This window comes from Anser cygnoides, chromosome 2 (assembly GCF_040182565.1).
Source record: "Anser cygnoides isolate HZ-2024a breed goose chromosome 2, Taihu_goose_T2T_genome, whole genome shotgun sequence".
Taxonomy (NCBI): domain Eukaryota; kingdom Metazoa; phylum Chordata; class Aves; order Anseriformes; family Anatidae; genus Anser; species Anser cygnoides.
Genome location: NC_089874.1, coordinates 153,095,538 through 153,167,626, shown reverse-complemented (window position 1 = coordinate 153,167,626; position 72,089 = coordinate 153,095,538).

Genomic DNA, 72,089 nt, shown 5'->3' with positions numbered 1-72,089 from the left:
TTAAGTTACTCCCTCAGAACTGAAATGAGGACCGTAGCCCTCACAGAAACCCACTGAAACCCCAGAAAATAAGTTTTGTCACCAAGAGAATTAGCACAGAACCTGAACTGCTCTTCTGACTTGGGCTGAGTACAGCAGGCTTCAACTCAGACCAAAGGAGATTTGAAACTGCCCTGCCCAGGATCTAGCATTAGGAGGTTCCTTTTCCTTTCCCTTTTCCTTTTCTTTTTCCCTTTCCCTTTCCTTTTCATTTTCCCTTTCCCTTTCCTTTTCATTTTCCCTTTCCCTTTTCTCTTCTCCTCTTCCTTCTTCTCTTTTCCTTTTCCTTTTTTCATTTTCCATTTCTCTTTCTTTCTTTCTTTGTCTGTCTTTCTTAAAACCAAGCCCTTTAGATGCTTCATAGTTGTCTTTTTTTTTTTAATTGACAGTGCGTATGAAATCAAGTCGTTAGTGAAACCAGGATATTAACTGGTTTTAAAGGAGGTCTGGCATACATGCATGTATTTGTATATATTTTTTCTGCTTTATCTTTACTCTGTGTAATTGTAAAATTGAAAGTCGCATCAGGAGCAAAACACGGGAAAACATCTTCAACTAATTTTGAATACAGAGAGAACAAAATCATTTTCACCAGCTTTGGTCTTTCCACCACATGAAGTCTTTTACCTCTTTTTGCTTCAGGATAAAATTACCACAGCTGTTAATTTAACTTTGTTTACAGACAGTTTCCCTTTGCAGTCCTTTCAAACCATCGCAGTTAGTTGGATACCAAATATTAAGCTGTTTTCAAACAGGGCAGCCCTTAATTAGTTTATTCTTAACTACACAAAACTATTCAGATGTGTACACAACTATTCACAATTCCAATACCAGCTATGTAACGCTAAATATTTTTGGTGTTTAAATACTGTACCTGTAAATTAATTTAAGTCCCATTGAAACAACCCCCTAAATATGAGTAGGGTTTGAATTAGCCCTTCCTACACAGACGAACATTTTTGACAGGAATGGCTGGGAGGAACCAAGTCGACACCAGCAGTTTTGGCATTCCTTGATAAGAGATTTTTGCCCAGCTGTGGATTAAGGGCGAATTACAGGAAATCTGCGCTGATTTAAGTGTATGATAAATGAAAAGATCTTCAAGGCTCTTGTGAAAGATAAACAGTTATTTTTGAAAGCCTGGTTAATTTAAATTTCTCTCCTAACAGAAAAAGAAAAGCTATTTACGAACAATTGGCCCCGAAAGCCCCTCCGTGGCCTCTGCATTCTCTGAATTTTCTGTTGCAATTATCAGATTGTCAAGACATCACAGCTCTGCTTGATTAAGCCCTCTTTAAAGCATTAGGGCTATTTGCAACTCCTTAGTGATCCTTTCAGGTACCCACACTGTCAAGACTTTCTTCAATTTTCAAAGCCTTGATCGTTAGAGCTGGATGTGATCCCAGCCTCCCCCCTAGGGGAGCACCAGCCCTTCCACCTAACCGGCCAAGGAAGCGTTCCCTTCAAGGAAATTTTCTTGAATGAAGTCCCCGATCAGGGCTGAATGCCATCTGGGAGGCAGCAGGAGTGAATCTTTCTCCGTCCCCATGTTTGTAGATGCTGGGGCATCTGCAGAGCCTGCAGATCCATGCAGACCTGCAGTGGGAAGGAGCTCTAGAGCACAGCTGGAAGGCAGGAAAGGTTTGAACGCTATTAGGCAGCTTTTGTACTAATGTCCAAGAAAAATAAACAGCCCCTCCTCTAGCAACTTCCTTGCAGATTTGGTATGAGAGCAGAGGAGCGCCAACCTCACTGCAGTTCTCATGGCATGTCCTGTGGAGGCACAGCTTCAGAAATATCTGACTGTATCAGATATTATCTGGAGGAAGGAATGTGTCAGCTGACAGTGAGGCTGGAAACTATTGAAACTATTGTCAGCTGGGCCATTATTATAATTATCTCGTCTCTTCGAGAATTAATATCCAACTAGCTTGTCCCTTCTACAAACAGGTGAGAGTATATAACCCTTCCAGGAATAATGTAGCTCATTGCAAAATACCTGCTTTAGAGATGAGGCATCTGATTGCCACCAAATTAACAGGTTCAGCCACAGAGAAACATTCTGGGAAAGAAAGTAGGCCTGTGGAGAGAGAATCAGTAGAAAACGCAGATACGTATGTGCTGTGGAAAACATTGGGCACTGAAGATGTTACTGGTCTTGTTCCAGCTCTTAGCTGGTGGTGTTTTATTCTTGAGGGAGGTGGAAAGACCCGTGCAGTCTGCTCACCTGAGTCGATGCAGAGTGCACAGCTCTGGTCCAAGCTGCTGGTGAAGGTGGGCTGGGTTGGTGCTGAGGTTGGCTGGCCCTGTGCTGAGCAAGCTTGAGAGCACTCATGAGTTTTGCCCATCTTGCTCAGCAGGTGAAATGATGATGGTCTTGTCTTCAACCAATTCATTAATCATAGAGCTCCTGTTTGCCCATGTCTTTATGGGAGGTTGGAAGGCGAGCTTGTCGCAGGAGTTGTAGGTATTTGGAAGAAACATTTCTGGCTTAAGTGTGGTGTCTGTGCTCCATGAGTTTCCGCTATTGTGCCATCTTTGGCCTGGTTTATGGAAGAGATCAATCACATTCAAAAAATATGTGGACTGGGACAGAGCACAGTTACCCTGTAAGTGCAGTCAAGCACAAATCCTTTCCCCTGATATCCCATTGAAGTCAACTTTCCCACCGTACTCAACCAAACTGATGCTGACTCCAACACTGAGAAGTACACGCTAACAATTACATGCATTCACCCTCTGATCAAGGTAGGGCGATGCTGACACCTTCCTCATGGGCACCCTCCTGCACAAAGCCTTTCAGACTGGCTGCTCACGCTGGTGGGGAGCATCCTGTCAAACTGATTCCTACAAAGGCACCAGGTGGTTTCTAACTCTCCAAGACTAAAAGCTTGTATGTGCATTTAGCTGCTACAGTCTCCTGATGATGTCAGGTGGCCAACAACTCTAACTTATCTCTGACTTTGTTGTGAAGTCAATTCTGAACCTGCTTGGGAACATGGGCCAGGTATAGCAAAAGTACTGCCTTGCCTAGATAAGGGATTGCACTTTCCAAGGTTTCTGGGACTCAGCTCTCCCAGGCAGGCATCCTGAATTAAGGGACAGCACTGCAAAGTATGTCCCAAGAAATTAGGGGTAGTCATGTCAGCAGGCCTGGGCTTTGCACTGGCACAGCCCTGTGGTCCTCCAAGCTCTTTGTATGACTGTCTTGGCATCACTTTTGTTTCTTTCCATGTAGCTTAGTTTACCAGCAATCGGAGCAAATTCAGAACTGTCTAGCAGCACTTAGACTAGACGTCTTGGGGAGATGAAGCCTCCTTATCTGTGGCTGCGGCTGCATTTTGAAATGAGCATAAGAGAGGGAAATACATCCATGAACATTTGCTGTCAGTATGGATTTAAAAGCAAAACACAGTCAGAAAGGCTACCCAAAACTACTTCACTTGGCTGATAACTCAATTTGTTGATAAGAAAGAGGGAGTGTTTTGTCTCTCTGTATCAGATAAGGGACTTATCACTCCCTGCACTGTTGATGATGAACATGTTCATCTGGCAGATAGTGGCAATAACGCTGCATCTCCCCTTTGCGCTGCAAGACATATGCTGCATCAAATGAAATTAAGGGAAATGGATTTAAAGCACTTCTTGGTAAATGCTTTTTAAACCAATTTATAATTAACCTGTGGAACCTCATGCTGCATTTTATTAGAAAGGGAAATACCACGCTTGAAAATGGATGTTTCCTGTGAGTAATAATATAAGGAGGTAAAATGTATAAAAAGAGGGGAGAAATGAAATCATTGCTATGGGCTAGGGTTGCTTAATATAAGAGGTGGCCTGTAATCAAAAGTGTGAGGTTATGTTTTCTTCCTACACTATTTAAATGTAGGATATTGCTAGATATAGAAGTATTTCTGGTCTGGTTGGCATTTTTTTTCTCATATTTTGCAGCTAAACCCACACAACATTGGGACCCACCATTGCCTGGAGAGCAAGGCAAGATACCTTCTGCCCCAGCTGTTTTCTGAGATGTTTAAAGCACAGTTTGATCCTGCAGAGCAGAGAAGGCCTTAATGGGCATGTGCATATATCTGTTTTGTCACCCAGGTTGGGGAGGCCTCATCAAGAAGATGGCAGGAGTATCGCAGCACTACCCAGGCTAACTAACCATCCCAGGTCTGGCTGCAGTGCTGCTGTCAACACACAGGATCTCAGCATGAGTGCAGAGTCACACGAATACCTTTTGCTTCCATTGCTGCAGGTGGTGAGGATGGAGAGCACCTAGATCTATCGATACTCACCAATGCAAATCGATGCAGTGGTTTGTACCCGCAGGTCTGCATTGATCTGCTCCTCAGGGTTAAGCTTGAGCTTCAGCAAGCCTGTGTGGTAGTGCAGGCTTTGACCTTGTAGGAGCTGTGTTGCTTCACTGTGCCTGGTCCTCCTTGTCTTAATTAAGTTTGTGCATGGCAGAAACCCGGCTAAATCTCCAGAAGTGGCTGTGCATTGACGGGTGAGTGCTGAGACCCAGCTTATCAAACACAGTTAGCAGGGAATTAGGACAACAGCCCTCTACCTGGAAACTCCTCAAATGGTTGGACCTATATTAGCCTTCCTACTAATTGGTCCCTCTGTAGGTTTTTTATTTTCATTTGTTTGTTTATTTTTGTTTTGTTCTTACTTCAGAAGACTCTTGGTGTTGCCCAAGTCCAGTCCCTCCTCCTCCTGACGTTCACACTATGTCCCTTTCTCAAACTGGGGAGGGTTACAGAGCGTTGTAATTATGTCTGCAGTGGTAAGAAAGGCTTTGATCAGAAATTGGCCTGACAAGCAGTGTGCTGAGGGATTAATGCAGAACTGACTTCATCAGCAGTTGAGAGCTCTGTGGAGGAGGAATTTAGGTGCTCCTTACACCCTCAACAATGCAAAGCAGCTGTCATCAACAAGGTGTTCCCCAGAGGATGCTAATCACTCTCCTCCCTCTTGATCAGCAGTTAAGAGTGTCTCTCTACTTATCACCTAGTCAGGGATGGAAGAGGTATTTCTTAGAAGATAAGAACTTTATTTACACCCAGCTTTAGAAAGGAAAAAAGAGGTCGTGAGTGAGCTGCAACCATTGTTGTCACTGTTATCATTTGTATTGCAAAGGCACTTAACCATGCCCAGACCCCAAGGTGCAGGGCCAAGTATGCTCTTCTGACAGTACTGCATGTCTTTGCTCTAAAAAGGCTTGTGATATGTGCAACAGGGAGTGGGGAGGGAGATTTAGGGGGACAAGGTAAATTGTCCCACACTGCATGCAGCAATAGTGCGGGAACTGGAGAAGCCCCAACTTTTCTCTGCCCTGTTGTGGTCTGTGCGACTGGGAGCAGGAGACATTTCTGCTTCCTATTCACCTCTATTGGGGCTTATCTGCAAATCCAAACCATACCTAAAGGACTGAGGGTAACCCTCTTGTACCAGTGCAGCTCTGATCTGGGTCTTCTCAATGTAGCTGTAGTCTCCTGTGAGTGTCATGAGAAGAAAAGGGAATGAGGTGGATCTCACAGTTGGTGAGACCAGAAACAAAAAAACAGAATATGCTACATCCAGGACCATCTATCTCTGCTCCCTATTAAGGACTGTGTTGTCTTTTTTCAAAATATATTTATTTTTTAGTATACTACCACAACAAGTGTATGAGTTAATGCTTCAGAAAATCAAGTTTTATCAACACGTGATTAGAAGTTTAGGTAGGAAAGTATGCCAGTCCCCACAAATAATGTGCTAATACAGTTAATGTCTCATTAGTGCTCTGAAGTTTAACCAGAAAGTATCTCTGCCTTCCCTTTATGCTTATCTCAACTTCTCTTATTATTTTCAAAAACAAACAAACAAACAAAAACTACCAGAGGATGATCCCTGATGATATTACATCTATGAAGCCAAAGGCTCTGTGTGTGTGCATGCAATGGAATTTAGTAATGATGTTTCTAATTGGGAGGTGCAAGGTCATCCTTACATCTGCATGCTTGGTCATTTTCTCCTGCACTGCTGTTGTACATTTTTCTCAGAGTCCCTGAAGCTGCTGTTTGTTAAACACTGAGTATATGATGTTCTTCGGGAGCCCAGGAATGGGAAATCTCCTGGATTACTTTGCATTATAGCGATTCCCAACTGCCCCTAGCTTTTCTGTGCTTGGAAAATCAGAGAACCCTTTTGTAGGTCACTCAATTAAAATGTCAGAGACTAAAGGGTGTAGGTGTGTTACATGCTTGCAATATTATGGTCGAGACAGATACTGAGCAGGTCTAAACCATCAGACCTCAGTACCTGGAGCACTGGGGCAGTTCAGAGCTTAGCCAAAGTTCACTTGCCCGGCTTTGCTCACACAGGTTTTACAGCCTCTCCTGAGGCCAGCATTTGGTGAAGGAAGGCCTGGTACCAAAGGCTGGATAGCTCCGAGATGCCTCAGATACATTTCTCAGTGTCCCCTTCAACTGCCTCGGGACCCCTTTGCACCTTCAGTACTGCAGATACTAATGAACATGTCTGTCTCCCAAATAGCAGTGTGTAGGAGAGACTGCACCACTGAAGCTGACACACTGGAAATTCAGACCTCGGCTTGCTTTGCTGGTGAGATGGGCCACCTGAAGAAGAGCAGAGGAGGTCATCTAGTCCCCTCTGCCACCTCTCTTTCACCTTGCAGCTATTTCAGGGCCTGCAGTATACTATCTTGCTGCAAACTTGCACCTTGTCTATCTATCACATGTACACATAAAACCTTGTGATAACTAGCTCATATATTCATTCCTAAAGTGGCTATAGAGAGATTTAATGTTGTTTAACTCCTCCACTCTCACTGCTCCCTTTGTGTTACATCATCGCCTGTAGGCAAATACTTTGGTTGAGCTAGAAATGCTGGTAGTTTCTGCACAGCTTCATCATCTCGACCAAGCGACTGTTTAGTAGCTTAGAGTGGGAAAAAGTGAGGGAAAAAAAATCACAGTGACTCCGTCCATTTAGGCAGAAGGAGGGAATTCTGCGAGGGGTCACTGCCACACACCAGTTTTGGGTGCTACGTAAGGAAGGGGTGACTGTGCACCAGGTGCTGCTGCTGGCTCAGCTCCTCCGAACATGACAAAAGCCCAGATGCAAACTCTGTGGCCTAGCCCCACATTAATACATTCCCAAACACTGATTAAGAACGGTGAATGAAGAGAGAAATGCAGGTTAATGTAGCAAGCTGGCATTTTCCAGACTGCTTGCCAGATGAATGCTTTGGAGGTGGCGTGTAAATAGAGGCCAGCAGCCTGCGCACAAGTGAGCTGGAAGGCTTGGGCTGGTAGAAACGCTGCTTCCTGCAGAGGGAAGACAAAAACAGGCTGCAGGGTGAACGGCTGCGGCCTGGAGAAGCGTCCAAAGGGGAGTGGGAAGGGAAGTCTGGGAGATGGGGATGGTTCAGTACTATTCCTGAGGGCTGACTTTGGTGCCCCTGGTTGCCGTAGGCAGAGTCTGCTGGGAAAAAGATAGAAGTGTGGGTAGCTGGGAGCTCGGAGGCATGCCTCAGGGTGCTTGTCAGCTCTGCAACATCAGTGATGCTCTGTGGGTCCAACCAGCTGATCCCACTCTTGATGGGGAGCTAAAGAGGGGTTCTTACATTCCCAATCTCTGTGCTGGATTTCCACTCCCTAAGTAATCCCTTTTTTACAGCAAACCCCGTGGGCAAGGCTGCATTCCATTTCCACCTACAGATCTCCTGATCTGGAGACCAAATAGGTAGTTGGGAAGAGCTTTCACTTGGTAATGGGCCATTTGTGTGATTCCTGCAGCTGGAGTGACGCAGGATTGACTTCAGCAAGCAGGTGAGGGATTTATGCTCAGCAGTGAGTCAAGAGCTTTGTGAGCTAAAAGCCAGCATAGTTTTCCTCTTCGGTCCAGCAGTTCTGCCCTGTCATTACTGAGAAATCATCAGCTTCATGACACCGAAATGTATTGCTTGGCGATTACACGCCATGGGGCTGCCCACCTCCTCTGCTCCCAAACATCCATACTTCTTTTACTGGTTTGACATTTTGGAGTGGAAGGGTGTAGGGGAACAAAGCAGTGCAAAGGACAGGCTTTTGGAAAAGGAGAGGGTACAATGCAATGTTACAGTAAAAGGGGGAAGCAAACAGATCGACTCCAGCATAAAATATCTACAGTAAAGCTGTTGACTTGGAATTCTGTCACAAATTCCTGATTCAGACTAGGCTTCTTGAAGGATTTGCTGAAGCTCACAAGCCTTTTGGGTGGGTCTGTCATATTCAGTAAGTTTCTACAGGCTTCTTTTCAGTGGCTCTGGTGCAATTTTCAGATCGTTTCAACTCTTTCTGGTCTTTCAAAGGCCTCAGTGTCCCACCAAGCACCTGTCTGCTTTCTCTCTCACAGCATCAATGTCTGAAATTGCTTGCATAGGTTGGAGAAGGGATTCTATACTTTGCAAAGGGACCAGATTGATTTCCTCATCTCTCACCGTGAAGGGTATATATATTTTTTCTCCATCCTATTTTCATGACTTGAATCATAGAAACGTTTAGGTCAGAAGGGGTTTCCAGAAGCTAGCCCTCGTTGAGGTTCTGCATGTTGTCTTTCAGCATAGGTACTCCTTTCTTGCCATTGTGCACACTTGAGTGGGTGTGAAAATTCCCAGTATGTTGCATCACTTGCTTTCTTTCCCCTATTTTTGTCCTCCTCCATAGTTTCCTATGTCTACCTTCAGGGAAACAGCATAAGATGAAGTTTGTCACCAGGTGATGGGACAGTTTTTCCTGTGAGATTTAGTACCAACGCCAGTTTCAGTTTGTTCTGAAGTCATAGTGTTCTTATATTATTTTTTCTTTTACATTCCCTACCATCTCTCCTTCTCTCCTCCCAGGGCACATGGATCCTGGAGGCTCCTCTAGGCATTTATGGTATCATAAAATATATGTAATCACTAAGTGAACACAGGCAATGTGCTGTTTCATGTATATAGAGTTGAAATCATGAATGTTTCCTTGCCCGATCAGAGCTGGGACAAATGCAGTAGGAGGGCAATTTAAGTTCAGAAGGAGATGAAGCAGCAGTGAATTTAGGAGTAGCTCAGCTTTATGGCTAGCCCCAAGCTGGGTCTCTGCTGGTAGACAAGGACAACTGAGATTTGCATAAGTCTCGGTTTGCATAAGTTTCCTAACTGAAATAAGAATGAAAGCTATAGTAGAGTTTTTTGGACTGATTCCAGACAAGAAAATAGGCAAGGTCAGCAAGTGCTTGCTCATAGTTGTGAGGGTAGCTATGAGAGGGGAGGGGAGCCCATCTGTCTCTCTGCCTTGGGCTCTGCAGGCAGCCATCTGCCTTAATAGCCGAGCTGTGAAAAGCACAGTCTCTGCAGGACAAAAGCAGGAGCAGAGGAAGAGCTGGGACCGCCTCTCCCACCCACAGCAATTTATACAGGTGCCTGTCAAAGACAAGCTGGCGATGGGTGACATCTGGGTGCCACCAGGGCACAGCCACACTAATGGCACAGCGATCAGAGCCACCAGGGGGATTTAGTTTAGGTGGTATTTGGACCTGGCCTCCACTGCAAACCGTCACTGAGCAAAGAACAGCCTTGGCAGGATCATTTCTGTGTCACTTCAGGGTAGGGAAAGTGTTTTCTTCTCAGCAGGGGACATCCTCATGACTGCATTATTGCTAGGCTTTGCCACCGGGAGCATCAGCGTGGCCTGGGTGTCAGTGTGGTCCTGGGTGTCCCCAAGAGATGTGACCAAAGCACTTTTTAAACACAGAAGGTTTCTCATGGGGTATGGACCACACGGGGCTGGTAAACTGTGGGGACACAGTGTGTCCCTGCACGGGGCTTATGTCCAACGCGTGCTTTCTGTAGGCTAGTGCAAATTGGAATAATTCTTGGAATATGGCTCCGTATCATGACCAAACCCCATTCATTAGGTGGCTAGTTTTGAGAAAAGCTTGTTAAAGGAAAACCTGCCTGTTCTGATCATTTTAACGTAGCATGCTCTTTACTTAGCTCAGATCTGGGATGTAATGAGCTGGTTTACAGTTCAGTTGTGTTTATATTAGAGCAATATTTGCAGCTTGCACATTAAAGCAGATGAAGATCTCTCTTAATATAGAGTAAATCTCTAGGAAGTCCAGTGCTATTAATAGCTTACTCCAATTTTGCATGAAATCGGGATGTAAGCTGTTATAGAAGATACAGGAATTAGATTCTTTTTTATATGGTGCATTATACCATTACCATTAATACCAATGCATTAGACTGTGTAGTATAACTGCAATCTATCTCACACCTTTTTTTTTATTTTTTCCAACAGAAATTGGACTGTCTTAACTGAACTTAAATCCCTTCCCAAACGACATAAATGAAACCAAGAAGAATAGAGAGTTATGCCTATATAATTTTATCCATTTGTGTTCTTAAGTTACAGGGAAAAAGCTTTCCCAAGTAGGTCGCTTAATTTTAGAAGAATTAGTAACAGCTATATCACTATTTATTTCTGGGTATTCACGGGGGCTTTGCAACACATCAAATAATAATAATAAAAAAGAAATATGTTTTAGTTAAAAATGGAATGCTTAAAAATGAAAACATATAAATCCTTGTCTCTCACACCCCAGTTGGGTGATTTAAAACAGTCCTTCACTGTACATAAAAAAAATAATTATATACATACATATATATATATATCCTTGCTGCCTAACCTGTGCTGCACCAGACTTGTCACTGGAGAAAACATGCTGTGTGAACCCAAGCTGCTGGAACGCAGCATTGCGACCCACAGCACAGATGATCGGAGCTGGTGGTGAGCAGGAGTGGCATCATCAGCACAGGCACAGAGGATGCTATCTCAGCACATTCCTTCCAGTCTCTGCTGGGAACTTTCTGCAGGTGCAACTGCATCTGCTGGGGCCTGAAGCGGTGGGCACTCTCCATGCCACATTTTTTTTCTGGCAGAAATCCTTCACATTGTTGCAGTCTCCATAGACAAAATACCACTTTTATTAGATCTTTTCCCATGGGGAGTGGTTTCCCTGCAGCAATGCAGTAGTTCCAGAAGTGCTTTATTTACTGCTGAGAAGTACTGATATTCCTGGAGGCTTGAGCACAGTACACGCAGCCTTTGCATGGCACCTTATCACAAAATAAGGTAATTGTGATATCGCTGATTTTACCATTCCCGAACAAAATAATCCACCTAGGCAGCAGCCAGTGGAGCTGCCCCTGTGCTGAGGACATCTGCCAGCAGAGCTATCTCAGTCCCAGATCACACCTCACCACACCTCCCTCCAGCGTAGCTGTGGCTGCGCAGGTTTGCCGGGCAGGTTTCTAGTATATTGCTGTGTCACCAGTAATTGCCTGGATAATTTTTAACCTCACATGGGATTGGTTTATCAACACCAGCTGGCTAAATAATAATATACACTGCTCTCTATGAAAACTGGGTCAACGGGATAGTACTCCTTTTTATGTACTGTCAGGCTTCTCCAATTTACACCTAGGGTCAGACTTCAGGGAGAAAGATATTTGAGCTAATGCGGGCAGCTGTCACATCTCCTCAGATGATGCCACCTTTCTAATGTATTTACTTGCCTCTAATTTTGCATCATAATATTGGCTATGATATAATCATTACTTTTGACAAAACAAGAAAGGAGAGCCCAGAGGAAAAAATATTGACATTTATTTAAAACAAAGCTTGATAGATAAATGCATGCTCTCATTATGTCAGGGCATGAAGGAGTGTGGACTTCCAGCATCGCAGCTTTCCAGGCAGGGATCCTAAGGGCCAATGTGGTTGCATTGGCAGCACTGCACATTTAGGAGCCTATCTTCCTTTGCTCATGGGTTGTGGTCTTCCCGCGCTAGTCCAGTACTCACTATGTGTACGTCTGCTACATCTAGGAAAGCTGTAAGGTCACAGAGCTGGTAAACTGGTGGGATTGTGATCATTTCCATCGGGACGGAATAGTTATAAGCTTCAATTTTGAACTACCAAAAGCTGACAACTGCAGTCAGGCCAGCAGTTCATTATGTTGGACTTACATGGCAAGGTTTTGGTAGTGGCGGGCTGGAAGTGTGGCCTTTGTGAGCAGAGCCCCGCAGCTGCTCTGTGTCAGATCAGAGCCAGATCCAGACAGCTAAAAGGGACCCACTGCTGGCCAGAGCCGAGACAGTGAGTGATGCTGCTTGGGCGTTTGGGAGAGCTGATTTAAGAAATGGAAACAAACTGCTGCTCAACAGCAGCTGAGAGAGAGGAGTGAGAACCATCCCTGCAGCCCCCAAGGCGAGTGCAGCAGGAGGGCAGGAGGTGCTCCCGGCACGCAGCAGCAGTTCCCCTGCGGCCTGTGGAGAGGCCCCTGGTGGAGCAGGCTGTCCCCCTGCAGCCCACGGGTCCCACACGGAGCAGATCTCCACGCTGCAGCCCGTGGAGGAGCCCCCGGTGGAGCAGGTGGATGTGGCCTGGAGGAGGCTGCGGCCCATGGAGAGCCCCCGCAGGAGCAGGCCCCGGGCCGGAGCTGCAGCCCGTGGAGAGGAGCCCACGCAGGAGCAGGGGGGCTGGGGGGAGCTGCCGCCCGTGGGGGACCCGTGCTGGAGCAGTTTGCTCCTGGGGGATGGACCCCGTGGGACGGAGCCGTGTGGGAGCAGTTCCTGAAGAGCTGCTGCCTGTGGGCAGCCCCCGCAGGCTCAGTTCGGGAAGGACGGCATCCCGTGGGAGGGACCCCATGGAGCAGGGGCAGAGAGGGACCGTGAAGGAGCGGCGGAGACCGCAGCCCCCATTCCCCGTTCCCCTGCTCCGCTCGGGATGGGGAGGAGGTGGAAAAGGGTGGGTAGGGGGAAGGTGGTTTTAGTTTGGTTTTAGTTTCTCATTGCTCTAGTCTGTTAGTAATATGCAATAAATTTTATTAATCTCCCTGTGCTGAGTCTGTTTTGTCCATGACAATAATTGGTGAGAAATCTCCCTGTCCTTATCTCAACCCCTGAGCCCTTTTTCATTGTATTTTCTCCCCCTTCTTCTCTGAGGAGCGGGAGTGAAAGAGCAGTTGTGGTGAAGTTCAGCAGCTCAGCAGGGTAAAAACACCACATCCACCTATCCAAGTCCCTATATTAGTGACTTTTGAAGAGGAGTAGGAAAGAGACAGGAAGAACATGTCCCCAGAGTTTATTTCTAATGTCCACCAACATATGGTTGGCTCCTGCCTTCCCATTCTCCTTCCCTGGTGAGCACAATGCTAGATCCTGATAAGGATCTCACACATTTGGATTCTGGCTCATTTCTCCATCTGACTGTCCGTGTCTGTGCCAGCGCAGAAAGCAGGCCAGGACCTGCTGCTGCCCAGAGCATGAGAGGCATGGCATGGCTTGTGCTCAGGGAATTGCACCTTCCTTCTCCCCAGAGCGTGGTCACCTCTTCTGTAAGGCTGACCAGGAAGGAGCCTGTGGCTGCGCTTCATTTTCTGGTGTCACCAGGGATGTGTTGGGAATGGGTTGTGTAGGTGTTTTTACTTTTAAAATATCCATCTGCTTAAGTGCAATTGCCTCTGGTTTGCTAGGAGCTATTGAGCTTGAGTGTTGGGAGACATGGTAGGCAGCCATAACTTCTCTGGATTATCATTTCTTTTATAGGTTTCCACTATGTCAATCTTTGTTGGCATAGTCTCTGAAGGAAACAGATGCAATCTCTTCTATCTCTCCCCATGCTGACGTCTTTCTGCATCACTCATCATCCTCATCAGCTGTTCCTTAACCACCTCTTACCCACAGTTGGAAATTCAAAGCTGGGCCCCTCCCCAGCTGCCTCTTTCACATCCCTTTCTCCCCTCCTCTCAACATCATTGGCACCACTCCCTTTGAAGGTGGACATTGTGATAAGGTTTAGGAGATTGCTTCCCGTTAGGAGGAGGTCACACGGACCCTGCATGTCTGAGGGCTATCTGCTGCCTCTGAAATGGACATGGGGCAGTAACTTCTAGCAGAAAGACAAGGTTAGGTTACTTCAGCATGGAGTTGCCACAGCTTATGAATCAGAGCCTGCAAATACATGCATAAACACTAATTAAACACAATTTAAAAGTGTCTGATATTTATCAAGCTTCATTTAGTTAGGGATCAAAATTATGTTATTGATTAACTACTGAGTTAAGCTACATTTGTGTCATCCTCTAAACCAAACTAAAGAATATCTACCTAAAGGAACTAAATCAATTCTTAGTCAACTTAAGAAAACATTTGATTTAGTGCCACTTATATGTATCCCAGAAAACACAAGTTTGCACTTAAATTATGTCTGAACTGAACTTTCAGAATTTGAATTCACTGCATAACTCAGTTCTTCTGAAAGTCAGAGTTTAGATACTTGGATCTGGCACTTTTCTTCCATCCCTTCAAGAAACAGGAGCCAGCAGTCTGCTTGCTCAGCAGTTTGCAGGGAGTTTTCCAAATCTGGCCAGATGAGGGGGGAGCATCAATGATATCATTGTCAGATTATGTTATAATAGTCGTTTGAAAATGCCTTCAGAGGAACAGAATACAATAGAAATGCTGGAGCAGAGTGGGAATTACAGACCTGGGACTGGGATCTATTGGAAGATACCCAGTATTAGCAGCTTCACGGGAAGGTTACAGCAGACCGTTAGGAGACAATCAATCTCTGTGCAAATGCTGCCTAAATCCCCATAAATTCAGGGATAATTTATACCAGCAAGCATAAGAGGGTTAACTGGGAATATAAAGTATTTTCTAGAGAGGACAAAAAAATAATAACGGCATTTTTTTTTTCCTCAATGACTCCATCTTGCTCTTTGGCACTGTTTCTGTTTTAAATAGGAAAATATTAGCTGTGGACCTGCTGCTACTGCTAATTTTAAAATTAATAGCTCTTTTTTTTTTTTTTTTTTTCCAAGTAGGAACTTTTAACTTCTCAGTAGTCGGTGAGTTATGCGGACCTTGGAGCCAACTGGAGTCTCACTATTTATGCTATGGTAGAGGCTAGAGATCATAATCAGTCTTCCAGGTGCTGTATAGAGAGACAGTCTGCTCCAAATAGCCTCAAAATAGGTGAGGGGTGGAGGGGAGACAACAAAAAGATAGGGGAAAACAGTGTGAGTTCAGGCTGCCAAGCAGGTCGGAGCTGGGAGCGGAAGAACTGACTTCTCTCCTGCATCCTCCATTGCCCTGTGCTCCAGGAGGGGTTTTCCACTGTTTTCCTGGGTGTTGTCTTTGCGTAGTTCAAGCTGATTTCTAACTCATGGCTCTGACATGCCCAAAACTCAGCCGACAGCCTCTTTTCTATGTGTATGTATCCATGTGTGTGCGTGCATGTGTGTGTAGATCCCCTTGGAGATGCCGACCCCGTGAAACAGAAATGCTGCCAGGATTTTCTCTAATGGTACAAAGGACACTACTACAAAAAGTCCTGCTGCTATTTTTATCCTTCATCCAGCTGCCCTCCGTATCTTTCTGTTTGTATTTTCCTCTTTTAGTAGACAAACCTTATCAGCAGGTGAAAGGTGGGGGCTGGATCTGGGAATAAACACCTCAATAAAGCTGACTGCAGAGCTTTAGGTTGGCTGCGGGGGTGGCAGTGGGGAATTCTTCCTCCAGAGCCTAACTTTGACCATAAACTCTAGTTCCACTTAGTAACCTAAATTGCCTCAATTTTGTCCAGCTTCCCCACTTCACTCGTATAAAGAGCGATAAAGGAAGACAAGGGTGAAATAACCTCTAAATAAAAGATGAGGTAATTTTGAAGGCACATTAGACTTTTATGTGTATTATGGCTTTTTATATAAGCCCACTGAGGGCTGCAGCATCTCCAGTATGGAGCTGTCACCTGGTGTTTTCCTCTTTATGGCAGTTTGCATAAAATGGAAGCGCCTCTGATGCAAATTGCTCAGAATTCCTTGCTGACTTTCTGGGGTGGGGAGGGAGGTGCACTGAGGGAGACGGTTTTGTTGTTGTTGTCTTCCCTTTTCCTCCAACATTAGCCATCCTTCTCAAAGGAAATAGAAAGGAACCATCTGCATACATATCAAAGATCTCACTGAGCTGAAAGAAGGTGTTGCCCAAGCAATCTGCTGAACTGAATGTACTGGGATTGATGTGGGTGAAATTCTGGCTGAAATTCAGCAGTTGGTGTTATACTGCCTGGATGATCCGAAACATCTGAACCATTCATAGTGAGATTAGTGCCGGTATGGATGCTATAAAATTCCACAAGTGTAAAAGTCTATTGGTCTGATATCTTACAAGTTTTAGAGTTTCATTTTACATTGGCTGAAAGAGAATATTTTTTGCAAGGATTGCTGACTAGGGAATCTCTAATTTGCCTCTTTTCTCCTTCCTTTTCTCTCTTGGTTGGAGAAGGAGCTGATGTGCTTGTGGCAAAGAAGAGTGTGAAGCTCTGGCATAGGGCAAAGAGGCCAAATGCAGTGAAAGCATGCTGCTAGCCATGGTATGAACTACTCTGCAGGCCAGGCTATGCTTCTGCTCCTCTCTCCTTTCCCTGAAGGGCACAGGGTAGAAGAGATTAGCTGTGTCACCTTTGATGGAAATCAACTTGCTTGAAGGGAATCCCTGGAAGGTCTAAAACCTACTTGGCTACATTCAGACTTGTCAAGTCTCATGTATTATGTGGGAGAGTCGCTCACTTGCTCACATCATGCCTCATCCCAGACACTGGCAGCAAGGTGACCTGACCTCATTCTTGCTGTGGGACCTCAGGGGCCTGTGTAGTTTACTGAGAAAAGCTACCACTCATATCAGGATTAGGAGAGAAGATACGATGCTTGAAAACCAGAGTATGTGCACTCAGGGGTGACCTCATGTCTGTAGGAGGTGAAAGACACTCTTCCAATGCTGCTTGTCAAATTATCTGACTGGTGAATTTTCACATGTATGTAGGGTCAGAAAAAAGAGAAATCCATAGGTCCTCCAGCACTCTCCTCACCTTATTTTTGAGGCAGTGTGTGCTGCAGAAAAGAATAACCATTTCTGATCTTGTTGCACCATAGCTGTCATTAGTTATGGTACGTACCTAGACAGATGTACTCCAGGTCAAGAAAAAGTCAGTGATGAGAAAACTTCACAACTGTCTCATGTCTAGCTTACTTAGAACGTAGAATTTCTCCCCAGAAATCGGATTAAGTCATAGGTTTGATAAACAGATCTAATCTTGTTGTAAAGGATCTAAGCAAAGTGAATCCTCCTCTCACTTGGCAAACTCTTCCAGTGTTTAATCATCCTTACCCCCAGGAAAATGCATCTTGCTTAAAGGCTGAATTTATCACATTTCCACTCCAGCTACTGGAACCCTTCATGACTTTCTAGGAGGCAGGGTGAAAATCCTGCTTGCTTCTTCACGTTCTTTGTCACTCAGGATAGATCTTTTCTTCAACATACCTGCATGCAGTAGTCAACTCACCCTACAGCCTTTTCTTCAGCTGTGTAAGTCAAGCTTTTAAATCCTTACATTGTTAAGCTTCAGCCCAAACAATCTTCCTTACTCTGCTGGAAACATGAGCTCCTGAAGGGGATGTGGTGTTACCAAGGCGGATCCCCTCTGATGTTCATTCTCCCATTCAGCTAAAGACCATTTCAGCCCTTTTTTTCAGCACTGCTTGACAATGGGAGGTTATATGGAGGTGATTATCTGCCCTTGCTGCCCTTCTTCCTTGATTTCACTGCTTTCATTTTGCTGCACGGCATACAGGCCCCACCGATGCAATGACCGCCTGACAGCTTATTTCTGCTAAAAGAGGGACTTCTCTCTCTGTACCTATCCTTTCACTCATACCACTGTTTGGCTTGCCCTGGCACCAGCAGCCCACAGACTCCCCTGAGAGCTGATATAACTCTGCCTTGAGCTATCCTTCAAAAAGTGATGGATTGTGTTCTGCCACTCTGGTGAACTGAAGGAACCTCTGGATTGATCTAAAGAGCTCCTGAGCTGGAAGGAGGGGGACAGCTGGAAGGAAAGGGGAACCAGACAAGGTGGGGGGGATCCCCCACCTCTGGGAGTTAGGTAGTCCTTCATAAGTTGGGTGGAGAGGTGTGCGCTGTCCTGGTCTATCAGCCAGGGCCTTATGCATTGATCTCCAAAGGGTAAAGTGAATTGAGTGAAGGGGCTGAATTTACACTGAAGGGTGACCTAAGGGAGCCAGGACTCACCTGGTGATGCTGTGTGACGCTGACCCCACAGCTGCACAGCCACTCCATCGCTTCTTTTTGGGTCTGCTGTTGGCTTCCCCCAGCCAGGTCCCCACGAGGAATCTCTGCTGGTGCACCAAATGCCAGGTATGGCTCTGGGGTCTTAGGCCACGCTTCTAAGCTGACTGAAGCTGTCATGGACATGCCCATATCCCCTCACAGAAGTGCTTTGTTTATCTGCTGGGGACCTGGCATAAACTCTCCTGGCAGAAACTCCTTTTATATGGGCTTGTTTTGGCCCATAGAAAGTGCATCCACACGAGGAGGTTTTGAACTGCTAGCAGTACCCCTAGAGTCAAACCCTCAGACCTTTTCTAGCATGGCTTTAATCCTGGAAAAGAGTCAAACCTGCTGCCTGCTGTCAGCTGAACAAATCCCTTATTATTCTACTCAGAGCCCTCCAGGTCCCCTGGCCTGCTTTGACCCTGCACTCCTCAAACCATTATTGCAGCAGCGACAAGGAAAGATTCAGGCCAGACACCCAAGAGCAGCCAAAGCAAACGAGGAGGAGGCAATGTATTTGGAGGCCCTCGAGCCAAAAACCTCCACACACAGCCTGCAGGGAGCCAGCAAGCAGGGTCCTGGGCTCTGGCCACCTCCTAGCGGACCTGGAGCCAGAAACCAGCTTCACGTCGCTGGAATCCAGCCGCAAGAGAGAATTCAGCTGAGGTAAATCTCTGGAGTCCTCTGCTGAGTAGTTTATTGATGTCTTGGTTAACCACTTGTGGGATGAGCCAAGTATGTCTGAGAAACTGCCTGCTCCAGATCTGCCAGACAAAGTACCTGCCTTCTCGAGAGGAGAGAAAGATGGATGGGGGAAAAGGAAGGGCATATATTCCCGTCGGTAACCCTGCTGTTAGTAAGAAGGAGTAAAAGACGTGTATGTGGTGGAGTGGAGGCGTTCTTGACTGTATATTCATTATTGCCACAAAATGAACGTTTTTTTCCAAGTAAAGGATATAGTGCCACTAATGTCTTGAACAGTGTTAGAGGCCTAGAAAAAGGCAATGTCCTCAAATGCCTCAAGAAATTTCTTCTTAAGTGTGTAGGGTCTTGACTCAACTCCAGCTGAAGATACTTGGGCCAACCCCGTCAACATCTCTAGTGAAGTGCCAGCCTGTTGGTGGCAGCTCTTCACAGGAACTTCTAAAAATTCTCCTCTGCAGCCTTTACAACACTGTCCTTTAAGCATCTAAAAGAAATACTTTTACAGAGGTAGCTGGCACATACTTGCTTGTGACTCAGTTGTGACTCTGTTTAAAAAATTGCTAATGGGTGTGGACAGCCTTGTCATCCTGGATGTTCCTGTCTTGCCCTGGCTCACCTTCACTACTGAATTATCTGCAGCCTTTCATCTGTGCAGAAAGGAAGTGTTATGAAATTCCCTGTGCCATCTCCAAGCTGGCTCCTAGGTTAATGAAAAGGGAAGTGTCTCCATGCTTCTGTGTGTTGACTAAGTAAATCTGGAAATGGTACTTCAGCTATCACTGCATTCCTTAATGCTATTTTTTTTTTTGTGTGTGTATAGTCCATTGAACCATAGGAAAAGTTGATAATTAGTAGGGCTAAAAAGACCCATCTACTAGTGCTTGTTTTAATAAATAAAATGATTTTTTGAACAGAAGAATAAATATTCATTAGAACACTACGATGTTTTGCTTCTAATAGGCAAAAAAGGTGCATCATTCAGGAGATGATCCAGTGTTGGAAGTTCAGCATTTAGCTAACTAAAACAGTAGATAAATAAAGGTAAAGCAATTGCTCTCAAGTACCTGCTGTTCAGCTAAATAAAATATCAATGAAGTTATTTATGTTTGTCACTGTAGGGTGAAGGTCACTCATGAATGCAAGATGATTGATGATCGAGGCGGTTACTGCTTCTAGCTGACATCCCTGTTTCTTTCCTGGTGGTCATCATCCCATTGAAACGCTCATGAAGCTGATCTTGAAGTACCATGGCTGAAACCCCAAACCAAGGTTTACTTTCCAATGCCTTGCTGAAAACTTCAGTGGTTTGGGTCATTTTGTTGGGCTGTCCTAGTGGTAGGCCTGTCAACCTCTGCAAGCAGTAACAGCTCCAGCCATCTCACTAGTGTTTGAGACTAATGCGGTAATTGACTGATTTTTATTTACAACAGCTGAAGATGTGGTCTTGTCTTGTTTGAGTTCTAAAGTCGTGTGTGGCTCTGGTGGGTAAATACAATTTGGCCTTCAGTGCAAGAGAACCAAATCATTAGATCTGATCTGTATGTAAATAGATATCCATCAATAACTTGGCCTCTGTTGTCTACTCCAACACTGCTTCTTTATATGGGGACCACTGGCATTAATAACTAGGGTTCAGCATTTAACTGTTCGAATCATAGAATGGCTTGGGTTGGAAGGGACCTTACAGATCACCTAGTTCCAATCCCCCTGCCATGGGCAGGGATGCCACCCACTAGATCAGGTTGCCCAGGGCCAAGTCGACACCTGGCCTTGAATACCTCCAGGGATGGGGCATCCACAGATTCTCTGAGCAACCTGTTCCAGTGCCTCACCACCCTCTGAGTGAAGAATTTCTTCCTAACCTCTAATTTAAGTCTACCCTCTTTTAGTATAAAAACATTTTCTTCTGTCCTATTGTTATCTGCCAGAACAAAAAGTTGCTCTCCATCTTTTTTATAAGCCCTCTTTAAGTACTGAAAAGTTTCAATAAGGTCAACACAGAGCCTTCTCTTCTTTAGGCTGAACAACCCCAGCTCTCTCAGCCTGTCTCCACAGGAGAGGTGCTCCAGTCCTCTGATCATCTTTGTGACCCTCCTCTGGATCCATTCTAACAGATCCACACACTAATTGTGCTGGGGGCCCCAGATCTGGATGCGGTTCTCCAAGTGGGGCCTCACAAGGGAAGAGTAGAGGGAGAAAATCACCTCCCTCAGCCTGCTTGCCACTTATTCTGGTTTGAATATCCTGAATGAGTTTTTTTTTTTTTTAATAGTTTGAGCTTTGGAGTCTTCCCTCTGGAATGGGGAGTAATAATAACTTCCCTCCCTCAGTTGCTGTCATCATTTGGAAAATCATCACTGCTCTCAAACAGTAAGTGTGTAAAACAGAAACACACCCACAGTGACGACAACAGACCCATAGGCTTCCACTCAGTTTGAGTTGTTGCTTGATCCCCTTTGTTTGCTGGTGGCAGTGCCATGTCCCGATGGCACATGGGGACATCTAATGGCTGAATAACAGACCACAACAGACCACTGTATGTCTGGGTTGATGTTTTTATCAGATTTTGTTTTCTCTCTCTGCTGTCACTTCTCACCTTAAAATATATATATATATGTAAATTTACTGATTAACTTGATTAATTTGCTCCTTTTAAGGGGCGAATTGTAATTGGTAGTTGTAATTTCAGTCTTGTTAACAAACACCTTTCTTCTAAGCAGAAGCAACAGAGAGAAACCTAAGGACAATAATCTGCCTAATCTATCAAGATAGATAAAGAGGTGACTTGACTTTGAAACAGAGATACTTCCATGAAAGAAACTAAAGGTTTTTGAAAGTTCATTAGTCTATCAGAGAAAAGCTTAATCAGAAATAAGGGCTGGAAGCTGAATTCAAGTTTTGTCACTAAGACAGTATTTATTTATTTATTATTTTTTAAAAATCTGGGATAAGCTCCTCAAGAAAAGGACTGAATCTTCCATTTCTTGGCGTTTTCAAATCACAGTATGCATTTCTACAAGATGAGCTTCAGTCAAACACAAACTCCTAAACTCAGCCCAGGAGTTTAGTATGTGGTTTGGTGGAGTATGTTATACAAGACTTAGGCTAAATCTTTTAATGGTCCGTTCTGACCTTTAAGTTTATGACGAAATATTTGGTGTTCTTGCTGTGCTCTCTTGACTGCACTTGACAAAAATTTTGTAGTTTCTTTGACTGCACTTCCTTGTCTCTTTGCTTCAGTGGAACTCTTTATTTTAACTGTGAATCTGGCTCCTTGTGCATCCTTTAAATGCTTGCTCTGCCCTACTCTGACACTTCAACCTTGACTGTTTTGTTGTCCAGAAGGGATGAAGACTACTGATATTAAAATCTACTCAAAACATAGAGTTCTTCTGCTCTTGCTTTGGTTCTTGGATGACCTATTTTTCAAACTGGTGGTAGTGTCCAGATATTGACATACAGTTGACTTTATCCATTGGAGAAATTCCTACATAGTTCATCAAGTTTTCCATCAGGACCTTTATTAGGTGAGGAATCTTTCAGGTTAGCACAGTTGCAGGTTACACAATATGTGGGGATGTTCTGCTATGGCTTGGGTAGGCAATCACATGGCTGAATTACTCATTGGAAAGCAGAATAATTAATAATGTTAAATCAAATCTAACCTAATCTAAAGGCGTAGCTGATTATGTGCTTATCAACATACTTGGCTGATTTTTATCTGGTGGAAAGTTGTATCTTTGGAGATTAAAGGAAAGAAAAAGAAATGTTAATACCTAGTGTTGAAATTATTGGTGGTATCAGTGCAATCCACAGATCTGGCACAATATTATCATGGAAAATGAATTTGCTGATAGGTCCTTGCTGTTTCAGAGTATTAGTGAACTTGCTTGGCTCTGTGCGCATCAGAGGTTTTGCTGTCAAACAGAATACCTTGTGGAGTTCATCCACATGAGCCCTAATCTGGCTTTAGCATGACAGTAAACAAATCTTCACACCAACAAGGAGCCAAACTGAGGTTCCAGGCTCCAGAGAGACGCGTGAATCTATCTGAGCAGATGAGATTGTGTGGTCAGGCCTTGCATTTAACTGTGATATGGCCACGGAGAGCAAACACAAGGAATGAGGCAGGATCATGGGATACTGATAGCAAGAAATCAGAACATGAGCTCAAATTTAGGAATCTGCCTGTCCGTCTTCCTGAAGCACTCATTACCATTGCACGAGCTGGGATTGGAGATGAATGTATGAACGCAATGTATCACGTCATATCAGAGGGTGGTGTCTTGTATAAAGGCCAAAGCAGAAGCTGTTGATGGAAAAATTGATTTGCTGAACGTGTATTATAGGAGGCAGAAGCTTTTTTTTTTTCTCTGAGATATTTAAGTTTGATATTAAAAATATATTTATCTTGTGGTTTCCTGATTTGCTAATGCAAAGAGAAGTAAACTGTAAATTACTAAAATAAAACAAGAAAAAGAGAATGAAACAAAAAATATTACATTAAAAAAAATAATAATCCTATTCTTACATCCTTTGGGAAGGAGGATGTCTTTTCAGTTCCTTGGTGAAGGTGGTAATGATGACCAAACTGAGCTGGGGTTGTTGATGACGTTTGTTTGTCTGATTTTCAGCTGTGTGATTAACAAAGCTTGAGGTGGGAGCAAAGCTTTCATTTTTACAATTACACCCAGAAATTAAAAGCCTGAAATGATTGAAAGTTAAGAGTAATTTGGCAGGCACTTTGTGCAGTGTCAGATAATGACACTTTTTCAGGAGGGATAGTTCTTTTATGACTAACATTTCAAACATCTAATTCATGCTGGAACATATGACGAAAAGCACAAAGGAATTTAAGTGTGTCAGGAAGGGGCTATTGTAGCTTACATCTAGGCAACATCATTCTGAGTATGAAAAAAAGGTAGATCAGATGGAGAGAAGACATCTCTAACTAGGAAGGTTACAGGCATGTGTAGTCAAGCATGACATCCCTTGTATTAATATACATTTGTGAAAAATAAAGGTGTCAAAGAGAATTCAGTAGGATTTAATGGCATAGAGTTACATAGATCTTTGGATACTCACTGAATGTTTGGTTAGAGACTTCACTTCGAAATTTGGGAGATTTGAAAATAGTCTGATAATGCACCTCATCTCCCCCTCCTCCCCCAACCCATTAATATCCTTGCATTCATTTTCTCCAAGAAACTGTCCTTGTGAAAAAGGTCCTCTTCCAGCTTCTCCCATTAGATAATGGCTAGCCCCCAAAATGGTTTTAATGGTGCTAATTCAGAGACAGGTGCAAAACATTTATAACAGGATCTGAAGCTTGAAAGAATCTACTTAATTTTCTGTATTCATCCTCAACAAAACATCTGATTTTGGTTGTCATCTAATCCATCTCTTTGCATTTCCCACCTTCAATGTGGTATAAGAACACCTCAAAATGTACATGCAAAGAAAAGGTAAGGCAATGTAATTTAAAGTTGTAAAGGAGACTTGTATTCAGCTCCTGGTTCTGCAACAGGTTTTGTAAATTCTGTGCTAGTACTTTAACTACTGGATTAACTTTCCTCTTTGAGCCAACCCTTGATTTCTTTGACTGAGTTCTACTCAAAAGTGCTGCTTTTATTTGAAATATGAGAGTGGGCACCCATTTGAATTGAAATGGGAAAAGAAATACAAACATTCTCTCACAATTCATCTTTAAAGTGATTCTCCAGTTCCTGAGGCCAAAGGAAGTGGAGAAAACATTAGGCTTTCCTGACTAAAATTTGTTTCTCAAATTCTGTGCTTTTACAGATAAAAGACCATTTGGTTCTCTTGTCTCTGCCGCACAATGAAAAATTTCCTTAAGAAATCCTATGCATTTTTTTCCACCAGCCCCACATTCTTTTTGACTTACACACCCTGGATTTAATGTGCAAAGACAGAGAACACTTATAAAGCTTTGCTTTGGCACAGTAAAAGTGGCAAATCACAGAAAAGTGGGCAATAAATGTTTTCCTTTTGCCACAGCTATAAAGGAGGCAAACTGGTACCATCAGCATAAATTATATAGTTGTCACCCTTGATCAGAGTTCCTGAAATACAAACCTTTTACCATCCCCCTCCATTTCAGGGAGCATGTGTGCTCTGCAGTGATCGTGGGCCCTGGATCAAGTTTTTGCTCAGAAGCTTTTGCAACTATTCCACAACAATTTGTGCCAGTGAAAATGCCATGGTGCAGTGAACACAAGTGCTCTGGCCAGAGTCAGCGCTTGAAGTTAGAGGCACTGCGGTCACTTCGTGCCTTCTCTGCCACCAACATAGAGGAAGGCATCTTGAGGAGGTGATACTATTTTTTTTCATCACTACTGAGCAAAGACTTCAGCCTGTCTGAGATGGGATAACTCCAAAACTTGCTGCTTCTGTGACTGCAGGAATTACCCGTGTCCGTCAACTAGCTGAGTAGTAAGGCTAATTGTATCCCAATAGTGGTAGTAAGGCTAATTGTATCCCAATCCTTGAAAATAAAATACTCTTGTACGTTTTATTTTATTTTCCAGATTTTTGGACAGGCTATCAAACCTTGTTTTTGAAGAAAAAGAATATTATGTTATGATGCATAGTTTATCTATGTCCATGCCTTGTGCTGGTACTTTTTGAACCTGTTTGCTGACCTTGGTCATATTTGGTGGAAGAGAACATAACTGCAACATTATTGGGTTCTTCTAAGTTCAGTGAAAATGATCAGTAGATTAAAAAAGTGATCCCATACATGCCCTCAGCTGTGGGAGAGGCAGTGGAGAATCCATACAAGAGAGGGCTCCTGTAGACACCTCAAACACAGAAAGAGCTTCAGCCACAGCTTGTGTGTTGGGCAGCAGTGAGAGCCAGCCACAAGGTGCAGACCCCTCAGAAACCAGCTCTCAGAAGAGTTGGTGTTCATGCAGATAGAGTCTGAACTAAAGGAAGATATGTAGCAGCTCTGTCCTTGTCCTTAGATATCCAGATAGACATATGGCCCACACATGACGTTTTCAGAGAAGGTCTAGGATTAACTAAACAGTAAGTGAATGTGAATTGGAGGTGTCCAGTCCAAATGTGCCTTTCCCTGCTTCCCGTGCATATTCACTCGTGTTAAGTCCACTGGAGCAGTCCCTGGTACCAACATCTCAACAAAAGGCTAAGGCAAGCCGAAAAGGTGGGTGAGCACCCAAGCTCTGAGGATTCTGGCTAGCACAGTTTCAGCAATTTAGTTCTAATTCAATAATGTACATCAAAGGAAGAGAAAATCTGACCTGATTCTTGCATAAGATCTATTTTTTCTTGCCTACTTTCTTAACTTTTCCCCTTCTTTCTTCAGAAATGTTTCTCATAGCACACTTTTCTAAATGATATGCCTTTACATTGGGCAGGAATAATTTACAGAAGCATTAAGCCACTAGCAAGATTTGACATTTTCTTTCAGACAGTTGGTTTTTTTTTTTTTTTTTTTTAGTTGTTATGTTTTCCCTAAGCTTTTCTCAGTTTGTGCTCCTGGATGTAAAAGTGCTGTCTAGCTCAAGGACCCCAGCAAAACCCTATTCTATGGCTGAGGGAAGAATTACTTGCTGGCAGTGATGTCTAAGAAGTGTTTGATGCTGATGCTTTTAATCTGGTGTTTGGAAGATCCCACAAACACAAGAAAAATCTCTCTCTAAGCCATATATAAAATCCTAAGGGTCAAACACATGTGATATGCGAGATTTTTGCCATGGGTGAAACTGGGTAAACATTTTAGAACTATTTAAAACCTCTGTAAATTTTCAAGCTGGAGGCTCCAAGTTATTTAAAATCTGAGTTTCATATTTCATACAAAGGGTGAATTTTGTTTCAGATATTGAATGGGAAGTGATCTGGTTCACTACACCTGTTCCCATACTATTGGAAAAAAACAAGCTATTAAATTTTCTTTAGTAAATTTACCATGCCCCACCATATATTTATGTTTTGGGGGTTTTCCTATGGAAACTTCTAGTGACTAATTACTCAGATAGAGATTATCTTCCAATTTCCAGGCTGACTTCATATGTATCTGCTGTGTACTTGACTCCCTCTTGAGTCAACAAAATCCTTCTTTTTTTTTTTCAAAAAAAAATCCTTTTTTTTTTTTTTTTTTTTTTTTTTGTTCCATAGTTCATACCCTACAGTTACATGAAAAAAAAAGTTGTATTCATGGGAGTCTGTTTTGCTGGATTGTCTGTATTTCTCAAGTTTCCTATTTGCTACAATCACCAGTTGTTTCCCAAGGACTTATGAAGGTGTTTACAAACCTTCAAAAGACACCCGGATATGGTTCTATGCACCCTGCTCTGGGTGTCCCTGCTTGAGCAGGGTGGGACCAGATGACCTCTGGAGGTCCCTCCCAACCTCAACCATTCTGTGATTCTGTGTAAAAAACTCTTATTTATTTCCCTTTTAGTTCAGTTTAAATATTTTTTTAAGGTAGCAATATCTCAAACTACAGCTACATGCTCAGCGCTGTCTATTGCACTGGAGAGTATCATGCACAATTGCACCTCTTTGTTGAACACACCTCTTTGAACAAATAGGCAAAGAATATCTGCTTAGCTAAACAAGGAAGAATAAAAGAGAAGAACTCTTGTAGCCTTTGTACATGCAGAACGAAGCCTTTTTCTTTTGCAGGCACTGTAACACAGCTCTCTCTCCAGGCCTTATTTTCTGATGACGTAGTGGGTACCTCTACCAGGAGTTCTGAAATTATTCTTCACGACTCCTCATCTAAAGATTAGGACTGCTTAGGGCTCCCATTATTCTGGATGGGCACTGCAACAACACTTTTGCATGGTCAGCTCTTTTTCTTTCCTCACCCTATAAATTCTGTTCTTCTAATGGCACAGCTGCATGTAAACGTGACAAGACATGACAGATAATCACCAGCTGTAGCACCTTCCAGCATGTTGCTCGTTTCAACCTACATAAACACAATCTTGTCACTCTATCATGATGTTGTGCCACTGCTAACTTAATGGAGATCCAGTTATTCCTCATCATGTTAGTATGCGATGTTCCCTTGGCTTCCTTCCTTCTTCCCAGATTTTGCCCATTCCAAAGTATATTGCATGTACACACATCGTTGCTACTTTGCTGAGGCTTGGTGATACCAACCTGATTAGATGGCCTGAGACTGCCATGTATCTGTACAGTGCCAAGCACTGGTGAAACTCTTGGTACACTGCCAAAACTTCTAGGTGTTACTGAGTTACAAAGGAAAAGAGATAATGATGGCGTGGGAGGGAAGAAAAATGCATTGTGTGGACAAACTTCCCTCTCTTTTTTGTTAGCCTGTGCTAAGAGTAGGGAAACGTAGTGGGGGTTCTTGATGTTTATGTAGAAAACAGATTGAAAAACAGAGAAATGGATGAGTTTGGGTTAGATGGGAAATTGCTGAATGGCTGCAAATATATCTGGTGCTTAAATGAAGATGCTCCTGATGAACGTTCTGCAGTATCAGCCGTATCGGGTGCATTAACCTCATTACCAGGGGGGATGCTGCAAACATACCAAGCCTCTCCTGAAAGCAGTTTCACTTAATAGATAAACCATGTTACTGAAGGAAAAGATCGCTTTTATCACGGACACAATCCAGCTTCCTACTGCACCTGGCAGCTTCCTTAAGATAAACGATGTGATCTGAAAGGATGGGAAGCGGGCTGCATGCTGAGGGTTGGAATGAGAGTGCCCTTCTCCTGCAGCAACCTGCAAACCCAAACGTAAGGAGCAAACCCAAGGAGCAACAGTGTGAGAGAGCCTCTCCTATAGGCAAGGGCTTGCAATTTACACGTGCTTCGTATCTTGGTTGTATTGCATATTGCTGTATCTGGAGATAATGTTCTTAGCCTTCTTTCTAATTTGATTCAGTCTTTTTATTTCATTTTTTATTTTTCCCCAATTCTCTATTGACTTATACTCCTGCAAACCTAGTACCTCTGTGTGGCACAGGTGACTGGCACCGCTCTAAAACTGATAGCAGTGAGATCAGAATCTAACCCTTGCAGACCTTTTCTGAGGCTAATTTAGGTGTGATCCACAGTTTCTGGGAAGTCCTTGAAACATGGCACACCATGAGGTTCTTCCCGTTGATTCCCGCCTTTTTTTCAAAGAGTTTTGCGGCTGGCAGCCTCCTGATAATCTGTTCTGTTTGAACTCTAGCAACATGCATGCCAACAAAAGCAATTAAACTCTGCAGTAATGATCAACTCTGGGAAATGATCGGTGTGGATTAAAGCAAATTTAAAGGGTAATTGCTTGGCAACAAGTTCCATAACCCTGAGTGTTAAGTACAGGAGGGGTTTTTGAAACTCTCGTAATTAAATCAGAAAGCTTGTTTGTATAATGCATATTGTTCTTTTAGCATGATTGTACTGAAAAAATATTCTTTTAAAAGAATCCAGTATTCTGTTTACAGGAGATTTTATCTATCTGAGATACTGCTACAACTTTATTGCCAAAATATGTGGGTACATCACAATCTTTGATGTATTTAGCCTTAGACAGGGAAGTGCTGCTCTCCTTGCTTTGCTGGTGAGGGGAGGGGGATAACGCACAACGAGGCTTCGCAACGCACCCAGGTGGGCAGAGGAAGTCTGTGGAAAGCTGCGATTTAAACCAGGTAGCAGGGCCTATAGGTCCAGCTTCCAAACTTCCAGTTTCATTCATGTCTCTAAAACTCTTACCACCTTAGCTTCTGGTAATTATGGGTAAAACCCTACAGTCACAGTTCACCAGCACAATGATTTGTGGCATTTTTATCCAGTGTAGGGGACACAGCAAGGGAGTTTATGAGTGCCACTAACATTGTACCAATAAAGAAAGGCACCACTTGTGCCTTGGGAAGGGAAACAAAGTTCATATTCAAACCAAAAGTACCTGCGCTGCAAAAGTGAAGAGGTTAATCCTTGTACATGTAGCCCAGCACCCTGACTGCTGCTGCTATGGGATCTCAGTGGGTTTTGGGGTTCAGAGCTGTGGTCACAGGCAGGTCCAGGTGGGGTCCCTCCCCTGCCCTTTTGTTAGGGACAGTTGGACAGGTCGTGCACCTATTTGTCATTTAGATTAGTACAACAGGAAGGTTTCCGGACCATCATCTGTGTGATATACACTTGGCATCACAAAGTTGGGTCTTTGTTTGTTTTGTTTTTCTCCACTGTCTTTCATTTAAACAGGTTTAAATAGAGATAAATAATTTTTAAACAGGTTTAAATAGAGGTAAATAATTCCACCTCTTAAATGTTCCAGTATATGCTGGGCCATTGGGTCTTTAGACGTAATTTTTTTCTGTGCTCTTCTGGCTCATTTTTGAAGAGGTAACTTATGGGCAGTTAGGTAGTGGGCAAGAAGGCATGTAAGTATGTGTCACCTTCACCTACATCACATTTTTTATTGATTATGAAATAAGGGAATCTTAGTTGTCACCTTCACCTACATCACATTTTTTATTGATTATGAAATAAGGGAATCTTAGGAATCTCTAAAGTAATCTCTTATGTGGATAATGTTTGCAGATTTGCACACACTGTCTGGCTCTTAAATGGCTGTGCAAGAACTAGAAGCACCTCAGCTGAGGATTTTAAAACAGTTCTCCAATGAGGAGAAGATTCAGGTTAAATGAAGATGTGAAAGTGAACTTTATTGAGGATGGACCACAGTGAAGGTCCTCTGCTGTTGGAGAGCTGAGAACACCTTGCAGATCAGATTATCATTTTCAGATCTCTGCATCATGAACTTTTATTATAGCCAAGGGAGATCTAGTCAAAGTAGTTAATAGAGCTGGTAGGATGCAATTACAAATGTAGGAAACTAAAACCTAATGAGACAAATTGTGTCACCATCATCACTAATTTGTTTGTCTAATTCTGTGCTGACTATAGAGACATCTTCAGGTGACCTGCCCAGATACAGACACATATTTCAGTAGCTACTCATATGTGCTTAAGTGAATTCCACCTCCAGAGTATTTATTTTTTTCCTGTATTTGGATTATTATTTTTTTTTTTATTTTTTGCCTGTTCTGTATGTATCTAGATATCTGGGGTGATGATTAGGGATTTGTTGTGTTGGTCACTAAGTGAATAATGATACATATATAAGTATATACATTTAAAGTAGATTTTCTAAGCACTGTGTTCAGCTCCCCAAGGAGAATCTGTTGTAGGAAACAAACTACAACCTTTACATTTCCATAATCACAAAATTAATACTCTGTTTGATGTTCTAAGTATCCCCACAGTTTTCCACAGCTGATAATGTATTAAACCCAGAATATAATGGTGGTCTGTATGGGGAGAAGCCTCTAATACATATTATTTAGAGATATTTTAAAGGTATAAGGCTATATGTAAACAGTAATCTCTTTAACAATGCTAAAAATGAGTAAATCTCTACAAGATGAAAATAAGTCCTCACTGGTATTTGGATGGCATTGTGCACCCCCCTGTGATTTCTGAATCTGGATAATCTGTTGTGAAGGCTGTGATTGAGCCACCCACCCCCAAAGCTGAACAGGATTCTTGTGATAGCAGGAGCAGCAATCATTTCTTGATGTTGTTATGGGTTGGAGTTTCACTGGTTGCACGCCAGCAGCAGGCTTTGTGCTGGGGAACAGCTAAAGGGTGATACACTTTCACATGGAGGAGTTTAAAGAGTGGAGAGAGAGAGAGATCAGACAAAAAAAAAAAAAAAAGAAATCTGATCTTTGCTGAGGGCATGTGCAGATGAGAATTTTTCTTCCAAAATTAACTGATTGCCAGATCATTTGAGCTAATTTATATATATTAGATAAAGGCAACACTGACACTCCTCTAACATTTATTTCAGGACTGAGGGGGGTCTGTGTTACCCTGTGGGAGAGTAGGTCTAGCTCATTTTATTCTGCTGATGCTCTATTGAAGTTAATGTAGAAGTTAGCTGTAGTAGTTAGATGATATCCCACTAAGTATTTCTGGGATATGCTGTCCCCCAGGAAATATTTTGCAGAGAACACGTTGTCTACAGTACAACTTCACATTACACGTAATTCAACATCACCACCTTCTCCTCCTGAGAAGAGCAGTCCTGCTCCTTGTGCCTCCAGCTGCATGTCCCACTTCTGACCATCCTCTGTTTGCCCACCCGGTAATTTTTTGACGACCTTATGAGAGCAAGGTCCCTTCTCACAGGGGGAAAGGAAATGTGAAGCCCTACCCTACCTACTTCACCTGGAGAAGAAAAGGGGCAGAAAGGCAATGAATGGTGGGTGCAGACTCAGGCTCTATTACTCCTTGGTCTACAATGCAGAACAGCCAAGGTCCCTCCTAAAAATACCGACTTCTGGGAAGATAAGATAGCTCAGCAAATTCTGGCCCAAGGGAAATTTCAGAGAAGAAGCACCATGGGCAAAGCAGCACAAAAATCCAAAGGAGGATTGTGCTTACTGCTTTGTAGTGAAGCCAAATCGGAAAGAGGGGGAGTGAATGAGAAGGAATAAGTGTTTTTTTTTTTTCTCAAGTCTTTCATCCAAATAGCTCTTAAAAATACCCAGTTTAGATTTTTATTTTTTTTTTCAACGTATCTCTTCTAGTTTCATTTGATACTTTAAAGTTTTTTCCTCACCTCTGTCTTATTCTAGTACTTACTTTCTACTTTGCAAGTAGGAAAGAGGTGAACATTCAGTCCAGAATTATTTTTCTTGGTTTAGGTCAAATAGACTATTTTTATCTCTGGGATTATTGTAGTAACTTTTTCAAACTTTATCTGGGAATATTTTTCCCCTGGATATGTATATAAGACAGACATAGATAGCTGATTTTTCACATTAGTAAGTAATTCTTACCAATGTATCCCCTTTCCACTCCCATCTTGTTAACATTTTGTTCATTTCTACTGGGTATTTTATACAATTATATATGATTAAGCATATAATAAAACATACAATACTTTTAACTGATCTCACTGGAAAGCTTCACATTTTTTCTTTCCTTGCTATCGTTAAACAGCTTTTGGGTTACAAAGCCAAAATTATACCTCAGCTTCTCACTTCAGCAATTAAAAAATCCTGAATGAAATGATCCTTGTGAGATTAGAACCTCATATACAAATATTCTCTGCTATCTAATCTTTGTTTCAATATTTTAATTAACATTTGGCTAGTACTTTTATATTTTCTAGGTAAGGCTATATGTATCAATATTTTTGATATTTTCATATTTTGTATTTGCATACATTGCAAATGTTGAAAGATTTTGCATGAGTAAAGTAATATAGAGGTGGTTAGCAAGTTCTGAAAAAAAAATGTGCATGGAAATTTTGGTGTAATAGACCGTAAAATTTCTGTTTTCACTGAAAGTCTCCTTCAATTTCCTCTCACAAACAAAACAAAAACAAGTACAAAATACAGCTGATCATAAGAATAACTTACTGTTTTATGTTTAAAGAAAGTGACATTTATTAAGGAAATCAGAAACTCAAATTAATTCAACTAAAACACAGTTTTGTACTCAAGACTGTTTTCAAGGGAGTTGTTTGACCTCGAATACCAAAGCAATTTAGGTTCATCACAGTGAAAATACTTCTAGGCTGAATGAAATTCCATTGCATCGGGAAACAGCTGGATTCTTCCTCCACTGGAGATGACGGCATCAAATGCAATCTAGTGATATCATCTTTTGTTTGGTGAGTAGCCAATGGCTATTACAGAAATACCACTGGATTAAGCAGATAAAATCTACACTCCCAGTGTAGATTCTTACTGTCTTGAGCGAGAATTAATAATAACAGGTCCCTAGTGGAAGGAGATACCCATATGCACCCTCAGTTCATAAGGTTGACATTAGTGGAATGAAGGTGATAAGGAACAGATGAGGATGTGTGAAATTCAGCAAAACGGGCAATTCAACACGTATCTCTCCTGGATATTTCTGTTGGCTATTAGTACTTTCCCTTCGGGACTGAACAGCTTATAACCTCTTGCCTTGGCTTGGTCAAATGAATGTAGCCAAAGCAACAGAGACCCAGACATTCACAAGGTCTGTAATTTTTTTTTTTTTCCAGTAGATTGTGTAAAATGAATTGGTGACTTTAGTGGCATTGCTGAGAAATCACAGAATCACAAAATAGCTTGGGTTGGAAAGGACCTTAAAGATCATATAATTCCAACCCCCCACCACAGAACTCTCAAGTTTTAATCAACTTATAAGTATTTTTTTATTATTATTGTTCCCCAATAAATTTATTAATAAGAGACATAGAAACGTCATTGAGATAACCCCACAGCCTGCCAATAATATTGATGTGAAATTCTATGTTTGTGGAAATTCAACACATAGGTATTTATTAAAGAATGGGAGGATTTTGAACCACTGTCAGAATTTTTGAGGTGCTGGCAACAGTGATGCTTGTTGGAGATATCTGGAAATGGTAGTCAGCAAAGCCAGGGTAGTATCAGAGCTGTGATCTCAACTTTTCCATTTTACTTTATTTCTCAGAGGTATGACAGCAGCATTAAAAGAGCTAGTAGAGTTGCCCTGGTAATGGATTTGCCCCGTAGATCACCATAACTAAATGAGTTGTCACTTACTAGCCCAAATTATGTCTCAGTTTTAGGAAGAAGGGAATAATAATAGACATTCGCTCTCTTCTTTACCAATTTAAATCAAGGAGATAAATTTTACAGAGCTGTTAAAAATCCATTGTTTTCATACAGCATATTTTCTATTACTGCAATTTCTAATCAGTAAGAAATTAAAAAAAATCTCTTTCCTCAGGTTGATGCAAAGTAGTTGCTTGCAATTCACAGATATATGATTAGTTTATTTGTTTACAGATGTACAACTAGTTAATTAAGATTTATCTTATCTCCATTTTAATAACAGCTGCAGTTCTACAGTTTATGTTGATGATTAAGTACGAACATTCAGCAATCCTAAAATCAGGGAACAATTGGGATGGATGTCTTTGGGCTGGGCTGCTGATTTGAAATATCTCTAATATGAGTTGCAATATAATTACATTCAAAAGCTTTGCCTTGGCATATGCTTGTGCAGTGTATTAAGCAGACTTGTAAAATCAATCTAATTAGAAGATCTCACATTTTCTAGAAGATTTCCTACAAATATAGAATTCTAAAATACTTTGTTTTTCAGCTAAATTATCATTTTGATTGTTTGCTGTTTTAAACAGAGAAGATTCAAATATGTATTTTAAATATACAAAATAGCAATATCTATTTATTTATTTTTCATTTTAAATTCATTTTAAATTCCTATGCTCACCTTTCCTGTCCAGAAATTCAAAAGAAGATGTTGGAAAGATGGTCTTGAAATCCCCCTTCCTTCTTGTGAGACTAGTCTTGTGATACTAATTATAGGGAAACAATCTGTTAACACATTGTAAATTACCTAATGGTATAGTACATGAAAGAACAATTCCCTATAGCCATCTCTCATTGTAGAGATTTTGAGACCTTTTGGTATTTTTGCAGCTGTATTCTCTAGGAATTTTCTGAAAGCATGAAGATAAACAGAGGGGAAGTCTGTGTACGAAATGTTCTTTTGCAATACCAAATTATCCTGTCTGTAGCACTCCCTGCACAATACCACTGGGACACCTAAAGACTGTCCAAGAACAAGGACCCTGGGAATGGTTGAGCAAACTCTTTAAAAAGATGTTACTTGAAACATCCTACCATGTCACATCAAATTGGGTTAATATTTGGTTTCAGATTACTTGCCCTTTTATGAAGGGTGCATGTCATTCCCCTCCTCTTGGTTATGCAGCCTTCTTCCTCCCTTATTGCCTTGAAATTCCTTCCTGTGAGCTCACTCAGCTCACTAAGCCTGCAGAAACTACTGTCTGATCATTCCTTCCCAGCCTACAGTGTAGTTTGTGCTGTGTTAGTAAAGTTACTTAGCTAAAAGGAGTGGCTCAAAAGCTATCAGAGCCAGCCCTAGATAATAGTAGGGGGCCAGGTGAGTGGTATGGGGAAGAGAGGAAAGATGGGGAGAACCACAATGTCACACCAATATGTTGACAATGAGTTGCTAGATTGGCTCATCCCATCTCATGGGACTGCACCCTAACACCTGCTCTTTTGAACAGTATTTTTCATATGCTTTCTCAGTGCAGAAAACAGGGTATGGAAAATTTCTTCTGTATGGTCCTTGGCAGTGTTGTATCCATGTACTAACACCACTGAAAAATGCCATCCGGGCACATTATGCATAATTTTAGTGGTAAAGCCAAGAGGATAGAATTTAGATTTTACAAAAATTAAAGAGTATAGTGGAGTTTAAATGTAATTGTCTATCCCTAGGCATGTCACATTTTATCAGAAATCATCTGACAGCAGCTAGGGACAGCAGCTAGGGCTTTAGCAGCTCATATTTAACTGCACTGGAGGAAACCTAAGGGAGAAGGGGGTTGTTAAATTGCACGAAGGGGAGCTGTCATTAATGAACTCCTTTGAATCCTCATGGATGACTGAGAAGGTAACACCCTCACAGGGGAGCTGGGAAGGTGGGGTGAGTGTTGGCACATGGGCTGTTGAAATTCACAACTTGATCTGTCTTCAGATTTTGTTTAAACTGAAATAGTAGGTTGCAAACTGTGGTGTCTGCAGAGCAAAAGCCTGTGTGGTTTTGTCTTAGCCAAGGATGGTATCCAGTGCTGGTGGACAAGGAGGGCAGCTGCGGGGATCATCTCTACAGCTTGTGAGCCAGGATTTGACAGAACTCATCTGTTGAAGCCCTAAAACAAAAGAGGACCCACTACACAATCAATGTCATGTACTTTTCAAAAAATTATCATTTTGATAGAAAAAAGCATGGGGCAAGAAGTCAAGATAACTTGTGTGAAAACTGTAAACAGCTTTTTCTTCTGTAGGCTTTGACTTCATTAAAGTAAGGTATTTATTCAATATTTGGCTGTAAAGCATGCAATCCCCAAGCAGAATATGCATAAACTGATTCAGACAAGAACCTTACAATGGATCAAGGCATGATGGTGTAGGAAGTCTTCCTTCAACCAAAGATAGCTTTAAAGTAAGCTATTTACATCTTTCACAATGGCCTGTAAACTAGCTCCTGGTTATTTACAGCATCTCAGCTGAAGGACAGTGACTTCTATAACAGCGCTGGATGATTGACCATATGTTTAGACATGACTGAATTTAGATTAAACAGGTTTAAATATTTTGTATACATGGAAATATCTTATGTGGACACTTTAAAATAAATTTACCCCTCTATTTGTATTTGAAGTTATTTTTAGGGCATCAAAAAGAGGTGAAACTAGTTCAACTAAAAAGGCTTAAAATAACAACTTTAGTTAAATCAGTGCAGGTTCAAGCTTAAATCACGTTTTGGATGAAAGCACAGTAGTAACACATTGTAGTTTCAGAAAAGAAAAAAAATACAGCAATTGTTCGATTGTTTTATTATTCATCTTTAGTGCAAACCTACTCTTACAATGATAAATGCAACAAATAACCCTTTCTCCCATATAGTTCCCCCACAATAAAAAAGAATCTAGCAGATTTACTGTTTCACTGGCAATATGTCAAATGTTGCTTAAGACGTAAGTCAGTGCCATTTGACACGATTGATAGTTTCCACTTGAGTAAAATTCATAAATGTTACCAGCATGAGATCTGAACGAATTTTTAATCTCTGGAGTCACTGGCAGGGCAGTCTGGGGAAAACTAGGGTTATTTTGATAGACTTATATTTGGCCGATGAATAAGAAGGACCTTTCCGAATTCCCTGCCTGAGAGCTAGCCTGATATTTATCCATCTATCATTGTCTGTTTTCCCTACGCATTCCTGTTTTGTTCAATTGTGAGTTGCTCTCTCTCTCTCTCTTTTTTTTTTTATTTTTACAAAAGGCTTGTGCATATGTGTGAGTAGCCACACTTAATATTGTAGCTCTTTTCTTTCTGAGAGGGAGATTGTAATTGGTTATTGATGGCCTATTTGTATGCTAATGTTGCTCAATAAAAAAAGCTAAAGCATAATTAACGCTCTTGCTTCACCAAAAAGAAAGGGAAAAAGGAAAGCTTGGAAAGGTCAATGGATTTCATATAATAAATTACTAAATAACGAAATAATGGAAGACATAGGATCCTACATCCTAGAGTGTAATGCTTTCACTATTTATTAGCTATTATTTATTACAAATGCTGACTATACTTACTTTTTTTGTAGCTATTTTCTATATACGATGTGTTTAGACATTATGACCCTGTGGTTGGTAGTATAATGTACTGCAGCCTGCCAAATTTCAGATGTAGTGGCTTTCAAGAGAACAGCATCTCTGTTTATTCTCCTATATTTCATAAACCCACAATTCAGTGAAACTGCAGGCAAGGCTGGCCAGCTCTTGGTGCAGAGACACGAATCAGGAAACCTAGCGTCAGCCCTCGCAAACACTTATTCACAGAGTGGTAAACTTCAGCCCCGAAGGCAACACATGCAACACATTTACTGCTGGAGTGAATAAGTGCTGGCAGACCTAGCTGCCTGCATACTTTAGAAAGCAAGGGAAATTTAAAGCCCAAACCCTTGTTCATGCAAGACCTGCAGTTGTCTTTGCTGGATTTTGGGTCACACTGTTGGACACAGCTTGAGAGGTAAGTTTCTGGGTGTATGGGCAGATACAGAGCTGAATCTGGTTGAACAAGTGCACTTTGTGCCATCCCTATGCATCTTTATGAGACAAAGTGAATTCAGCTGTCTTACCTGAGATGAATTATGATGCATGGCCTCGTGGCCATGTGGACCAGGTGTGATGTCGAGGTGGATACCTCTGCTTGGGCAGGAGGGCAGTGGCTGCTAACTTGTCAAGCAGCCACAACTTGATTGCATTCAGCCACATGACTGCACCTTCAGGTGCTTTTTGAATTTTAATGTTAAAATGGCACCAAACTTAGAGCAGTAAGAGAAGAAAAATCAAGGTTATAATCAGACTGGTAACACACAACTCTAAAACCTCAGTCTTGGAACTGAGGAGACAACTCTAGTACGCTGCCATCCCTGCCTTCCTATAAGCATAAAACACACTTTCAGAATTGATGCTCATGAGTTACTGAATTTTAAGGTTCCTGCTTCAAGACAATTTCTTGCTGTTTTGTTTTATTTACAAGTGACAGAACATTGGAAACAGGGCATCCCCAGCTGTGTAACTTTGCCTCTTTGGGTATATTACAAATTATAGTTCCTGCATTTATTGTTTTTCATGTTGCCCATATAAAGAAATGGTTGCATATTCAGAGACTAGTTGTACAGTTTAAAGCCCAATAAAAGACTCTTCCAGGAAAAATATTTCCTTCCCTAAGAAAATTAAGGATAACAATAAAAAAAAATAGAACATATGTTCATATACTCCAAAACTAGCAAATCAAAAATCTGTATACTGAAACAAAAAAACAGCAAAGTTAAAGAGTCTTTTAAATTTGTTTTCCCTTTTTACTAGACTTCAGTCACAGAAATCATATTTTGCTATGATTCAGAATCATTGCTGGGTGATAACTACATGTAGAAATTCAATTTATATGCCACATTCTCTGCTAGCGTTAATCAAAATATTTCTTTTGTAGGTAATAAAACTATTTAGAAAACTCAAGTGAGGATTTTTTCTACACCACAGCTTGCAACCTTTGTTTCTCAGGAAATGTATGCGATGTAGTTTGTGTTACTGTACATAACTGTCCTCAGTGGAACTTCAGACTGTTTCTTCTTGCCTTTCTGTGATGAAAGGTAAATGATGAGGTTTAGGATTTTAGTCTAGGCACAAGGAACAGTTTATGTTGAGTCAAAGAACGCTTGCATGAAGTAATTGACTTTGTTTATATCTATCTGCAATTTATCTGCAACAGCAACATTGAAAGGTGACATTTATCTTATGAGTTTCTCATTCATTTCTGTACTCTGATCTCATCGTTCATGCAGCTCAAGTGCATGATACATGTAGATGAATATTTATTATAGATGATGAAGTGTCCTTTTGGCAGTCTAATATACTTCACTATAAAAATAAACAGATTCTACATGAGGCTGTCTGATTTGGGTGTTGGCATAGATAGTACCTCACTCTTATCTAGTGCTTTTCATCAGCAGATCTCAACACGGTTTACTGAAGAGGGCAGTACCATTATCCTTTCTTGGTAATTCCACACCCTTTCCTGGATTCTGCAGAGCTTGAATATCCTCTCATGGTGCCCAGAATATTCTTAGTCAAAATTAAGTTTTAAGTTATTGGAAACACTGTAGTCTTCTAGAGATTGAAGAAGGTCTATATTTTGATATTCTCAGAGGAAAAGACAAGTTTCAACTGACATTTTGTCTGGTTCTTGGATAAACAATGTAAACTTGATAGCTTAAATTAAATTTCTCTTAAGAACATTTTTGCAATCTGTTCTTTTGTTAGAAGTCATGTTATTTGAGAGAATTTGCTAAACTTAATCTTCATTGTAACTTTGCTCTAACCCAGGACTGGAAAGGCCAAGATTCCCAGATTCATAGCACATCCAAGAAAATGAATGAGAGTTGATAGAATGACAAAATATCGCTAAACCAAAGAATAAAAAATGCAGCCAGATTTCACCGTAAAGGCGAGGAGAAAATAGTTTTAAACATGTAGGTTTGTGGTTAGATAACTAAAAAAGATTGCTAAGAGACTTATATGTGATTTATTCTCCTTTGTCTTTGCTGTTTACGGGGGACTACATCTTATCTGGGGCATCTACTCTGTGAATAATACACTGCAAAAACACAACCTGCCAATGGGAAAATGGTTCTCAGAAAGCCTGAAAACCATCCCATCTATTTTGATGTCTAAAGTGAGGTACCAGGCTTTAAAATGCAGTGCTGTTAACACTAAAATTAGCACAGAAGGTGCCCGGTGAGTGACTTGCTGTTTGCCATACCATCTGGCATGAACAGCCTTTCCAGATCTCTGGAAGTGAGATGTGTGGGCAAAGAAAAAAGGGAAGTAAAATGCTGAATGGAACTTACGGGACGTGTGTATCCTTGCTTGCTGGAGGTGGCTGCTGAGAAGGTTGTAGAGGTGAGGTTACCCTCATGGAGTGAGCTCTCCCTGGGATGGAGGATTTCCATGGGAGGGAAGAACTGGCTCTGGGAACCTGTACTTTTGCAGTTGTGTTTGTTGGTGAAAGAGAAAAGAACTGTATTCAGAGCCATTGGATGTGTTTCAACTTTTAGACAAAGGAGGATGAGCAAGAAGACTTCATCAATACCTCATTTAAATCTGAACTGTTGGCTCTCAGTGTATGTCAGAAGGCACATTACAAGTCCAAAAGAAAAGCTGTTTTTGGTTCTGGTAGGTGCAGCCTGGTTGGATTCTCTTACTACTGTGAAATGCTTTTGTTTACTCTAGTGATATTAATGGCATGACTACCACAAATCGGGGATGCTCAGGTGAGGAATGGTGTAGAGAAAAGGAGGAACTGCAAATAATGGAAATCAGAGCTGGATCAAATAATCTGAATATAAAATACTGCACTGCATCTTTAAGTGTGTCCCTTTAAACCCCAGTGAATTTCAATAGCTACACTAAACTGCCTGGTCCCCTGGAATTGCCGCATGATTAGATGCTGCTATCCCCTGTTCCCCTTTGCCCAGAGGACAGAGTTAACCTTTCAGTTTGTCCATGTCTGAGCTTTAATAAAAACATATGGGAAGTTAATGTGTTTGAATAGATTTTACCAGTGAGTACTGAGGAGCCTGGATTAGTGGTGTGCATGAAATGTCACACTGGACGCAAACCTCTGTTGAGCTCCAGAAATGACATAAACATGGACTTTTCAGCTCAGCACCTTCTCAAACTTAAGAACCCCAGTCCCTGCCTGTGCTTTTTTTTTCTGCAGTGCTGTTTAGGGTCACGTACAAAACGATGCACTATTGGCCCAATTACATCTAGTATGAAATCAAATTCCAATATCTGCATCATTCATGGCCAATTGAGCTCCAAAAAATGAATCTACACCAACACAAAAAAGCAAAAAAAAATGCTGCTAACTTAAGTGATTGTGTTAGTCATATTACAGCTTTCAGGTGTTAATTTATTTATTCTTACAGTGGACGATTCTTTTTTAGTGGTTGCTGGAAGATCCACATCTAAGTGTAGTTGACACACAAACATTTAATTATGTAGTAAATGATGTATAACATATCACTGAGCTTTTTTTTTTTCCCTTTTCATTTCTGTCCTACTTGTAGTCAAGTGACTTGATGCTGTGAAGAAAAGAAATATCTCTGGAATTTTGATTCGGGCTATCGCTACTGCTGGTAATGCTCTGTTTAAAGTCAGCTCTTCAGGGACAGATTTTCTCTCTCTACTATGCCAAGCACAATGAGATCCTTGACCTGGAAAGGGAGACCTTTGGGAAACTATCCCAATACAAATAAGTAGTAGTAATAACATAATGACGTCCCAGAGCACAGCATGTGCTGTGAGGTCCTGTTTTACCAACAAGGGCTCCCGCGAGAGGTGTCTGGGCAGGCTTGTGCACTGTAGCGAGCGGCACTGTGGCTCGTCTCATCACAGCCAGCGTGCTCAGAGAGAGAAGCTGTCTCCTGTGTGTGATATTTTTTTTCTCACATGACCAATTTTCTGAAGAGGTAGGAATGGATGGATGAACATCCTTTTCTATTTTGCTTTCCTTTTTTTTTTTTTTTTTTTTAAATTCCAACTCCTGTCAACTGAAAAGATGGAATCATTTGCAGATGTATGTATTTTTCTTCTAAGTTCCTTTATCCTTCTGGCAGTTTTGACACCACTAAAAATTGCATCTCAGAGAACTCATATGCTTGCCCCTCACTTAAGCTATATCCCCAAATACACTGATCTACCTCCTGTTCTCCTTCTTCTGCAGATGAAAATAAGAGTTTCATAGGCTGAGGTCTTAACTTATATTATTATGCAAACTTTTCTCAATGGCGGAAATGAAACTAAATCTAACAGAGGTGTAAACAGTGCTCTCTGCTGTACAGTGAAACATTAGACAATGACTATCATTGCTGTATCTTTACATTTCCCACAATTTCTGGAAATTTGTCTTTTTTATATGATGCTGTGTTATGATATCAAATTGCATGTCCTTATATTTTATTTTATTTATTTATTTTATTTTATTTTATTTTATTTTTTATTTTACTTTATTTTACTTTATTTTATTTTATTTATTTTATTTTATTTATTTTATTTTTTTATTTTTATTTTATTTTTATTTTTGACATTGTGGTCTATACAACACATAGTCTGGAAAAGAAAAAAGCAATAATAAAATCATAGACAGAAATAGAAGGAATTGCTCTGAACATTGCATTTCTAATCTGTATAACCACAAGATGCCGTGAAAAAATATACCACTTTTTCAGGAAAAAAAAGTTGGAAAAATGATCAGAGAAAGTAATTTCTGATTTACAGTTTTAAGATATATCCCCCAAACTCTTAAAGACATTATCTTACTTCTAAGCCCAGACACATTTTAAATCAGAGTGTTTGATCATACTTGCTGAGGATCTCTACTGTGGCAAGACGGACAGTTTCTAAACCCATCAGAGAGGAAAAGCGACTGGAAGACCCATAGCTTGAAACTAAGCTGTGACGTGGGCAAAAATATGGGAACTTCAGCTGTGGTCACTGTTCTGGTTTTGGACATGTATATATCCAATCTTGCACAGGTGTGTGTCATGGAATGAGATAGTTGGAGGGCTTCAGGCACTTGTATCATCTGCTGCCCCCTATTTCTCCGCTGCTGCACTGGGAACAGTGGTGTGTATAGAAGAGTGCCGCAGGTTATCTCTGAGTCTCTCCTGTCTTGTGGCAGATATGAGAAGCTGCAGAAAAACAGAATTTTCCTCTTCTCTTTCTATTCCCAGAAAGCAATGAAAGGTAAGTGTGGAGAAATCAATCTCTTGTAGTAAAGCTTGGCTCTGTCTGCTCCTGCACTCAGCTCGCAGAAGAGGAAATTCCATCAACGTCAATAATACTTTGTCTAGGTTTCAGTGAGCCTCTACAAGGAATAAGCACCGCTCACTCTAAGTGTTAAGTACAGGTTTAGTGTGTTTGTCTTGAAGGTGTCAAGTGGCAGAGAGACTCAGGAAGAGAGAATAAGGGGAAGCACATGTATTGGCTGACCAGCTCCTGCAACAGCATGGAGAGAATGATGGCACTGGTGAGCACCATGCTGTCATGGGACTTTCAGGAGCTGGAGGAGCTCCTCCCAGCTCTCTAGGTAATCCTGACTAATTTCTCATCTCTCTCTTCTAGCTGAATGGTCATTTTTTTTGAAGGGCAGATTGCTGTCTGTCATATGTACACACAGGGCCGAGTAGAGAGGTCCCAGAGCAAGGCAAGGTAGTACCACTGTAATAAGGATCTGAAGGGCAGAGGTGACAAAGCAGGCCTGGTCCAAAGAGTATTTGATAATTTTTAGTCTGGATATTTCTGAGATCAAAATCTCCAGGTTGAGGACTACTCTGTGAAGGTGTCTTCATACGCTCACCTTATTCTCTCTTTCCTTTTGCCTGTTCTCGGCCACTGCCAGGAACAGGATCAAGGACTAGATGGACTTTTTTGTGTGACCTAGGGGGCTGCACTTATATGTTATGTTATGTCTTGTTGTGTTATCTCCCTCCATTTTCAAAATGTATCGGAGAGGAGGAGGTACTTTAAAGTCTAGTCACTCTTCATAGGTTATAGAATGAGACCCAGGGGAGGGTCAGAGGTTTAACAAGTAGAGATTGGTCTAACACAGACAATGAAGTCAGCAATATTCCTTACAGGATTGACTTATTAGCTGCATAAACCTTATTATCTTTCAAGTAAATGGCTTTATATCTAATTTACTATCTGATAAAGGGATAGTCTGAAAAGCAATACTCTTTCCTAGTTATTCAGTATGCTGCTTATGATTCCCTGCTTTTATTTATACTGTAGTTTGTCATTCAAGTCCATTGTTTGCCATACACAAGAATGGGAAGATTGTGTTCTTGTCTTGACTTTGCTGTAGTTTTAAAAAAAGACAGCTGATGACGTTCTTCATTAATGAGTTGATTGAGAAGGACAATTAGGCAACACATGCACTGAAAGAGGGGAGACTCATAGAAACAAGCCCTATCCTGAATTAGTGTGGTGGGATCCTGAAAATGTAATTGAGATTTTTAGGTGTAAAAGAGAAAAGTCTGTTCCACAGAGATGTACTTAATTTTCTAACGTTACAGAGTTTCTACTGAGGTCAATGCAGGCACTATGTATTCCCCACTTTGAGCATGGACCAAGTTCTAATCTGAAGTCCACTCTTGCTTTGAGTCTGAACTGTTCAGAGTCAAGTCTGCAGTCATCTTGTGAAGACTGGGTCATTCAGGAGGTGACACCAGCTACCTCCATGCCCTTTTTCTTCAGCAATAGTCAGCAAAAGTAAATGGGAGCTCGTGTCCCACCATTTTCCTGCTAGGACTGACATCTTGGCTCAGAGAAGCTCTCACCAAGGGTGCTATATTTTACATGAAAGCAGGTGTATTTTCCAGCGATTTTACTCTGGGAGCTGTAAACTTGATCAGAAAGGAAGAGGAAGAGACGGGTTCATTACTTCTTGAGTTGGCATGACAGGGTTCTTCAGAACTTATTTTGGAGACTACACTTCCTGGAAAAGGAGTGCCCGTACATGTATATATGTGGATGGTATGAGGAGGCACTTATATGACTTCAGTTCTTGTATTATATGCCTTTTGAATTACTGGCTTTGTAATCTTAATATCTGTAGGTCCTGTGTTATTTTATTTCCTTATGAAAAGGGAACATAAAGGGAAAGAAAGGTGCTAATATCTCATGACCTAAATTAGCTGGAGCCATGCTCTTTCTTCAGCATCATGATGCCAATGTCAGTGGGGAATTCCCAGGCCTAGTGATTTGTCACCCCTATGTTTAGATTCCCAGTCATATTGCCCATAACCAGTCCCATACAGCTTTTACAGCAGTCTGGGTGGAATTACTCTCTGTTTAGTTCAGGTCTTTTATCCTCAGGGTAAAGGAAAAGCCAGAAAACACTGAAACTCACCTCATTTTGGATTGTTGTAGATTCACATATATGACGGTGTACACACCTCTAGCACATTCTCCCTTCAGCTAGCAGAAAAAATAGTCAGCTTTTGACATTCCTGATTAGGTTTAGGAGTAAGCTAGATGCCAAGTTTCACTCTTGTTGGAATTGTGCAACACCCTTACAGAGCCCTCAAGCAGAACATTAAGAGCCTATACAACCTTAAACTGAAAGCTAGAGGTGTTTGTACAATGAGGAAGCAATTTTGAAGATTATGCTCTTAAACTTCAGTGTTTCTTTGTAGATGGGTAAGAAAGTTTTCATGTCCTTTTTTTCCAGTACTGTAAACCAAATGGATGCAGGTCAAATTCTGCCTAGAAGCTGTGCATTGTAGTATTAGACTGGCCCAATAACTCCTGTCTAGTGACAAGGCATGTTAACTCAGGCTCAATGCCACATTAATGCAACTGAACTAAAACTGTCTCCCGACAATTTGTATGGAACACGCGTAGAGCAAATGTGAGATGGTGGGCATCCACCCTGAGAGCCTCTCTTTATGTTCCTCTGAGGGTGTTGCCCTGCACTGATTTTTCTTGCACTTTCTGTCCAGAAGAGAATGGAGCCCAAGTAACCTGAATTAAAGGATTCTGGAAGCAAGACTGTCCTTTCTCATAAACAGATAAACAGAATGGATCTGTGTAATGCATATCTGCTCTGTTAATAGCTCAGACTCCAGGCTATCTAGAAAATAATCGAAACTTTAGAGTATCTGAGGATACAAGTTGCATCAGTTTGTTCCCAAGCACTCACAACTACATCTTCCTCAAAATAAGAGTCTTCCTTTTAAGGGGTTCTTCTGGCCTTCCATCTATACTGCATCCAAAGAAGAAAACATAATTATTTTTTCCTCCTCCTCCTTTTCAGTCTTGGAGATCCTGAGTCTGCTGGTGGAAAACATGCTGGAATTTTGGCTTATATTCTAGTTAGAAATAGATATATCTGTTTATACCAGGTAGTGATTTGACTGGAAGTCTCCTTACCACACCCAAAAGAAATGAAATGAGTAGTTTAAAATATTCTCTTTAATCATGGAAAAGAGCCTTGAATCCAAATGTATGCAGACTCCCTTAAAGACATGGCCAGATTCTCCTTTCATCATCAACAGATTTGCTTTGTGTCTCTCTGTTAGCTTCCTTTAAGTTGCACCACTGGTTTATGGTAGAGTTACAGAGAGATCTCGCTCTCAGGCAGCTGAGGAAATGCCTCCCTTTTCCCCATTTTTTGCATCTTCTGTTATTTCTCATATGAGCTGCTACCATAAATATTTAGATGGAAATGGCTAATAGGAAAATTGTATGGTTTCTAAGTTCAATGAGCCATTAAATAGGTTCTAATAATCTCAATAAAAGTCTGGAATATTTAATAATGAGAAGCAGACATATAGGTTACTTGATTGCTACCAGATTCTCTCAGTAAATATTGTCAGCGGCTCATATACTGTGTGTTCCTCAAACACCCTCAAAGAAGAGCCTCTGGAAATGGGGGAGGGAAGGAAACCAGCCAAATCATGTATAAACAAAGTGCTGTTCAAGAGAACACAGCTCTTTTTTTTTTTTTTTTTTTTTGGAAAATGCTGTTCACCACATGCTTTTTATCATCACTGTGGAAGGTTTAGTAGTTTTCCAATAAGCAATTAGAGACCTAATCAGACTTTGCACTTATAATAATTTACCTTTTTATTCTATGTAACAATACCATGGGCTCAGTGGACTTTTCCAGGATTGTCATTCTCAGAAATGGAGAATTTGTGATGTATAGGGTCACCTTCTCCAAGGCAAGGCACCCTCACTCTAAGGGACCTGGAAAAGAAGTTAGTTTATTCAAATTACATCAGGGCACAGAGCCAGGTGGGAAACTTTGATTAGCAGCATCTCCCTCTAGAGTCCTTCTCTTCCTTGACTATATAGGTAATTTAGGAATTGCTTAATTAGGTGATTGAAAATTAGGTAAATTTAGGGGCCTAGTGTACATTACAGGTCTCTTTATTTGCTCTATACAGTGCAAACAAATATATGTTGGGCCAGGTGATGCTAGTCAGAGTACTGAGATGTGTTTCTGCAAAATGCTCCATGAATAAACGTGGTGTTCCATGTCTTGGTTTGTGAGATAGCAGCTAAACTCACCAAAATGTTTTTGTTACAGTCTGCTTACATGCTTGTTGGCTTTTGAATTTTATGGGCTTTGAAAGGTGGCAACAGAATGGCTCTGACTGAAGAGACCCTCATGCATGTTCTTTAGAGGTCCACTTCTGCAAGACAGGACCACGTCTGTCCATCTTTACAGCCATTTACGATATTTGATGAGATAGATCAGAGCTTCAGGTGGTACAGCTGCAGGAAGCAATAAACTAATTATACGTTCTCCTACGTTGTGTTAACTAGATAAGAGGTGCTCACGTGAGCTGTGTGGCTTTTCAGTTTGTACCTAGAGGAAGTGAGAGGGTGGGGAAAGGAGAGATACTTTATCTGCACTACACCTTCCTTGCCCTTATCTCCCTATGAAATGATAGATGGAGTTACTAGGCCTATAATCCCTGCTGAGTGAACAGAAAAACGAATGAATGTTGTTTCCAAAACATTTGCAGCAGAATTGCATAATCTTTCTGTGTTTCACAGAGATCTTGCAGGCTCCACCTGGCCTACCGTTTGCGCAGCTGTACTTCTTTTTGGAGCTCTGAGCATAGCTACCTTCATTTGCTCTAACTCAGCAGGTGGTACCTGCTATTAAGTAGCATTGCTTCTATGTTGTTTTGTTTTCTGCATATGGATGCACAAGCCTTGTGTTGGGTGAGACAGTTATCCCTCTGAAGACAATCATTTTTTAGGTTTCTGTATCATATTAGCATTGAGTAGCTGATGATCTAGGTCTCCAGTCCTTCAGACCACTCTTTGTTTAATTTTCTCTTGGTGTTTTCTCTATCTGATACATCTGTCTTCTACCAGGCTTATATTACGTTAGATATATTGTGGGAACAGGTTCTTGATTGTCCCTTACATAGCTTAAGAGGTCTCTGGGACACAAAACCTGTAGATGTTACCGTGATAATAATTAAGCCTTTATTTCATGGAATGTGAAATGCAGGCACCTCTTGTATATTTCAGAAGGATGAGGATTGCCATTAAGGTCAGTGATGAACGCTCAAGCCTGTTGATCCGCTTTAACTAACTAGTACTACTACTACTACTACTACTACTAATAAACAAAACAACAAAATACAAACAAACGAAACAGAACAGCAACAACAATAAACCAAGAATATTCTGATCTTATTTACAGTGATTTAACTAACTCTAGTGGTATTAGTGCAAACACAATGAATAGAAAGACCAACCAAAATTGGACCAAGTAACTAGTACAACCCCTTGCCCCTTCAGACAGTTTGTGTTTCTTTACAAATGGCAAGTCCTATATCTACACAGAGTTTATGTGGTATTTAGGTCCTTGCCAAGGAATCCGATCTGTGCAGGAAGTCTTTCATGCTTGCATGGAATTCCATTAACAACAGTGAGGGCCCATCCAGGCAGCAGGAGACACGCACCCAATTAAAGGGTGCACACACACACACAGACACCAGGCATTAGTCACCAAAATGTTTGGTTTCCAGGTCAGAATGAGGCTGCTTTTACACCTTGTGCTGCGGCACTTCAAGATAACTCTTTTATCTAGCCGATGGTGCTGGATTGTCAGAGGGGCAGAAGACATTTATGTTTCTGGAGTTTTGCCAGAGCCATTAAATCACACGTTTGGGTCTTTCTAAAAGTGCTCAGTATCTTTAAAGATCATGGGACCTGTACTTCCTGATTACCTTTTACCAGTAATGCTGTAATCTCTGTTAGGATGGGCCTTGCTTTTCATAGCCTACTATGAAATAGGAGGAAGGTTCCTTTATATATTTTTTTTCTTCTTTAGTATCCACATGGCTGGAAATCCAAGCAAGAAACAGGTGACGTTCTATACCCCAGTCCCATGTAAACAGCTGTTCTGTGACTGAGGGCATCAGCATATACTTTCTCATTTATTTCAGGATAACATATCTATCTTCAATAACAGCTCTTGAGAGGCCAATGAAAGGGAAGAAACAGAAAAAAAAAACCACAAACCTTTATGGGTGGTACCAAACTCTTGTGTGCTAATTAACTGATAGGCAAATGAGGTGGGTACTGTCCTGTGTACCCTCCTTTAACCAGTTGGTGGTGAAGATCTGAGATTCTTCTGCATAAGAGTAACAAGTGGAAGAATTTGCTGAAAGAGGAGCTTATTTTCCGTGCCAAATTGCAGACATGGCAGGCTCGTAAAGGTCTGACTCTGCAAAGCCTCTGCCACTCACGTGGCAGTTCAGTGGAGCTGGGCTCTCAGTAGTAAGTTCAATTATTCGCAGCATGTGCCTACCCAGGCATGCCTCTGTAGTCCGTCATCTGGGCTGCCAAGATCTTTTCCTTGTAACGCCTCTTGTTCTTTAGCTATAATAATAATAGCCTCATTGCGTAGCTTTAGCTGGCACCTTGCTCATGACTGTTAGGCAGGGCACTGCTTGAAATTAGATACAATGAGACGACTTTCAAAGAGTGTGTGCTGAGCCTGCAATTACAAATTCAAGTGCACAAAGCCACAGATGCGGCATGGTTAGGATGGTTTCTCAGAGGTGCTCCCGCAGCCGAAAGTGGCCGGGTATGATGACTGATGTGTGAGCTAAGTAAACTCGTACCTCTAGCTCTTCTTTTGTGGTCTTAGTCTGTGATCAGACACGTTATTCCAGATAGAACTGAGCCAGGGTAAGAGATTATTTTCCTCATTGCCTTGTGATCACCCTCCCTGCTCTGGGTACTCCCATCCCCTTATGCCCTGAAATAAGAACTTATGTAGTCTCTTCCTGACCTGAGTTTTTCCTCCCAAAGAATGTGAGTTTAAAGTAAATAATTTAAATATGTATTTATTTATTTAATGGACTGGGTGGTTTTGGAAGAGGTAGGTTATGTCTGGTCTATGCCAGTAGGTTGGTGAGGTGGCTTATACCAATTTACTGTCACCAAGTAAAGGCAGTCCCACTTCTGCTATTCACACGACCAGTCACTCCTTTTGTTTCTCTCGTACTAGCTCAGGTGCTCGTCACATCCGTCCATGAACTATTCACTAGGTGAATGATCTGAATCAGCTCTCCAGAAGAGTAAGATAAACACCAGAAATGGCAGAAGGAAGGTTTGGGCTGTGAAGTTGGGGCAGAGAAGTAGAGATATATAACCACTGTACAACCGATCAGCACGCGTCATAGATGTGAGCAGAAGTGCTCTAGAGGAGCTCTAGAAAGCAACTCTTATATGGTTGTGCTGCTAGATCTGGAGATTCGGTAACTTTAGGGTCTGGGAAGAGACTGATGATGAGCCGATGACCCTCTCACTAAGGGTACTGGGTACACAGCTCCTTGCTAGAAACGTTCCGTGAAATGGATGTCTCTGAAGCATCCTTTTGAGAAACTAGTCCGGAGTTTGTTGCTTCACAAGGCTGCATCTGGGAGCACCATCTGCATTTTGAAGAATGTGAGGGACTTTCTTGGTGAAAGCTCAGGAGTGCACTTGGTTGAAGGAGATGCTTCAGCAGAGTCTGTTTCCTTGAGGGTCTGGTGGGATCCAGATGACAGAACCCAGTTACCACTGGTCCCTGCCTGGGTCCTCTCTTGGGCCAAGAGCTGATCCAGCAAACTGCAGACATGAACAGGCCCACACACAGTGATGAGCGTGGAAGGGAGGGACGGTAACCTTGGGATTCAGTCACACAGCAGTTGGAGTGGTTTGCCTACCTGTGCCCTGCATCTTTGTGCTCCCCAGGCTCCTGTAGGAGAGCAGAGAGCTGGTCTGTGCAACACACCTCTCAGGGCAGAGGTGCACCCATGTGCCACTGAGAGGCAGATAAATATCCCTGCTGTTCTAACTCATGAGTGTGGGTTAATGATAGGACTATTCTCTCATTTCTCTCGATTTTCAACTCAGACATGTCTTTGTAACCCAGCCTGCTCCTATTTATACAGATAAATGCCAGCTCAGCAGTGATAAGCAGGATGATTTCCCCCTCTCCCTTGTGCTTAAGATGGCCCATTTTGTTACAAGCAATCAGGCCATTAACTCACCAGCTCCAAACAGGACTAAGCAGGAATTAAATGTTGTGGGGAAGATTTGTTCATTGGAGTTTTAACTTGCTCTGTTCCTCAGGGCAAGATCCATAAGCCTCTTGGCTGTAGCCAGCAACCTGCTCAAGTAAACCTTAACCCTGGGCAGTTCATTGATGAAGGTGTTGTGCAATTTCACCTGCTCCTTCCATCAGATTTTTCAGTCATCTCCCTTGGAGTTGCACTCTTTGTAGGAGCTGAGAGCTACCATAGCTATAAAACATGAGGAGTGACAGAGCTTATTCCTAACTTAAACAAACACCTCAGATTATACGTTAGAGCTTCCTGTTTTATTAGAAGCTGTTCCCTCCCACCGTGTTGTCATTGGAGAGATTACAACACAGATTTCCCCAAATAATAAGGGCCTTCTGGTGGAGAGACATGGGCTGGAGAAGTGGGAAGCCTGAGAAACTCGATTTCCCAAATGCCCCATCTCCCACACGGCGAGGGTGTGTTGGGGCCTGGGGGATCTCTGCAGAGGGAGATGGAGATAAGGCGGTCCTGTTTTGCAGCCCAGCATGGAGCTGGGTGTCCCTGTGGAATCACTTCAGCCCTGTTACGAAGGAGCTGGGGTTTTGCTGATCCCTGTCCGAGATCATCGCCTCTGCGCTGGTGGGGAAGGTTCTTGGCCCTGCCAACCCCACCACAGGGACAGAGCTGCCAATGCAGATCCTGTGGCAGTAATCCCAGGTCCTACAGCCCAGAGAGGGATGGGATGATTCAAGATCATGGCTCTGTTCGGTCTCTGCTGGGTTGGTACAGGAGAGAGGGCGGTGAAAGCCCATCAGCAGAATGGTCCACATCCAAAACGTTCTGTTTCCTCAGTTTTCCTGCCTTTCTCTCCTTTGCAGACTGCTGCTGAGCCAAATGTCCTGAAAATGGCCTGACACCCCTCTTGCAGCTGCTTTGGTTTCTTCTTGCTCTCTGCCTTTGCACAACGTGCTGTCCCTCTGCAAGGAACCTGCACACACAGCCTCTGTTAGACGGCCCCTAAAGACTCGAGGAAAGGAGGTTTGCAAGTATCAGTGTCAGGATTTGTTTTGCATCACCCTTGTAATTAAGATGCGCAAAGGATATGCAAGCTCCTTGCTTTTTGTGGAAAGACCTGCCTTTTTTTTTTTTTTCATAGGTTCATGGGGGTTAGGTGTTGGAAAGGAGATGGGAGTGTGCTCTGATATCACACTTGGCTTTCAACATCCTCTCTCTTCAGAGACCCAAAGTCTTGGCTATAGGAGCTTTATGAAGGCTGGAATATTTGTGAAAATACCACCTGCTGTAGAGAATAGGGAGTGTGGTGATGTGGTCCAGGGGCTCTCAGCTTCTAATCTGAATTTTGCAGCGGGTCCCAGGTGTGGCTTTTGGCTTTAGATTTAGTGTGCCCATTTGTGAAGTGGGTCTGGGGAGGCTACAGGTGGGTGCTAACAGCTGGGCTGGTTTCTGCTCCTATAGCTCAGCTGGCAGGAAGCACTGGAAGAGCCCTTCATCAAATGAAAGACCAGGTTGTCTCCATTTCTGTAGGTGGAGATGATAACAGACTCACTGCAGCAGCCGTGGGAAGGTGACCTCCAGCAGGGATGGTCTTCAGCTGGCAGCAGGCCTCTGCGAAATGAACATCTCTCCCTGGCATATCATTTTGCTCTTTCTTTGCAGTGATATAGACATAGCTGGTGCGATGCTTGCAAATTAATTTCAGTTCCCTGACTGAAAAACACCAGGGAAGCATTAGATAATGAAGGCTACACAGCCTTCTCTGGGTGGGTGAAAATGAGACCCTTGAGTTTCTTCACACTGTGATCAGTGCCATTCAGAGTGGTTTAATGAGCTACACAGAAAGAGTTAGGAGCAAAACAAGGAAAAAAGGGAGTCCTCAACCTCCGGTGAGCGCAGAGCCATAGCAGCCCCCTGTATCTAGATACTCAGGGCTGGAAAGGAAAATGGCCTCACCCATAATTTATGGCTCACAGTGTAGCCACAGAAGCTTTGCCACTTGCAAATACGACCCTTAGTGGGTTATTAACCTGAGTCTCAAGAGGCTCACGTTAACACATCCATCCTTCTGTTAATTAATTAGCTGAAATATGCATGCCTTCCTCTGATGCTAGCTTGCAGAGGGTAACATGAATTTTGATTATATTTAATCCCATGCGAAATACAACAGACGCACACACTATGTAAATACTGATGGGCAGCTCAGAAACCTCTGTGATCCAACAGGATCTGATCACAAGAGCTGGTATCTTGCAATCTGCAAAAAGTATTTCAACATAGAGTTATGGCATTAAAAATAAAATATATATATATTTTTGGTCATAGGCTTGTTTTCAGCAGGAATGGAAGCAGTTTTAATACAAATGCCAGCCAGGCAGTCATCTTACCAAGACACTATCAATATGCTTTTCAAACTTTCTTTGTGAAAGAGATATAAATTTATTTGCACCCAGAAGTCTGACATCTACAAAGCTGCTATAAAGCTTTGACGATGAATAGCTGCCTTCGAATGTTGTGCTACACACCTTTCCCAAACAGTCGATACGCAGCAGGTGAACGCAAAAAAAAATCTTATCAGTCCAACCCAGTATTATTTCCTGTCATAACTTTGCACAACAAAAGAAGTTTCTGTCCTTGCCAAGCTTTGGTGTTGCGATGTGTATTGAGGTTCCTTTGGAGAAACCACTTTAATCCTTGGGAAGCCGAAATCACAGAGATGGGGATGGGAATATTGCTGCAACTAACTGCAATTTATCAGCACCTAGCTGTATCAAAGAGTTTGGGTGTGACACAGCAGGCAGCTGTGGGAGATGGAGGGATGCTCACCCCATCTTCTACTTCAGCAAAATAAAAAGAGAGCCCAGGCCACATTTCTAGTGCTAAATTTCAGTACCCTAGTGCTATAAAACAGGAAATAAAAGGAAGACTTGCATTTATATTTAAACTTCATTTGATTAGAAGTGCTTTTACGGCATTTTAGGGAGAGATCTTGTGGACAGAGCTGAGATTAAGTTTGTTTTTCTGAGGATGAGGGAAGGATGATGCCTTGGCACAGTGCCACCAGAGTCATTTGCTGCCTTAGGAAAATGCTGGGGCTCCACAGCCCCATGTGTGTTTGGCATCAATGCATCAGGGAGGAATGAACTCACCCATCTGAAGATTACTTGAGCTCTGCTGCTTTGGCATGAGCTGCCAACACAGAAAGAGATTTGGACTTCATGTGTTTTCGTACCAATAGATATGCTCTGACTTTGGCAGGCCTTCAGGTCTGCCCTGCTACCTGCCTGCAGTGTTACCTCCTCCTCTTCCCCACCAGCCCCGTTTGGTGAGGGGGAAGCACAGTGTTGTGCCCATCCCCATCTTTGGGGAGGTGGCAAGTAGGTCCTGACCCTACCTCATGTCAACAAGGGGCACAAGGCAGTGGTGCTGCCAGCATGGCAAGAACCAACCCAAGCATGTTCTCCCAAGGTTATTTCACGTTTGAAGTGCACACGGTGCCTGTCCTGGGCATGCTGAGGCCCTGATCCTACCCTCAGCCTCTATCGAAGAAGAGCACAGCACCCTGGGTAGTGCTTTTCTTGGTAGAGTCTGCACATCCCTTCAGCTGTGCTGGTGGAGAAGAGATGAACAAAGAAGGGTAAACAGATCCTCTGCAGATGCCTTACACATGAAGCGTGAACCAGCATAAAAACAGTGTTCATGAGCATAACCATGAATTAAAAAAAATATATTTCTTTAAAAAGTCAAGGGCTTGGGGAGCATTAGGCAAAATTCAATCAAAAGAAGGGTCTGTAAGAAATGACGTTTGTGAGTGTGTGTGCGCATATATGTGCGCGTGTGCATAAGTGCACACACATCTGTGCACTCCAGCTGCCTTTAAGGGAGGGTGTCTTAAGCAAGCATGGAAGGAAGGGTGGGAGATCTGCAAGGGGTTTTGCTCTTTCAAATGAAGCCAGTGAGAGAGTGTGTGCTAAACGGAGGTTTGTCTACACACACAAATTGTTCCAATTTAACTAAATTGGTTTCTAAATTAATTTAGTTAAATCACTGCAACCCCTTTACTAGCTAACATTGATTCGGCTTAATTGAGTTTGTTCCAAATTAAGCTAAATCAGCATAAAGTGCTCATCAACCAATTTGGTCATTCACATTTAGGGGCTGGCAACTTCTACATGTAAGCTAGACTTGGGTGGGCTGGGGGAATATGCTGATGTCCCCAGTGTCCCCATATGCTCAGATGATGCGGTGACCAGAGAATGCTGCTCAGTCCTCTGCTCCATGGAGGTGACTCAGGGACGGCCATCTAGAGGAAGACAGCAGCAGCAGCCTTGCTTGCCCGTGACCCTGAGCATGGCTGTTGATGGGTGACTTCATGATTTCCTTAGATGCCAGTTTCACTTGGGAGTTACTTCCATGACAATTATGTGTCAAGTGAATGACGAAAGTTTTTATTGCAAGCCATCAGTAGTGGATTTCAATCAGGCCAACACAGTCATGGCTTAAAATGCTCCCAAGCCCGTTTGTTTTTTGAGGAGAAAGCACCACAAATTCCCTTCTTCTTCATTTGATTTGGAAGGTCAACCTCTTAAAATTGTCGGCTGACAATACCTCCATATCTCCCTTATGTTCAAGGAAACATAAAGCATTGCTTTAAAAAAAAAAAAAAAAAAGATATGCAAAGTACAGACAGAGCTGTCTTTTCACTGTTATTTCCTCCAGAAGCTTTTCTTGGATATTGCCTTATTATATATTAATGATAAGACAATATTTCTTTACAGGGTATATAAATCAATTAAACATATTAACAAGACAGTCACTTTGAAACAAACGTATTCTTCACATCTACTGTCAGAAAATAGTATGTTTTGCTTTGCAGATGAATCTGATACATATTAGCCAGAAGCTGACTGTTAACCAGGGTGACATAAAAGCTACTGTAAATGGTACTGGGAAACCAGGAAAAAAAATTGCTTTATATTTCCTTGGAAAAATTGATTCATTATGTTGGCTCTAAGACAGAGTACAATTCTGCAGATAGGGTAAATGGATGAGTCTGTAATAGGCTGCACGTAAAATGAATATTCCCACTTTTTATTTTTTACATAAGCTTTTTTTTTTTTTTTTTTAAGTAAAGCAGGATTTCTGTCTGACAGGTCAGACTGGAAGTGGAAAAAGTGATCAGCGGAGGGGGGACTTGGCTCTGCTTTTACACCCAAGTTTTCACGGCCTTTTGTAGCAGGAATGTCTTTAGGACTTTGAGGGCTTCAGGAGTTCGCGAAGGCAGGACAGCAGCCACACTGCCTCTTCAAGGGCCCCATGAAAGGTTTCACATCAGGCACGTGTTGTGGGCAACAGAAGGTCCTTGTTTAGTAATGAATAAAAGGCCAGCAGTTTTGCTTCTCCACAGCCAGATTTTTAAGCCATAATTGGATCTTGTAACACTGCCAAGGTAAAGGCAGAGGGCCACGACAGGGAAGCCTGACACTGCAAGTGAACTGAAACTAAATATAGTTCTCATACAGTTTAAAAAAGCACACATCAAAGTCCAGAGCGCCCGGCCCCATCCTAGACTCTCGCAATGGAACAAAATGAGAAAATGACTATGATAACATATGTATTTTACTGCAGAGCGACGGGCAGGCAAATGAAATAACCTGAGAGCTGCTTTGGCTGGTTGTGATTAAAGATCATTATGCTCCAAGTGATTCGAGGCAGAACCCCGTGCCTAGCCATGGATGGGGCGGCAGACGGAGCTGGGGTGAGCCCTTGGCGTGCGTGCGGGCAGCAGGAAGCCGCAGCGAGCGTGCCTGCGCGCGGGGATCAAACCCACTCTGTGCTGCACGCTGAGATGGTATCAGTCCCCCAGCAGCAACAGATCTGCTTCACACAGGCTGCTCCAGTTCCTGGGTATTGCTTTTAAAAGCAGCTGCTGCTTTGCAAGTGGTGGTGGTGCTTCGATGCAGAGGTCTCAATGAGGGCTCCAGTATCAGCATTGAGCTGGTGCTGCACCATGAATGGTTTGTCTGGCTGTGGTGGGGTGGGTGTTTGGGAACTCATCCCAATTGCAAGGAGTCCTTAGCAAACTCAAACAGTATTTGCAAAAGGTAGACTGCTGGGAAAATGGACTTGGTTTACTTTTTTGTAAAGACTACTGAGAGGTAGGGACAGATGGGACCACAAGTCAGATACAGGGTTTTATTTTTCTTTAGTGTACGGGGCTGTATGAAACAACTTGCTGATACTCCTTCTGGCCCTACACACTACAAAGTCTGCATGCCTATTGTGATGCCTTAAAGGCTATGTTTATTCAGAGTTGGGTATTGGGTAGGCACCATTATTCAGACGGAATGATCTGGCACATTGGAGTCTGGGCTGAGGCTCATATAGACGTTCCCCTCACTCAGGTGACATACGTTCCTCAGTTTGGTATGTACCACAAAAGTGGAAACAAAAGAAAAATGGAAATTAACATCCTAGATATTTTCCAGCGTGGGAAAGCAAAATCATTAGAAGTGGGAAGCTTTTACATTGTTTTGCATTCAAATTGCACCTTTTATCCTGAAAGATCAAACACTTCACACATAACTGCAATCAGCACCCTGCTCGATGCAGCCATGTCTAGGATGGAGCACAGGAGGGGAAGATTAAATACATCTAAAGGCATGGGGGCAAAAATGCTCACAGGAAAAGGGAGCATCTGTAAATGTCCACAAGAGCAATTGCATCCAGAAGGCCTATGCGAGGCACACTGCACAGATCACCTTAATTTGTTTATGTGGAGAACAGGAGTGAATTTAGTCCAGTGGGAACTGGGTTAGACAGTTTCCTTGCTATTAAGGTTTACCAACACCCTTCCAAGAGATGCAGTGGATTTAGACTGCATGTGAAACGTCTGTCTGGCCAGAAGGAATTGCACGCTTGACTTCTGAAGAGAAACACTAAGGAAATAGAGTTTTCATGAAGAAAGCATCTGTTGGCTTTCTTTCTTCCCTTTCATGGGAAAAAATGTGTTACGAAAAAATGAGGTTTTCCTCATATGGTCAAAGAGGAGCTACTGCCCTTTAGCCCACTCCTTCCTTCTAATGTGCAAGGGGATTCCACAGTCATGCTGCCGTTAGCTCAGCTGGTGTCTAACCCAGCATGATGCCTCTATGTGGGGGTCTGTCCAAGAAATTATATACAGATGCTTTGTCTATCTGTTGCAATACAGCATTTCCAGCTTTTCAGCAACCTGCATGCCAAATCTAAGCATTCCCCTCCACCCTCCCTTTCTTTTTTTTTTTTTTTCCTCCTTTACTTTGTGTTCCTTTTACCCAGTGAATCTTTCTGGAGAGTAACGCCCTCCTAAATCCCTTTGTATCTTCTTTGTATCACTTAGGTCTACTAAGCATTTAGCCATTTTAATCCTAAAAGAAAATAATAAAAGCACTAATATATGATGGTAGACATCTAAGTCTTAGTATCAGTATGGGGGGGTAAACCAAGGGACTTGAGGAATGGTATGGAGAGATGCCATTTGTCCAGAAATAGAAGAAAGACAGGGACAATTATCATGGAATTTGAACCTCCTGTTCATCAACTAGCTGGGACAGGTAGTGGATAGGCCTTTCTGAGCAACTGGAAGACACATCTGTAGGACAACTCTTTTTAGTAGTAAGACGTGATAATCACTTTCACACCTCTACCAAAACCAACACAGACAGATAAAGATGGACTGTTATGTTCCTGGATGCCATGAAGATGATGCTTTCAGGAGGTGGGAGGAAAGGGGCAGGAGAGCACCTACTTCAAACTCATTTATTACTAACAGAAAAAAAAAAAAAAAAGAGAGAAACAGCTTGAGAATCCGAAGGCTGGATGGTAATTTGGATGAAAGCAAGCATGAAATGATCAAGTTCATTATTCTAAGGGAAAAAGCAAGACCAGCTGAATATGGATAATGAATCCAAAAAAGTAGACTTCAGCAAACTTGGGGAACTGGTAAGTAAGGTCTCTGAGGAAAATAATCTCAGGGATAAAGGAATGCAGGAAAACTGGCAGTTGGTAAACCTATTTTAAAGGCAAATTCCTCTGATGTAGAAGACAGATTGGAAACAGAGTGAGAGATGTGTATAATTGCCTCTTCAAAGCCCTGAAAATGAAAAAGGCTTGACAAATGGAGATTGCAGGGACCCCAAGCAGAGTTTCCTTTGGGTTTCTTTTTCTACATAAACTGAAGCTAGAAAGGGAGAAGGCCAGGGACCAGCTTGGAACAGTCCCTGCTGAGTGCTGCAGTGGAAGGGGCATAGGGATGTTGTATGGGATAGTATATTGAAAGGGTGAGAAGTTGGTGGGCTTATCCATCAGTGAGGCCTGGAACGAAAGGAGTTATGAATGACCCGAAGGCATGGTAATACTACAGCATCCAGAGGCTGTAATGAGTACCCTGGGAGACTGGAAGAGCTACGCAGTTTTCGTCAGTCTAGCAGGATAATGAACTTTATTTTCCTCCCTGTCCATTCTGCCCTAACTTCTGCCCTTCAGGTAGCCAATATACTAAAAGGGGGGTCTTAATGCAAATTAAAAATAGATTTCTTATGTTTGCTGAAACTGCAAGAACCAGCTCAGTAGAAGAGTGATTTGAAGACTCCATCTGTTAGAAATCTTGTCCTTTTGGAGGAAGAACTGATGTGCAGTGCTACAAGGGGTACAAGCCAAGGCCATTTAACTCTGCAGCCCACCTCTGCTGTGATACAAACACGAAAGCATCTCTGCAGCTGCCTCTTCCAGGGAAGTACCACATGGTCTCTTTGCTATTTGCTCCCATCCCAGCATCCCACTGAGGATGACCTCATGGGGAACACAGCTGCAGCACACCCCCTGCATGGTGGTGGGGACGGTGGTGGTGCCCTCCTGGTGGGGATGGTGACCTGCCAGTGCTTACAGCTATAGAGATGCTATCACAGGGATCGAGAGGATTCCAAACTCGCCCTGTCACCACCTGCAGGCTTGTATTTAAAGCTGGTGTTTTACATGCCAGCATCAACTGCCTAATTGCTAATGACTTTGCCTGATGGAGCAAGGATGGGGAAAGGAAGAGAAGTCATTGCTATGAGCATGTACATGGGGAATCAGAACTGTCAGAAGAGGTGCAAGCAGGAGGAAGAGGAGGAGAAGGCAAGGATGAGTAAGAGAAGGCCAAGTTAGTGCTGGCTGTCAGAGGAGGGTGGGGTAGGCTGCACTGCTACCTGGGGCAAGCCGTGCATCCCAGATTTACAGCCAACCATGCTATCTTTCCACATATTAAATCTCTGGGTCGAGCAGAGCAGAACCATTTTTCCAAGCCACAGTCAGGAATCTATTGAGAAATCCTCAGGTCTTTCTGAATAAGGATTTTCATCAGAAAATGTGCTGGCTTATGCCATACAGGCATAAGTATATTTATTCTACTACTACGATTTTCTTTCTGGATATCTTATAGTGGAATATAATTGCCTTAATTTCTGATGTGTTGCAAGTTGCATGTGACATTATGCCGTTGAATAAACAGGTGTTAAATGATAATGAGCAGTTTATTCCCTACCTCTATCCCTTGATTCTTGTCTGATTTCCACCTGGCCTTCAGGAGAGTTCTGTACTGATTGGTGGGCATATGCTCTGCTAGCTTTATACCACAGGTCACTCATTTTAAGGACAGCAGACCTCAGTGCTCTTTGAAACAGAGGCTTGACTTCAGGGTATTAAAGATATGGTATTAGGAACATGCTTTCTGTACACCAGCAACTGATTGTTTTCCTCTCAGCGATGTTTGCTTGGCAAACTAGCTAAGGCCCTGAGTGCAAACACTGTAAATAATCATTGGAAGCTTAAAATGGCTATGGTCTGTCCTTGTGTGAAACGCAATTTCCTAAATATATTAGCCACTGAGAAATAAATTTCCAGCAATAGCTGTAGGGGTGAAAGACTTGAAACTCTAAACCCACAAGGCCCTGACCTCAGTAGGCCAACACAGACAATTCCTGTAAGCGAGTACAATGCCCCCTGTATGTGTAGGAATAAATGCACATCAGAAGTTCCTGCTGCACATCTCCCAGCCTGACGTTCCCTGGCACAGGTGAGGGCAGCAAGGAGCAACCCCAGGCCCCATCTGGGGCTGAGTTTGACAGAACAGGCGGAGGCAGGACCAGCACATCCAGCCAGAGTCCTAAGCTCCGAAGTTTGAACAATTTTGGTAAAAAGTTTGAACAAAATCTTGACTGAATTACTTTGAAAACTTACAATGAAAATCCCTGGGGAGGTTCACGGCAGGAGCTCAGATAAACTGCACAGGACCTAGTTGTATTGCAAAATGTGTTGTCTGGCTTGATTGCAGCAAAACTGACTCTTCTAATAATACTAACCCCCAAACCCAGCATAATTAGCATTGCTGTTTTCTCCACCTAGTGATATGCTTGATGTTTCCTATTTGTTTTCACTCAATCAGCTACTATTAATGGGAATAGAATTCAAATGCACAAAGACTTTTGTATTGAATTTCAATTGAAATATTTGAGGCAGACATAATAAGAACTTGTCAGTGTGTGTTAAACAGTTTTGCTTGTTATGGTTTCAGATGGAATAAAGGACTGGTGCAGATCCCTCAAGCTGACAAAATATGACTTCCACATCAAAGACAAGGATTTTGCAATGCCTTGGTGAATGTAAAATTATTTGAGCCAAAGGCCATCTAAACAGAGGAACCTGAAGTATGGTGATAGTGGCATGTTTGCAGGGAATGCACAGATGAAACATTTGCTAGAAGCAAAAAGCAAAGCAAAACAAAACAGAATGAAAAAACACTAAGTGAGAATTTGTTGCACTCTTTGAATAGTGAGTGCTTGAAACCTGAAATCTCCTCTGTATTTTCTTTGTGGTTTGAGGGCTAGGGTCTCGGGATATCCGATTGTCCTCCCCTTGAGTCATGAAAAAAACTGCAACAGACCTCGCCCCCCCCCCTTTTTTTTCTTTTTTTTTTTTTCTTTTAGTACCATGAGTACTTACAAAACAAGCTAGAGGATTTACTGCTTTAGCAGACAGATATGAGAGATTCTTAGTACTTTGCGGACTATGCAGTTAAGAGAAGCAAAGTGTCTCATACTCTCTTAGCTACATCTGTGCTCTGTGGTTTGCATAGCTATTGGAGCAACAAATTACAAGATGTAGGACTTCCCGGCTGTCCAGAAAGTATCTCCAAGACTTTCGCTTAGCTAAGAGTGAGAGCAGAAGCTTTTAGACTAAAAAGAAAAGCCTGGAACAAGACACCTGGAGCCATCAAGTTCAAAATTCTGCAATTGGAGGCAATGTTGAATTGTTTGTTTTTAATTCAAAAGTCAGGAGCTGTTCAAGTTCAAAACACATTCTGACTCTATGATAAACTACAAACAGTGAGTACAAAAGGCCAAAGTCTGAATTTAGCTCTTCTATTATCTATCTGTGAACCAGTGCAAGACTCCTAATAAACAATGAATGTGTTATTACTTTATTGCTATACTTGGGCAATTGACATATCAAAGAATGCAGAAGAATAAGATTGGGTAAAGGAAAATACTTCTTGTTGGGTACAGAGTAATGGGAAATGACATGCTTAATACTTTGAAAAGTGTTATGAGTAGCGATACTAAGGAATAAAATGCTGCTCTTTCATCCTGAACATTTAAGACATACTTGGGTGTTTCAAGTAGGTTTGACTTTCAAACAGAGACTGGAGAATGACAAGAAGCATGGAACACATGCACAAAACAAACAAACAACACCCTCCAAGAATTTCTACTTCTTTTTTAGATTGACTTCTTTTTGCCTTCTGTCTGCAATGCTGGCAGAGTTTGAATGTGCCAAGTCCACACTGAAGCTGATGAATAGCTGTTTGGCCAAGAAGTTTCAGAATATCTAGCCACAAGCCAAGGGATCTTCTGTCTGGAGTGTTTTGTGAACCATGGGATTTAGTTCTGATGTAGAAGGTACAAATCACTTCTCAGTATCAGTGCTTTTTCCACCTGTTTCTGGCAGTTTGGTGCTCACATTTTTGAGTGGTGGCTCAGCAAAAGGTTGCTGATAGTTCATATGGTCCTTGCAACCACCTACATTTCTCCTTTCCTTGGCTTTCCTCTCATTGACAGGTCTCTGCACCCTGCCAGTAATGATGCCAAGAAGTATGACAGAGAAGAGGGGAAAACCAGGCCTTCCCACAGAGCTCTGCCAGTGACATGTGCTGGCACTAGATGCATTAAGGACTCCTGCTATAGAGCTGGTCAGCTATTAAAAGAAGACAATTTCTTGCCAGACAAGAGTTTTGCTGAATTTAGGCATCTTAGCCTGTTATGCAATAGCACCATCTAAATTGCTATAACCTCTCTAATGTAATAGCCACTTCTTGGCATTGTAAGCCAGTGGTTCCAGCAGAATTTAACCACTTACCAACTAACACAGTTAAACACACCAGACCTCTCTGCTCTGAGTGCTAATTTGTGTTTAACCTCAGGTTGGCTTTTCAGAGCTCTTCAAGGTCATGTTTTGTTCACACCCCTGAGTCTTTACTTTGCTCTGGCAGCTATGAAACTTTTGATGGTGGAAAAAGCCTTCCCTGTGTTGCAATAATGCTGCTCATCATACTGTCTAATACAGTTCTCTGGTTTTCTTTTACGAGCCTGCTAGTCCTAGGCTGCAGACTCTCCAGAACAGGAACCACTATTCCATAAAAGGTCTTTCAAAGTTGAACTATCCTGTTGGAAAGCTCCTGTGGCACCAGCCACTTTTATACAATAATATTAATAATTAATATATAATCCCATGGTTTTAAAATGAATGCAGGTGATAGACTTCTTGAAATTATCCTGCTATATGACCAATTAGAGCAGCTCTAAATAGCTGTCATTTTCTAAGATGTAGTATACAATGGAGGAATCTCTTTTTCCATATTTTGATTTGCATTTCTTCATCTGAAATTCATATTTTTTCTAGCCATTTTTCTGGATTTGGTGAAACTTCTGAGCGTGGGACTTATAATTAACAAGACTAGAGCTAAGCAACTCTGTCATGAGAGATTCTGAGCATCTAATGATGCAGACACAACCTTTTAACTTTGGACTTCCCCAAGACTCAGGTCTTTATGTTGTGACCTCAAGAGACAAGCAAATAAAAGTCATTTTTAGAATTTATTTGGCTTTTTCTTCTCCTCTGATCACCATGCAGTCAAAGAAATATCACCCAGCTTTGCACGTCAGCCAAAAGAAATTCTGCAGGTATCTTGTCCTGCTTGTGCCACTCTGAGTGTGCATTAGGAGCAATTCTGTTGGGCATTGTGGAGTTCCACCAGTATTAAAATTGTGTTACTGAAAGGAAGACTAGACCCAGAGACTGGAGACTTTTGCTCATGGTAACTAAAACTTTGTCTAGACTGGGGATTTGTCCTGATTACTACCACTGGCTGCCAGCCATTGGTGTTGCTGCAGCAGGGTGACCCCTTGCATTGGAAGGTAGTGGTGCTGCTGGTAGACTTTTGTAAGATTTAGGCATGGATAATATTCTCTGTTGGATGTGTTGGCTTTCCCTTTTTGTACCATGTGAGATCTGTTAGTGTTTAGTTGTCTGGGAATGGAACCTGGCAAACCCCCTTTATACATGGGGCCCATGGATACAGAGGCAGGGGAAATACTAAATTCCCCCAAACTTTTCCAGATATTCTAAAAGCCTTCCTAAATTAGATTTGCTGCCACATACGGGTCAAATGGAGAACACATGAAAGTGTTGGTGGGGGCAAAAAGTGAATGAATATTAGCATAAGGAAAGATTAGTTCTGTTATTCCAGAGTGCTATAGGACAAGAAATTTAAAAATGCCAAGTTTATCAGCCCATCTAGCCCCTTTCCCAATAATATATTAAGTCATCTTGCTATACAGTTTGCACTGCTTTGTCTAGCCTAGTTCTTAATGACTCAACTTATGAAGTCTGCACCACTTCCCTAGGGATAGAGTTTTCCACAGTCTGAACTATTACGATATTTTTCCTGATATCCAGCCTGTGATTTCATTTCATCCCATTATTCTTAGCCTCCTCATTCCTCTCAAAACCACCTAAACAATCCGATTACTCTTTTGGTGTTTACACCTTTCAAAGTCTCATAGGCTTTTCTATTCCTCTTAGTTGTCCTTCATCCATACGCTCTCATGTTTAGCCCATCAATGCTTTCCAATGAAATATTCTGGATTGTATGAATAAGGATCATGTCATGTGTAAAACAAGCAGGGCTGCTTTTCTGCTCCACTTGGCACTGGTGAAAGCCTCAGCTGGCGTAGTGAATTCAGTTTTGGACACTGCTTTTTAAGAAAAGACACTGACAAATTGGAGAAAGCTCAAAGGAGAATAGCAAAAAATGATAAAAGATTTAGAAAATCAGACTTATGAGAAGCAGCTGAAAAAGACAGGCATGTTCAGTCTGCACAGAAGACTGAAGGAAGACATAATAGCTGTCTGCAAATACATAAAATGATGTGATAAAGGGAACAGGGGCCAGTTATTCTCATTAGTCAGAGAGGAAAGAAGCAGCAGAAATTGATTTAAGCTGCAGAAAGGAAAATTCCGGCTACATATGTGGGAGATGTGTTTCAGCTACTCAAACAATTAGGCAATGGAACAAGCTGCTGTGAAAGGTTACAGAGTTAAAATGGCTAGAGATATTCCAGGCTAGACTCAACACAAAACTGCAGGAGCTAATGAAAAAAAAATCCCACCCTGACTTTGGAAAGGTAACCAGATGGGCTGCTGATGACAGCGTCTCTGCAGCAAATATCATTTTGTGTTAGGAATACTACGTACTCAATATTAGGAGGTATGTGCAAAGAGAGATACATGCAAAAAAAAAAAAAGAAATCTCTGCAGCTGTCCATCTTGTAGTGACGAAGAGAAAGGAAGAGCAAATGGTAATCTTGTGGAGACATTAGGAAGACACAGAGGTGGAGGGTGTGAGTAACCAGCTGGGCGTAGACAGGTGCAAGAAAGCTTTGCTTCATGCACAGGCATGTAGCAGCTTCAGCTCAAATGTTGTGTGGCCGAATGGGCACCACGCATTGGCTGGGTGACTAAGCCCAGCTGAGAGGTGTAAGAAGAGGCCAGGCCAGAGCATGGGCAGAACAAGCATGGGTATGCATTTTTATGGGTCAGCTTATACCAATGGACTTGCCTAAAGTCACTGAGAAAATCCATGGAAGAGCTGGGAGTTGGACCCAGGTGTCTGAATCCTCAGGCCAACATTTTAACCACAAGCCCATTCTTCTCTTTGTAGCGCCTATTTCTTCCCACCTCCTTACGGACTCAACAACCAGCCGTCTGATCCTGCCTGGCTTATGCATCTCAAATTCCTGAAAACTTTGGTAAGGAATTTTCTGTGCATTAAAAAAAGAAAAAGAAAAAAAAAAAGATTGAGAGAAAGAGAAGTAACAGAGCATAAGCTAATGCTTTGCTCTGATGTTCCCTAGGCAAGAGATATTACTAGGAGCTGGCATGGCTGTAGGCTGCATATAAAAAGATCAACATCTCATGACATGGTAGCTGATGATTGGCAACACAAAACCCCAAAAAAACTTAGCCTGCTGTTTTAATCAAAGCCTTCCTTGCAAGTCTGCTCCCCTGGAGCTGTACCAGTGCCATGAGCCTCCTGCCAGCTGAGCAGCACAGATGCCAGCAGTGAGAATAAGTAAGGTTCTTTGCTCGCTATTGTAGACCGATTCTTGCAATTGATGGCTGTAGCTTTGATCCTCAGAAGTCTGGGGTTCAACCCTCCTTGAAGTGAGAGCAGTATTTTTTGTGTTGCTTATGGTATGCTTAGCATATTATGGGGTGTTACTCTCTGGCATTGCTTATTGAACTTAAAACAGCATTGCATAATTTACCAAGATTGCATTACTACGAGCTGGCTGGACATTCCACCCAGTCAGGATAATGCACAACCTGAAGATGGTTTTAGCACTGGAATTGCAAAAGTGCAAGCTGGGCAGTATCCAGCCTGGCCATTCAGCATGAATTATTGTCACTTGTCAGCTGGTATGTCTTTATTCTGGTCAGCTACCAAAGTGGAATTACAATTCTTCCCTCCCATTAGTCGTCACCACTACGCAAACTTTATTCAGAGGAAAAAGGTCACAACGAGGACTCCAAGCTGTCCTGGCTGTAGCTCAGGATAAAGAGCACAAGTACCCAGGCAATTCCCTGGAATAAATTAAGAGTCTGTGAATATAGTTTGACTTTTTACCTGGCTGCCTGTGGCCCACAGGGTCCGTGGGAGTTGAAGCCCCTTCTGGCTGATGAGAAAGCTGTTGCTTCCAGCACTGCCTGGCACCAATCCATCCAGGAGTGGAAGGGGAATTCCTAAGCAGGCATTCCAGTTAGCTTTTCTCAGACACTTCAGGCTGTTGGAATTGATTTTGCAATCTATGTTTTTGTCTTTGCGATTTTCCACTCAACAAACCAGCAACTATTTTTCCTGGGTGTCTCCTACCAGGGGGGAAGGGAAGGGGGAAAACTTTGTCAGAGGGGTGGTTTAACAGCTGCTGAAACCTAAGCTGGATGCACACTTTTATTTTTCATTTCTCAGTCTTTTAAAGGGATTCTGCAAACCTGATAAGAAGCTGTCTTGGCAGCGGGGTAAGAATGAGGTGTGACAGAAGCCCTTTCTTGTGATTTATTTTCCTCTAAGCACCGTACATGCGTCAGACAACATCACCCATGAGCAATCGACGTTTTCCCAAAGAGCCTTACTCCTCCCTCCTGCATGGAATACATCTGTTGGCTACCTTACTTTGGGAATGTATAACTTTGGTCATGGTTGCCTGTGAAGTTAAACCCTGAATTTGGCAGACGATGCCAGCCTCTTCTTGTAGCCTGCTGCTACAAAGAAGGGAGCTGACAAGCAGTGCAATTTCCTGGGGCTCCGTGCAGCCAAGAAGAGGCACGACGAGGTGTGATACAGCTTACTTTCCTTACATGCACGATGAGGAACCTCTGCTCTGCCTGTTGTCCAGAACCATGGGGCTCAGTGGCTTTGTAAACCCAGGGCCCAGCTCTGAGAATGGGGTTTGAAGGTCCCAAGCCAATCCACAGGAGGTCTTGCAGATGGTTTCTCACGTGCAATGCTGAGTTGTGTGGTGACATGCTGGGAAGGCTTTAATTCTGATTTCGGTCCTTGCGGCTTGAGAAGAAAACTCAGGGAGTTGACTCAAACATATCTAGATATATTTGCTCTCCTTTCTGACTCTCTCTGCAGAAGAGGATGACATGGTCCATGGCCTCTCCTTTCCTTCTTATGGGCTAGGCCATTTCAAAATCTATCAATGTTAAAGAGCGTTCCCCATTGATTTTTGTAGGGTTTGGATTAAATCCCAGATAATGATGTAATTCAGTCTTTAATGAGAACACTTTCAGTAGAAGATTGTCTGATTATGGTTTGTAGTATTTGTCCCTTAGACTTAATACATCCTTCAGATTATGACAGTGATTTATAGATACATGATGCCTTCATGTGGGTAACCTAAGCTGTGCACCAGAGATATTGCCACTCAAGGAACTGGGAGCTGAGAAAATGAAATTGTCTCTTCCAGTACTTCACTGGAAAAGAATTTCTAGGCAAGTTGCCTGGCAGGCACACTGCACTATATTCTTAGAAAGCAATAGATCTATCTAGGACTAGGGCTGCTGTATCTCTCTGGAATTTACTGTACGGAAAAAAAAAAAGGAAAAAAAAAACCAGCCTTTTGGCAGGAACGGATCTTGAGTGCTAACTGAGATTTGCAGCTTCTGACTGACAAACGAATCCTAGTGTTTCATTAGAAACTGCTTCCTATTAACTGCTGTTTGCATTGCATCTAAATTCAGGAGGATCATGTCAGGAAGAAATGAAGCAGATCTGTTTCTGAATTGTTAACCCCCCCTTAAATCACATGCACACACGTATATGTTTATGCACCTGGGTGGATGTGCAGGTTTTGTGTGTTATACAAAATGAATGTATTCCAACCTGCTCCTTAATCCTTTCCTAGTACAAGTGCAGATAAGCTAAGTGATTTGGTGACTTATAATTATTTAAAAGAGCAGAGTGGTTTCTTTTTTTTTTTTTTCTTTTTTTTTTTCAGTATATCCATTCAGTATCTCCACTATAAGCATCTCTTCTTGCTCCATCCTTTCCATAAAGGTTGTGAACGTTAGTGAGTCATCTCACGGAGCCCAGTTACAGCTTTGCATATTCTTGAAATCCATATCTCCAGCAGGCTCTTGAGGGAGTGAATGCATTGTGCTCAGCTCCATGGAAGTACCTTACACACAACTGCAATCCAAGGCACAACATGGGCACAGTATGAGGGTAAAGCTAATGTCCATGCTCCAGACTACGGAGCAAGGCAGATCTGGAACCTTTACAGGTGATTCATAAGGGAGGAATAAGCTCTGTACAGGCTTCCTGGCACAGGAACAAAGTGTGGTCTCCTGAAAAGCTGCAGCTGGACTTCTGCAGTCCTTGCTGGAGTGAGAAACGTGTTGTCTTCTGTTTGTGGGACTGCCCCTTATTGGCATAGTTTTGCCTTAGGCTCAAAGTGAACTCTAATAATATATGTTCAAGGATGGAACGGACCATTAGGAACAACTTACTGCATAGCTGTGGATGATAATATTTCATCTGAAGGCACATTTTCCAGTCTTGGTTTGAGGACTCTGCAGTAAGCAGGTACTGACCTTCATGTGGAAAGTTCTGAGACAATCCTTGGGGAACTTAGCTATGTCAAGTCCTTGAGAATAAGAAATCACATGGAAAATAGTAAACAGTTATCTGGAAGAAGAGAAGTGACAGATGGTGCAGCAGATCTTCATAGACTTCTCAGCCTTTAGACTGAAAGCTCTTTAGAGCAACAGAGCTATCACTCACAACGTGCTTGTAAAGCCTCCAGCACAGTGATGCCTGTACCTTCTTGTGACCTTTACATGGTGCATGAAAGACATGCTAAACAGCACAGTGTGAAAAAGGAAAATCACAAATGGAAATCATTTGATGAAATTCGGGTTAGCTGTAGTCTGGCAAAAGAATTTTGCTTTAAGTCCAGCCTTGTAAAACATATAAACTTTCTTGTCCTGTCGCTAAATGAAAGTATGAGCAATCAATGTCCCACAGAGGAAGTAGCTTACACATGTTAGTGGCTTAAAAAGAAAATGAGAATCATCCAAATCACTGATTCTGTAATTCTAGCCACTGCTGGTTTGGAAATTTAATGGAGTAATTGTCCATGAAAAAAAATAATATATATCTATATCTATATCTATATAGATATATTTCCTCCCCTCTGATATAGCACAACAAATGCTCCTGAATTTGCCCAGTATTGTCAAAATTGTGATGATATTGCAATGTAAATACTATAATTGTTAAATAAATTCATTATTAAGAATTTAAACTCTTTTCTGTGCTGGTGTTTGAGCCAATGAAAAGCATTGTGTTCTCTTTAACAAGCACATTTTAGCATTTTAGAAACATTTTTGTTTAAATATTGAATGTGCAGAGAGAGATTGTTCCTGGCTAATGAAATATATATATATATATATATATTTAAAATATAATTCTTCAGGTACACAATATGAGCAGAATAACTTGGTGTTTTCATGTGCAAATCCCAGGTCCAGTGTCAGCAAGATAAACCCAAACCAAAAAGCTGTAAGTGAATCTTGTGTAACACCTAATTTTTGGTGAGTAGCATTTAAGGTCATCAATTCTTTTCTCATCTCTACCTATGCTGACACTGGCATTTTAACAAATACACCCATGAATTGGGAAGGAC